General features: G+C 43.2%; 1 protein-coding gene across 1 annotated transcript; it reads right to left on the bottom strand.

Annotated features, from left to right (window-relative positions):
* Positions 1 to 32,458: 32,458 nt before the first annotated feature.
* On the bottom strand, positions 32,459 to 62,415 carry DCTD (dCMP deaminase). The gene is made up of 6 exons (XM_090036134.1): positions 62,211 to 62,415; positions 56,510 to 56,621; positions 55,299 to 55,434; positions 38,890 to 39,006; positions 36,707 to 36,803; positions 32,459 to 34,119 (listed from the first exon to the last, which is right to left on the bottom strand). Exons 1-6 carry the CDS (start codon positions 62,240 to 62,242, stop codon positions 34,041 to 34,043), a joined length of 573 nt encoding a protein of 190 aa, XP_089892260.1. The 5' UTR covers positions 62,243 to 62,415; the 3' UTR covers positions 32,459 to 34,040.
* Positions 62,416 to 62,991: the final 576 nt, after the last annotated feature.

Below are 62,991 nucleotides of genomic sequence, written 5' to 3'. Positions count from 1 at the left end.
TTGGTTGTTTGGTATTTTTAATTCGTGCTATTGAACACAGAGGGTCTATAAAACACAATGTAGTGACCTGTAGAGGGACATATGAGCTAGCTCGGGTACTAAGCAGTAGAGCTGTGGTGGCACATTGCTCCACCCCAGTTGATAAGCCTACAGCACTGTGCATCCTACTTGTGGTACAAGGGCAGGGGAGAAATAAGCAGTTTCTCTAGGAAGCCTGAGTGGAGACCCAGAAAGAAAATGGGAGATAGGGGGAAAAAATGAAGGAAGAGGGCTGAACATGTGTTCATTCATGTGTCTAAGTATCACTGGGGAGAAAACCCAGAAGACACAAAACAGAACTGTATGCTTTATTCCTACAAACAAGCAAGGGTGATTGGTAGATTTAAAAACCGTATCAAAATCCTGTTGATATTATGTACCCCCTTCCTCACCTTTTACCAGCAAACACCACATGTGAAACCCTGGACCCACAAAAGTCAGTGGGTGTTTTGCTGCTTCAGTGAAGCCAGGATTTCACTCACTGTTTTACTCTAAACACAGTCATACTGCTGCACGGTTGGCCGGAAAAACCCAAAAGAACATGCAGAAACCAATTCTCCATTCGCTGTAACCAAGGCATTCCAAGGAAAAAAAGGTAAGCAACCCAAGCACAACTTTCCAAAGGCTAAATGAAAGGAGGTTTTCTTTTCTGAGGACAGTGTACTTCCTTTTTCCAATCTCTAAGCACCTCCAGAACACAAATGCCTATTTCTGTATTCACACTTAAACCACTGGAAGGTTGGTCACTTGACTTAAATAGGGGCTGTAAATCCAAAGGACACTGTTTAATCTGCTAACCTACACAGTTAAGTGCCTTCCATGTTTTTATGTGCATGGCTTCTTACAAGCCTAGATAGGTAGATAAGATTAGGCAGGTATTACCAGAGGCAGAATTGCTATGCATCACTAGCAAATGAAAAGAAGTTAGATGTCTATTAAATTGCAACAGAATTACTAAATGGGAAATGGATGAATGACTGGAATAAATCAATGACTAGCAGGACTTTAAATCTATCTGTCTTTTATTTATGTCCCAAAATTGAATAAACTAATATTTCTCCTACTCATTTACTAGAATATGTTCCTTTCCTTGTGCACAGTTGCTCAAATCCAGGCCCCTAGGAGAACAAGGAACAATCCCATCAGCTTCAGTGAAGTCAAAACACTGGCGGTTGGGAGGAATCTTGCGTTCAAGACTGAAACAGCAGTCAAAAGGGTTCTCTGACAGGTAGGAAATTTGCATTTTCATTAGCAAGGTCTTTGTCAAATGAAATCCTTGAAGGCAAGAGAAGAATGGTGGTGTGGGGGGAGGAATTCATTGTATTAATAAAAGAGGGGATTTATTGTATACCTCAGTGAAATGTAAGAGTTGAGATAAATAAGGAAAGGAAAGACTTATACTCCAGAGAGCTCTACAATGAGGGGATGGTTATTTATGCAAGCTCTCACTGTAGCACAAAACAGAAACAAAGTGCTTTTTGCATAGTTCTGCTTGCTAGTAATTCATCAATGGCTCAATTCTGCTCCTCCAACCCCCCTTCCTCCTAGTGAGCTGCTGCACAGAAAGTCCCTTTGAGACCAACTGAGTAGGGACATCAGAATCAAACCGGGGGTTTAAGTTGGATCCGTCCCATTCATCTCAGAGTGCTTAACCATTCTGGAAGAAACAAATTCCAGCCCCCAATATAAAATACACTTTAAAAGCACCCACGTCTAGAGATTTCAGCCTAAGAGGTACTGAAAGAATCTGTACTAAGGTTCCCATTATTGTATAATCTGTCACCTCACAGTGACTCATATCTACACTAGTTCTGTGGGATTGTACAAAAAATAAACTGTGACCGAGCCCAAGAAAGAGCATGGCTCCAGACAAAGTCTGATCAGTCCTTAAAGGTTTTTCCACTATTTGTGACTAATCTTGTGGTTTTGGGGGTATATCTGGATCCTGTATTACTTTTCTAGTCGTAGTACCGGATTATTATTGCCAAGAATCAAATTCAATGACTTTCTTTAACTAATAAAAGCAACCACATACACATTCAGATGATACAACTGATAAGTGATAAATAAAAATTAGCATGTGACATGGAGCACATCTTAATATATTAAAAATATTCTTTGATTTTTATTTTTTCCAGCAGTAACTTCTCTGATTCAAGGGAATAAACATATGATCTTGCCTAGATGATGCATATGTTTATTGAATAGGTTTATTCAAGGCTTTCCAGCTGTTGGCCTTTTCTGTAACCTCTACCCACAGTATACAAGTACAAGGTGACTTCAGTAATATTATGTCTCCCTTCCACTTTCTTCCTTTCATTACTTGTAATTAATCCATGTTTTACTCTGGGCTAATGCACAATATTTTAGTTTATCTGCATCAGGTGTTTGTATAACACCAACAGTTGGCCGAGTGCTTTGTATTCAGGTATAGAAACAGTCCCAGCTACAAGGAGCTTACAGCCCAAATGTGCCATCTGCATTTATGCACTCATGTGTGCATTCTCACACAGTACAAAACAATTATAAGGACATTATAGATATACACAGCTCAGCAACCAAGCCAGTCAGCTAAGAAAAATAACTCCCAGCTGAAAAAGCTTACACCCAGCCAATTGCTGATAGAAGAGCCTGAGGGTCAAATTTTCAAGAGCACCTAAGGCCTCATCTGGACACACAGAGCTGCACTGTTATAATTACACTGGGGAGGTTGCCTCACTAGCATAAATACAGTTACACTAATATGTGTTCCTACCAATATAGTTTCTTCCTCTTCTTGTACAGGAATAAGCTACCCTAGAATAAGGTGTCATTATACCACTTTACTTACATATTCACTAGGAGTTATATTTGTAAAATATTTTGGTTAAAGAAAAAAAAGTCACACTCCTAATGGAAATAGTTATTCTGGTTCAGAAACTGGACCTAAACCAGGCCTTAAAGTTCAAGTCCCACTGGCACACTGATTTACAGTGGTATTTGTGCTCCTAAATCATTTACGTGCTTTAAAAAAATCCCTTCTTGAGGAAAGAAATAGGCTCTGCCGCACATCTGGAAGGTCAGAGCACTATGGCTCCCTCAGACAGAGAGGGAGAGGGAGATTGGTATTACTGAATGAAAGGTCCAAACTGTGAACAACCGGGTCCAGTCATGCAAATCCAAGGCCTGTCACCTCAAGTAGCAAAAAGGATTTTAGCAGATGGACTGAAGCCCAGTGTGCAGATATGCACACACTGTGTAGACTCTCATTTATTTATCTTTGCTTAAAAACACCATTAATTGTTTTCATTACACTCATATAAAACAGTAGAATTTCTTCAGCCTTTAGTAAGCATTTCCTTTCTAGGCCTGGTTTTTTGCTTCTTCTGTACTTACTTCTTCCTGCCTCACTAACTTTATGGCTGGTAAAGTTTTGCAGCATTTCCTCCCCCTCCCTCTTTCCCCCCAATTTTCACACAGCAATAACTATTATTCAATTCAACAAATGCATACAAATGGTTTCCATTAGAATTTTAATCTACTCTCAAAATGAAAGAAAAGCTTAATATAAATCTTTTTAAATTACCAGAACATAAATTCAGACAGGGACATCTCCACCTAGGCTGAGATGAGTTCACAGTCTGCTGTCCTCGTTCGTAAATTAATTGAGGTCTCTTGCTGCTGTAAATGAACAGTGCATCCTGGAAAAGATCATATCTGTCAAGATTGCAGATTGGTTTCTATCAGAGTTTGCAAAAGTCAGAGCTTACAATGCCTTCATTATGTCGACAAGTATGGCTTCCCAACTGGAAAGAAATGTATGTTTTGTTCTGTTGGGCCAAGATACACAGAAAGCAATTTTCCTCCACGCTCCAGCTATGACAAACCTACTGAAAAATGTCATTTCACAACTTCTTTCATGCAGTCACCTTTTTACTGACAAATATATTCTTTCGGCTCCATGTGTAAGCAGCAACTGTGACATTTAATGGCCAAGTAAGGTTAATCACAGGTGACTACATATCCCTTATGGATATTGTAAGCTATGCTGCATTCATTGCTACTGCTCCAATTTAAAGCAAGAGCAGTTTTGGGTGATCTGAGCTTGTGCCCAATACTCGTAATTTTAAACTTCCAGCTGCAGCTGGAGTATCCACAAGCTCCCCTCAAAAGTGTTAAGTTACATTAATTGTGACCCACATGGAAGAAACTTCAAGCTGTGGTCCCAAAATCATTTTGCTTCTGTCCCGCTCAGTGCGCTACATATGTATGAGAGGTCAAGTGAAGGACACAACAATCAGATTTAACTCATCAGAACTAACTATGGTAGCTTGGCTGAAGCACTAGACCAACGTGGCTCATCTGCTGCCGGTATCCTAGCTAACTCATTTGTTTCTGCAAATGAGAGTAAGAGAGAAAGAAAAGGTAGGGGAACTCTTCTTACATAGAAGGATGATATCATCGCTCCAGTGTCTGAACAAAGATGTTCACGCCTGACTTTTTTTAAGAAGACAGAAAGAGACCAGTGTCACTTGTACTGGTCCTTCGAACTTCAGTTGGGAGAGGGCTTTCAGAAGTGCCTTAAGAAGTTTTGACTTTCATTAGAAGTAAAGCACCAAACTCCTTCAGGCGCTGGGGAAAAAAGCCTGACCCTCTGGTTTGATTCTTCAAGTTTAACAAAAGGAGCCACTACTTTGGGTTTCAGGTTACCAGAACTGCCTGCCCCTAAGCAATACCAGCTCTCAGCTGAGTTTAAGCAACTCCAAAACTAATTTATGAGAGCAGAGTTTGTATTAGCCTAAGCTCCACTATAGAGTCATGGCGAGCCTTGCAGGGCACGGTCATGAGCACTAAGTCTAAATGCCTGGAAACACATGCAGAGATGTGTTCTAGGAGTAGGCCAAGATATTGTTGGCAAACTCTCTGCCTTGCAATGAGAGCTGTCTAGGCAAATTGGGTACCTCCAAAAACTGGGAGGGGCTAGACATACAGATTACAGAAGCAGTGCCCTGAAATAATTCCATATGTAAACATTCAGAACAGAGTTACAGATGCGGATTATTTACCCGTGAAACATTAATGAATCTGTTAATCCCCATTTAAGGTACTTGCCCTTAGCACAGCGGTACCAAACAGTTATGATCCTCCTGCAGTAAGTTTTTAAGCACAGCAGAATTTATAAATTTATAAAGAGGGGATTACAAATAGAAACACTGATAAATGTTATCTGTAATAGCAGTAAGGCATCCCGGCAAGAAACAAGATCCTTTTTATGCAAATACCTTTCTGAAGGTGAATGCATGAGGCTTGCCTATGCAGTAGAGTATACCACAGTTCTTCATTAGACAGAAACAGGAAATAACCCCTTAAGCTTGTATTTGTTTGGATCATACAAACTCTACAATGTTTGCTCATGTTGTTTGCTCTACAATGAATTAGACTTTAAGGATGATCGACCTGCATCAGGTTATTTCAGTGATTCTCAACCAGGGTGCCATAAGGCCCTTTCAAAGGTTCTGTGGGGTGCCATACAATATTACCACTACACATAATTCACAAGATAAACCCAGAGTTTTCAAATAGAAATCCATAGTATCAAAAGCATTTTGACCTGTTGTGGTCATCCTGAGTTCTTTGCAACAGAAGAATTTCTCTATTATTTTCTGTAGTTAAACAACAAGTGAAAGCTAACAACTGGCCAGTGTTTTGTGTCTCAAATTTGATCTATATTGTTTTATATAAAGTGGTGGGGTTTTCACTATAAACCTCATATTTTAACAGATCGCATTTTCAGGTGATTGCCCTCCCCGGTAATTTCATCCTAGTGCTTCTAATTACAAGGCAGCCTTTGAGGAAACAGTTCCTCGGCAGAGTTTGAAATACTTGTCAACAGCGACATGTTCCTCAGCCTTCATTTAGTAAACCTACACATCTTTAATTTCCCTCCTAAGATCTCCAGCTTCCTATTAATTTTTATACCTTTCTCTATACTGTCTAAAATGAACAGAATTGGACTCAACAGAATTAGAAATATAGGATACATCTACCCGAGATGTTTACTGGTGCTTCAGTGTGGGGGGTTGCCTCCCGCTAGCCCCATAGTGTGTGCCAAAGCTGTTATGACCCAGTTCAATGTGCTGCAGTCCTGGACACGTGTTCAAATGGCACATCCAGAGCAATAAGCTCTAGAGTTTATTGGTTCACATCGATTGCATGTGTAGATGTACCCATACGGAAGGAAAAAACTTTTCCTTTTTATCTGAATCTATATGGTGTCAGCCAAGGAGTCAGGCTTTTTAGCTGCTGCATCTCACTGCAAACCCACACTTGACTTGCTGTCCACTTGTTGTTCTACCTCTTATTGCTGCTTCCCAAAAAATTATCCTTCAAACTGAATCAGTGCTTCAGATTATTTTTCCACACATGGACGTGTCTGCTTCCCATATGCAAGCTGAATCATATTTTGCTATCTATAATGTTATCTCTAGGTCCCTTTCCAGTGGCCACAGCTCCTTCTAATTTAGTATCATCTGTGGATTTCGTTACCCTATTATTTACTCTCTCAGACACATAATTAACGAATATGATAACAAGACTCTACTCAACGTGATTCTGAGACACCCAACCATACTTTAGAACAAAGCCAATCACTGCCTCCCTGAGGGCAGGGAAACTGTTCATTGCATTATTGCCTCATTTTTAACATCTTTGCCTGCAGCATGTGTTTCTGGCCACTTTTGGAAATGGGATACTTGTCTGGGTGAGCCATCAGTGTACTTTGGAATTGTCTCACTGCCTAGTCAAGTATTTTATGTCGCAAACTAGTGGTACTCAAGGTTTTGCCTCCCTTTTCCTTGCTCCCGCCCCGATGAATGGTGCAGGACCAGTCCACAGGATGGACAGGAGCTCATGCCACCCCCGCCTGGTTGGGATCAGGTCCTGCACTGCCCTGTATGCTCAACCAGATCTGGCCCACAGGCTAGGGGATGAGCACTCTTGTCTCAGAGAACCGGTGTGTAAATTTAGTCTGTGTAATGGCTGAAAGTCCCATTAGCGCTAACACATATCCTTCAGCTTGCACTTCAGAGAGTGTCTATGTTTTTAAAGAAAGTCACAGATATTATTTTTTTGTATTGCCTGATGATGATGGTTGAACATCTACTGCTCATGTCATTGAAGTGTGTCTGCAACTTCAGATTCATTTAGATGGCAAGAGTTTTGCCCTGCTATCCATTATTTACTTTCCTATGTAGAGATTTTAGAAATACCACCTACCCATAAATATAGCACAGATTTCTTCATGCACATGCTGTTTGGAAAGACCAGAGCTGTGTCACAAGCATTTAACTAGGCATAGATAGAACCAATCAACTTGGCATGGATAGGCTTTGAAAGAACATGACAGTGAAGCCTACAGCTGATTGCCTCTGTCCAACTTTTAGCAAACACCTCATCCCTCTCGTCCAGCCTAGTAGTTAAATAAAGTGTGCTTGCTCATCCTGAAGTTCCCGAATTGCATTCTGAATACTAAAGTTAAATTACACGGAAAAGATCTTGAATATTTTATTGCAAAATCGGAATGCACTATTTTAAACTTAATTCTTTTCATCATAACTTCCTGAACTAAAATTTTTATAGCATTGCGTGCATGTGCAAGAGAGACTGTGAGCAAGCATGCACAAGCAGGATTTTAAAAAGCTACTGCTGCCTGAACAGAAGTCTGCTCTTAGCCAGAAATAGTTCTATTTATCAATAATACTTTTCTTTTCTCACCTCTTTATTATTTAAGATATTTGCATGAAAATGGGATGTTTATTTCCCAAGAGTTCTCAACTATTGCTGTGACATAATTTTCATGGATACCAGTTGTGTATGGTGTTACATACATTTGACTAATGGAGTGAGTGCTTGCTTCTTCAGTTGTGCTTGCAGGCAACTCTGTAAGCAAAACCTAAAGCCTTGTCCTGACAATTGACCAATCGCACAAATAAACAGTCTTGTGTTCCTTCCCTTTCGGCCACCTTGGTGCCCCTCACTCATATTAGCTGCATTACTCCTGCTGTCCAAGTGTCAGTCATGTCATCCACTCCTCAAGGAGAAAATAATGCAAGTCTTGAAGGGTGTTTTTAAACTTCCCCTTAAAACTTAAGATAGCATTTTTAATGATGGCTCTATTGATTTAAAAGATCATAGGCTCTGTTACCTGTCAGCTCCATGTTCTTGGGGGAACCCTGATGCAGGACACAGACTGTCTGACTCACAAAGACTCGCCCCCCGCAACCTAAACAGAAAACCTGAAGCAGAGACTGCAGTAAATTCTGGGATCAAAGAAGCAGGGGAGCACTGCATGATAGGGAAGCTGTGTTCCAAATACTAATCGACCCTTACACCCAGCTCAGCATTTATCAGACCAGTTCTAATCTGGATTTACAAAGGACTTCCTCCCTCCCCCACACACACACACACACGCAACTCTAAGCAAAAGTAAGTTTAACAGGCATCTCGGGCCGTACATTCCCCGGTCCTACTATGGGAGGCCTATTTAAACTTAATTGGCTAAAACTCGGTTGCCGGGTTAGGGAATGCTGAGGCAATAGACTGGGTCAGAGGGGGTATGGGCAACATTTGAACAATGGCACAGGGTTCATCACAATGTCCAGCCCGTTGGAGCCCTGACCACAAGTGTTGTCATACTTTTCCCGAGACGACTGGTGGAAGTCCTCTCCACAACAGGTTAGGAACACTCCAATAAGTGCCTTAAGTCTGTTAAAAGACTATAGTAAGATCTAAAAAGTCATGCTAAGCTAAGGCTTGTTCACAGCAAGCAAAAATACAAAAATCCCTTGTCAATTAAAAGGGTGTTTCTAAAAACGCCAAGAGAGATATCTGCTATCCATAAAAATGTCAAGCTGGCTCCAAGTAGGTGTTTTACTGAGTATCAATCAAGTTCCTGGGATGTTCCACTCAGATAACCCCTTGTCAATGGAGAGGTTGTTGCTGAAAACACCAAAAAAGATATCTGCTATCCATAAAAATGTCAAAACAATTTGATTTACAATATTGACAATGCTTGAAAGAAACTAAACTGAGGGTATAAAATCTGTAAAAAGAAGCAGCAGTGGGGTGTTGACACCACTCACTTTCTTCTGGAGAGGCTGCAGGAGGAACATCATCTCCCTTCAAAGCTCGTGCTGAAAACTTTAACCTGTCAACTTTACAACCCGAGTGCCTTGGACTGGTGAGATCCCAGCTCTCTCTCTCTCTTCTGTTCTCTCCCTCTAAGCATAGATTTCTGAACTTGAACTGAGTTTAAGCTTGAGCTAAGTTTCCCCAAATACTTAGTGAAACCAGGATATACTGTGACTGTTTGTGTTTGTTTTTCCTTTGCATGTATATCACTACTAGTGTCAATATATATATATTTCATCTACTTAGCAATAAATAACTTTTATAGTCAAACTGGTGGTAACTGGGTATATTTCACCTTCTTTACTTCTCTTTCCCCACTTGCTCTGTAGCAACACCCCTCTTACCTAAGCTAAAGATCCCTGTGAAGCCCAGAAATACTGTGGGGTCTGCTCATCAAAAAAACTAAAAGATTGGGACGTGCTGAGTTTGAAACGCATATGGGGATCAGCTTGTACAGGCTGATTGACCCAGTTTGGCTCAGACGTGCCCTAATGAACTGAATGCTGGCCCATGAGGGTGTCATCTGGACACCCGGCCGGATTCAGAGGTATTCTGTTTAACTGTGTGCTTGTGTCTGACTGTAGTTTATTGTTGCTCTGATGAACTGATTTTTGGCATATGAGGGTGTCAGCCTGTCCATGCTGATCAACCCGGCCAGGTCAGGCATGTCACGTTAATCTGTGTGTGTTTGTGTGTATGACTGATTTGGGGACTGGAGGAACCCAGCCCCACTGAACTGAGTCCTGCAAGATAGCTCCATTGGGGGTGAGGGCTTGCAGAAGGGAGAGATACAGCTCTGTATAGAAACACAAGTAACACAAGCAGCACACTGATAGAATTACCAAGACCCTAGCCCTAATAAATTAGCACACCCCAAAGTAGCGGGCAAATCTGGTAACAGCTCAGAGGAAACAGGATTATAGGAAAGTAGGGCTGGGAGGGACCTCAAAGTCATATACAGTATGGTCTAGGCAGGATCATCCCTGACTAAACCATCCCTGCCAAATGTCCATCTAACTGCTCTTGAGAACTTCCAAGGACGGAGAGTGCATAATTTCTCTAGGTAGCCTGTTCCAGTACTTGACCACCTCTTAGTCAGAAAGTTCTTGTTCATCTCCAACCTCAGTTTCCCCTGCTGAAGCTTGAGGTCATTACTCCTACTCCTGTTCCCGGTGGAATTTTCTTAATGGCCCTCTCCATACTCTCTGTACCTCCAGGTGTATGATGACTTATCAAATCCCTCCTCAGTTCTCTCTTCCCCAGAATAAATAACCCCAGATCGCTCAGCCTTTCCTCATTAAGTCTTGCTTTCCAGGCCCCTAATAATTTTTGTTGGTTTCTGCTAGACTCCTTGCAAGCTGTCCACAACCTTCTTGAAGTAGACCATTCAACTTTCTTGAAAACCTTTACCAAAGGCTTTGACAGGCTTCCCCTTCCACTTCCTACTGTACCCGAAACACATGTACATCACCTTCATATACGGAGCCTCTTTTTTTTCCCCCCATCCTTCCTGAACAGGCAGTCAGTCAGCATGTGCTTAATTGCTGAGCCATGAGATGGCATCCTCAGTGGCCGTGTGCAGTTCCTGTAGTCCACCACTGAACTTAGTCAGTGGGCAGTCATCAACCGTATGTGACATGGCGTGTGTTTTGCCACAGCTATAGTCTGGGTTGTCAAGAAAACCCCAATGGTGGAGGTTGGCTGTGCATAGACCTTGCCTTGTCCAGAACCTATTCAGCAAGGCCCACTGATGGCATGGGATCTTGAAGCCAGGTGGGAAGACTGTAGGATCAGCAATAAGGAACTTGTTTGGTGATGATGTCAACCGCCATTTCTCACACCAGGGGATCTTCACTGTGTGGTCCTAGCGTAGCAGTTTGGACCACAGTGGGTGTCATGATAATAAAAGGTGGATTTAAGAAATCATTTACAACGGCAGGCTTGGATTGGTGTAAATTATCTCCAATAGCTTGCTAGTTCCAACTTGCCATCAGATATTAGGGGAAACAATGTTGCTCAGGACTGGGAGACATGGTAGGGGGGAGTTCCCGAGATGATGCACATTATCAAATGTAGCTGCACATCAATGTTAGGGAAACGGGCCCCAAAGGTCACGGTGGGCTGGGCAGTTCGAGAACGAAACAGACAGGATTAGCGGCGAGGAGTTCTGAGTGGTACGCGGACTCGTGCGGTTTCAAAGTAGATTAGATTTATTGACTTATACTTTGGAGCGTAGGCAGAGACGCTTGCTTTGGTTACAGTTACAAAACAAACGAACAACGAAGGGGTCTGTTGGCCCACGGGGTTCCCGAGTGAGCCCTTGCTTTCTACCCCAAAGGATAGGTGCGGCTGCCCACTCGTTAGTCCCAGGGCTGGTCAACAGCTCATTAACGGGATATGAACAACAGAACTGTAACTCAATGAATGGTGGACGAAAATGGGTGGTCGATGGTATTGCCGATGCCGAGGTCGATGCCGGAGGATGTCATGATATCGTCGCCAAGGTAAGTCAGGTTGATCAAAATCGGAGTTGGTGCCAAAATCTGTCCAGTAGCCAAGAATCAATACACGAGAATCGATACGAGGTCGAAAACGAATCACAAAAGCCACACGGGAGGAGACCAATGGGCCGAGAAGCCCTGCTGAGGAGCAGTCCCTGTTAGAACAGCCTCTGCTCTCAGCTTCCGCTCTCTCCTAGCAAGACAGTCCCTGCCAAGGCAGCCTCTGTTCGCCAGTCAAGCGGGTCTCCCCCGTGAGGAGCAGTCCCTGCGATAGCAGCCGCTGCTCTCAGGACTGGGTCTCTCCCTGTGAGACAGTCTCTGCTAAGGCAGTATCTGTTCGCAGGTTGAGCGTGGTCTCCCTCCTGAGGAGCAGTCCCTGCAGCCGCAGCCTCTGCTCTCAGGATGAATCTTTTTCTGTCAGCCCTGCTGTCAGAACCCAAAACTCTCTCTCACTCTCTCTTTTGCTAAAAAAAACCCTTGGGAGGGGCCCCAAGTCTTTTATGACAACCGGGTAGCCAATCAGGTTGTCTTCTCTAAAGAAATTTCTAGTCTGATTACGTCATGCAGTCTGTAGACTGAGCATGCGTCTGGTCAGATTACTTTGTCTGCTGAGCAGAACTGAGCATGTGTGTTGTTACAACAGTAGGTCAGATGTGACTGACAAGCCCTGAGGTCACACCGGGGGGCACATGCTGGGCACGCTGTGGAATTTTCCATAGGCCTCGTCTGCTTGTCTGCGCATGATCAAACTTAACTCTTGTGTTACCAGCATACACTCAAAATTTGGTCCGGACAATCAACAAGTTTGGCATGTGATGACATTCCAGACTAGTGCATAGTACTCTGCCGCAGAGTACGAGATAGCAAGAGCTGACATCCTTAGGGCTGAGGCTCTTGCACCCCACAATGAGCCAGCCAGCTTGTTAAGGATGTTGTTGCATATCTTAACTTTCATTTCAGTGTCTGATCCAGCATCGCACTCAAGTGGATAGACATGAAAAAGCTGTACCCATTCATGACCATACTCCAATTATGTCAATTATCCCACCATGTAATTCCAATTACAGCAGAATTCTGTCCTTACATTAGGACCTCCAATTCTTCCTGTCTGTTCCCCATACTTCTTGCATTAGTATATAGATGTTGCACGTATTTGACTCCTGTGTTCTTTCCCTGAGAACACTGCTAAGACTTCTGGTATTGCTTACTAAGTTTTTATTCAAGCCCCCAGACTCTTTACTTGCTCTGGGCTTTTGTTTATATCTTTCAGAGAACATAGTTTAAAGCCTTCCTCACTAGCTTGACAAGCTTGTATGCAAAAATACTCTTTCCTTTCTTTGTCAGGTGGACCCCATCTCTTCCCAGCAGTCCATCTTCCTGGAACACTACCCAATGGTTAAAGAATCCAAAGCCCTGCCAGCAATACCATCTACTCAGCTATGTGCTAATCTCCAGGAAACTTCTGCTCCTAGTTGGACCTTTACCTTTGATTGGAAGCATTAATGAGAACACCATATGGATAAGCAGCATACAATAGTAGTTAGAGGACCAAAGGAGTCTCTGCAACCTGTGATTTCGGATGCAGGCTCCTAACTCAACAGCTTAGGCTGGCAGATGAATGCTTCCATGCCCTACAAGAGTTGCCAAATCACCTGGTGCTTCCTCTTGGCAGCAGAGGTCTTGATCCTTCCCCCTCTAGGACCTGGCCTCTCCTGCCACTGGATTGGACTCCTTCTCACCTTATTCAGGGCTTCGTATCTGCTCTCCAGCTGGACAGCTGCAGATGCATAAAGGGAATGTGATGTGCTGCAAGGTGACAAGCTGCCAGCTTCCACCTTTCAGAGTACTTGTGTCTTTTTGTGCCTTCCTATACCTTCTCTGGCTGTCCGTCTTCCATGATGCTGGAGATCTCTTTGTGCATCAGGATGAAGACTTCATGATCATGGATAGTTGTGAGCTTATGCACCTTCTCCAACAGCTCTCTTACCCGATTCCCAAAAGAATCCACCAGAAGGTACCTCTCATATTGCAAGCGCTCCCCCACATTTCTGTCACTGCCAGGGGGATGTAGGCTGCAGTTGGTTTAAAGCATAGCCAGAATGCAAATGGAAGCCTTACTGGTCAGCAGTCATCCCTGGACAGAGCCCACACAGGTACAAGCACAGGAAGAGCCATTAGTAGCAGGGGCTTTGGCATTGTGATGGTTTCCAGCTATCCTATTCATTTTCCCAGTTTGCTACTTCTTCCTCTTCTCCTGCTGCTTCCTGGAAAAAAATTCCCTTTTCCTCTTTCATTTGCTTCCACTCAGCCAATTTACAATAAAGGAAGGTTGAGAAAGACAGCATCTGGGCAAACTCTCTAGCCAATTTTCACTCAAACTAGCCTGTTTATTAGTCCTGGGCTGGTGTGTTCTGGCCTGCCTAGCCTTTCTTCTTAGGCAAGCCCCACCTCCTTGTTCACACTCCAGTCATCCACAATCAGTTCATAAATCAACTCACTTTCCGAAACTAAGGCTATACTACCAAGTCTGAACCAGGCAAGCCTTCCTATTCACCAGCACTCAAAAACCCTCTACCCAGGCAATCATATTTCCCTGCTCCTTTCCCAAGCAGGACTCCCACTCAAACTCTCATTTGCTGGTCTGTTTTCTGGTCCTGTGCTGCTGGCTCCCATACCCCCTTTCTCTTTAAGAATATCTCTTTAAGAAATATCTTTATGAAGATACTCCCCTTTCTCTGTAAGAAATTATTCTCTGATAAATAGCTTCATAGTGGACAAAAAGAATTAAATCTCTCCTGTAAGGGAGGGGAAATAATATAAATTTAACATCGTTCTACTTGGATTAAAGTTTATTTGACACATTAATGCCTCAGTGATTTATATAAGAGGAACATGTACTATATGAAAAAATGAGACATTTTCCTCTCTCATGAAATTCAGGTCAGTGCTAATGGTCCTTTCCAAAGAAAATACTTAGCCTAGGTTTGAAGTTTTCCAACAAGCAAAGGTTTTGGGGTTTGGGATGATAGCTCAATGTTTAGTTGGGAGGAGGTATGAATGGGGATTTCCAGAGGTCTGTCCTGTGTTCAGTATTGTTCAACTTCTTCATTAAGGATTTGGATGATGGGATTGAGTGAACACTTAGCAAATTTGCAGAGGATACTAAATTGGAGGGAACTGCAGACACTCTGGAGTTAAGGATAGGATCCTGAATGATGTGTATAAACTGGAGAAGTGGTCCACAATTAGATTAAATTCAACAAGAACAAGTTCCGCACTTAGAACATAGTAATTGCATGCACAAATACAGTCTGGGGAATGACTGGCTAGGCTGCAGAGACCTGGGGGGTAGGGTGGACCAAAAGTTGAATATAAACTAATAGTGTGCTCTTGTTGCAAAAGCAGCCTACAGCAGGCTAGGTTGCATTAAAAGGACTGTCTCTTGCAAATAAAGGGAAGTGAGTCTTCCACTATTCAGCATTGGTGAGGTTTCACTTGGAGTACGGTGTCCAGTTAATCAGGAATGATCTTGCCTTGAGCAAGGGGGCTGTACTATATGACCACATAAGATCCCTTCCAGCCTTACTTCCTATGATCATATCACCTAGTTCTCTCAGATCTCAGGTTTTTTCAAATACTTCCCAGACAACTTGTTTCACACCTTTAACTATGACCATATTCATGGGTGGATCTAGGGTTTTGTAAAGGGGGATGTGGAAGCTGCAACAGATGCTGCAGTGGTAGCTATATCTCTGCTCCCAGGACCCACCACACCTCCCCCTCTCCCCTCCTAATCAGCATCCCCTGCTTCCCCTCCATGTTCAGTGGCACACACCCTTTCCTGCCCACTACTGCTGCCCCAGGGGTGGTGGAAATGCCAGACCTTTTCCTGCTCTGCTCTAGATGGGCTGTAGAGGAAGCCCAACTCAGCTGGAGATGGTAGCAGTTGAGGTGGTGGCAGCAAGGAGGTTCCTCCACCCTGAGCCTCTTTCCAGGCTGGCAGGGAACATATGGGGAGAATTGGGAAGGGAGGGGAAACCCACCTGCTATTGCCCCCTTGGCTTAGCCTGTCTCCCCAGACAGCCCAGCTGCAGTGACATAGGAATGGCTCTGGATCTGTATCCAGGCCAGCCAGGGACAGTGGCAGCAGTGGGCCCAGGAAAAGACATGCCATGGAGCAGACACAAGTGTGGGGATTCTTGTCTGATTCAGGGAATTAAACAGTCTGTGTGATGGGAGCAGCAGCTGGAGTTTAAGCAGGGGCTTCTGCACCACTGTACCCCACTCTGGATCTGCCCATGACCAGTTTCCATTTGATAACTATTGTGTGCCTAAAAATATCTGCCTCTAACCTGGCTTCAGTACTACAATCTCAGAGCATGAGGAAACCCTGACATGAGAACTGTACCGACAAACTGGAAGCGTGCGTCCCCTACCATGGTTCAAGCTGTACAGTATCTTATAACTCTAAAATCTGTTCATTTTATATAACCCTTTTCATGAAACAAATCTCAAAAGCACACCCATGTTGTGCTACTGCCAGCATGCAGCCTTAAGCCCCAAAACAGCCTAAGAGTGTGGCTCAGTTCTGTAGTCTCCTCAAGATGAGCTACGTTCAGGTACTGTGTATGATTTTCAACAGCTTCTCTGCTTTTCTCTACTCCTCCATAGCCTTAGATTTACTTTTGGGATAGACAATGTTTATTCAGTGGTGTAACTAGGAGGACCCGATAGGGGCAACTGCTTTGGGCACTGACTTAGGAGGGAAAGGGGAAGCAAACATGGTTGCTGCTGCTGGCAGCCACACATTCACAATTGCAAATCAGAAGCTGCCACTTCCACTTTGCCCCAGGTCCCGGGCCATGTTCCTACATTGCTGATATTTTTTCAGAAAGGGAAAAAAAAAAAGCTTTGGCTGCCAGTCCACTCTCATTCCCAGGCATCAAGATCAATCTGCTTCCCTGAACACAGTTCCTGCCTCTTGGAGGTTTCCTTTTCAGATGCTGGGCTCCTGAGCTCCTCTCCACAGCCTGCCTCCCCTGCTGCAGCCTTCAACAGATCTTCTTCTAAATCAGAAGAGACACCCCGTAGAGGATGACATGCTTTTGCAATGGTTCCTGCTCACATCTGAGCAGCCAAACTGCCTGTATTCCTAGACAGTAGAGCCACAGATGACAAGGAAAAGAAATAAATAAGAGAAGTATCTGCGGTATACACATACAAGCATGCGTCACACGTAGAACTGTTTCTCTGGAGCCCGTAAAGACAACTGGGCTGGGGGAGGTGTGTTAACATTCCTGTCACCTATTTATAAGCTGAGGGACTGAAAGAAATAACCAAGGAAATAAATAGATTGTGAAAGTATTTGTAAAACAAGATGAATTAAAAAAGCAATGAATTCAAGTCCTGCATGACTGCCCCATTCTAACACCCATTCATGTGACTGATGGAATCCTGCTCATTTGGGATCCTGGTTTTCTGTTTAAAAATTGCGATTTTTATCAGAGTTTGCAGATTCTCCGATTGAAAACCCCTAAATCTGCTTTTGTCCGTGATTAAAATGAAACGCCACTATACATAGATATAGGTATCAGTTGAACACAATATTGTATTGATACATTTCAAATTGTAAAGCAATTTGGAAGCCTACCAGTGCCTCAATCACTATATTAAAATAAATTCTAAATATCTATAAATTTTGGTGTTTGACTGGGGGGGGGGGGGTTGTCATGGAAAAGTCAGAGCTCCTCCTGCCCCCTTCACTCACCAAGACATGGGTCCAGATCCCCCCCTCACATGACTGTGGCATTGAGCAGCCCTGTCCATGCCATTGCTCCTCATTTCTGACCCACAGCCCCCCGGCCCTGCTGCCACCCCTCACTCCCCAGCCACAGCCCCACCCCTCAAGCCCTGCCAGAGGGGACCCCAGCTGCCAGGGCTACAGGGCCAGATACCTGGGTCCACAGTCCCCCCCCCCCCCCCCCCCCCGCAGCAGTGCTCGAGCCCTGGCGGCCACCTGTGGGAGGTGGTGGCTGCTGTGGCAGAGTGGAGCATGGAGCCTGGCTCCCCTCTCCCTTGGGCAGCACAGCCCAAGCGGAGCCCATGGAGGGGAGGAAATGTGGGCTGGCTGCTGTGGCCTTGGACTTCCCACCCTGCTGCACTCCCCCTGGAGCCTGCATGGCTCAGTGGATTGGACCTGGCACAGCTGGGCAGCACAAAAGCCAGGTGGGGATGCTCATTGCCACTGTTGCAAGCCCTGCACCACCATGGTGAGGCACCCCTTGCCCACCTGGCAGCAGCAAGGGGCACAATTCTGTGCCACCACACCAGGCAAGCAGGGGGTGCCACACCATGGCAGTGCAGAGCTCCCAAGGGTGGCACTGAGCTTCCCTGTCCCACTCCATCCTGCTGTGCCAGGTCCCACCCGCTGGGCTGTGAAGGCCCTGGGGGAAAGGCAGAAGGGCAGGGAGCCTGAGCCCACAATGGGCATCCCACACTAGGCCCAGCCCCGCACACAAATCTGGGGGGCACATGCCCCCCATGCACCTCCAGGGTTGTGTGCAGCAAACAGCAGGGAGCCAGTCCTACCCCTACCTCTAGGATGAGCTGCCCGTGGCCCCATCCTACTCCCTGCCCAGGCCCTGCAGCCATATATTCCAGGCCTGGGCCCCAAGACCCATGCACTGCCCCAGTCCCAGTCCCAGCCTCAGCCCCAGCCCTGCTGAAGCCCCTCCCTCCCGATGGGGGCCTCTCCCTCCTCCCCCACACCTGAGGTACTTGCAGGAGATGCTCTCCAGGTTGCCTGTCGGACATGTGCATGTGTATGTGTGCACATGCGCATGGCACCCCATAATCGCCCTCCTCCTGCTCCCTCAGCCCCTTGCAGACTGGAACTCTGTCAGCCTGCAAGGGGAAACCCACTGTTTCCCAAGTTTTTCTCCTTGAAAGGGTTTTTTCTAGTCATCATGGGAAAATGTTGTAAACCTGGATCCCTACTCATCTGAATAGGCCTGTTTCTTCTACACTGAGGTAAATAATACTCAGTTTGCATCTCTCCAGCTATGCCATAGCTTTAAAAGAAGTTTAAAAAAGGAAAATAAAAGAGGAGAGGGAGAAACGAAGAGAGGGAGAGAGACTAACAGACTAAATAAGATGGTTGGGTTGCCTGCCCTTCCAACGAGTAAAAGGGGCAGGAGGGCCTTTAAGGGCAGCCTTTAAGGGCAGCAGGAAACTCCATGACTGGGCTGACAGCATAGGGGCCAGTGTTGGTGCTGATTGCTTGCAGGGGTGGGGTGGCCAGGAGATGCTGCCTGGGGGAACAGGGAGCGGGGCCATGGCCAGGCTGTTGGCATGGCATGGCAGCTCCATCCCAGGGCAGGTGCTGCCACAAACCTCCCCTCCTCTTCCATCCAGTCGACCCTGGGGCTGGACACACTCCATCACTGCCCACTTGGAGTCACTCCACTCCGGCCTGGTCAGGACAGAGACAGCTAGGGCCCCTCCAGCAGGGCTGGTGGGGCAGGTAACTGTGGGTTAGGAGTAAGGGGCAATGGCAGGCTGGGGAGTCTGTGGCTTGGGTTGAGTGCAGGTCACTGGTAGCGTCAGGGGGCTGTAGATTGGGAGTGAGGGGCACCATCATGACCCAGGAGGGCAATGTACTGCAGTTCTGGAGTAAGTGGCACTAGCAGGGCTGGGTTCAGTCAGTTGGGAGTGAGGGGCAGCAGCAGGGCTGGGGTGAGTGGCTTGGCAGTAAGGGGCAACAGAATGGGCAGGGGTAGGACACTGGTATAGCAAAACCCCCCGTTTTTCTTTTTTTTTAATTTTAAAATGCATTCCTTCCCCTTCCCCAACCGTTTGTGACCTTTTCTCTTCCTCTCTGCAAATAAGGGCCCTGCTATTTTTATACAGATATCCACTGTTTTAAAAGTGATAATTATTATGTTTGTATTGATTTTTTTTCACTGCTTTTGTGTAAGTTAGCATGTCAAGTTTCCATCTTGTAATCTTAAGACTCCATCTTATCCCCATGCCCAGTTGTGTAACCTATGACTTGTACTACCCCTCCTATGTTAACTTGGTTCCTGAATGAATGAGGATGAATGAGGGTGCTTGAGATACAATGGCAGCAGGTCTAAAAATAGCTCCCTCTGAATGACCAAACCATCAACACCAATACCTGGACCAATGACCCAGCCCTTGGAAGCACCCTCAGCATTCAAGAAACAAAAGATGAGGCAACTCACCATTGTGCCAGGCTGCAAATGCTCAGCAAGAACACCTGGAGCCCTCTGGAACAGGACTGACCTTGCCTGGACAGGCCCTCCCCATAGGAGACCAGAGGTAGTTTGCCCCATAAAAGGGGTAGTGAAGACTGACTCCTTGGGACGCCCTCTCCATCTGGACCAGCACTATGCCACACCACCTATCCACTCAGAGGCCCTGCCGGCAACCCCCCTCTGGACAACACCTAGTGGACAAAGACCCTTTTCCAGCCTGGATAGATAGCTATCACCCCCACCCCCCCTTCAACCACAGACTTGGACTCTGTTTCTCTCCCCTACCTGGACTTCAGCTCTTCCACTGAGTCTCTTTCTCCTGCTGCCATTGAGTGCATGTGCATGTGTACCAATAACTTCATGGGGCTGTGTAGCGTGTTATCTAATAAAACTGTTATTTGGCCCCCTGAGTTGGGTTTGCTTTACTGTGGTTTGGCCCTGCTCCAATCTCTGCTCTTTGCCCCTCTAACTTCTGTCTCATTTCTCCCTCTCCTGCTTCTGGCTCACCGCCACCTCCAACACCTGTCCTGAGCTCCTCTCTGCCTGCAAACCTCATTTCTTTGCCACTGTCTTATCCCCGCTGCCTTTCCCCCTGAGCTCCCAGGTTTTTGCCTCAGTTTCTTTCCTAGCTGTCTCCTCCTTGCCACCACTTATCTGTCCCCACCCCAATATCCCAGCTGTCTGCCTCAGTTTCCAGCCCCAAACTCCTAGGTTTCTGTCTCTCTCTCTTTCCTGGCTGTCTCCTCCTTGCAACCAGGTTTTTTCTTATTCTTCTTCCCCCTTGCAACAGTAACCTTGGGTAACCCTGGGGCCACTTGATCTTAAATAATCCCAAGCCTCAGTTCCTCAGTCAGCTTCTCTCTAGTCCACCGGTTCTAATCTCACTTCTGGCAACTTTCACTCCCTACACTAACTCTCTCACCTTAACCTTCCCCCCAAGTATCCCAGGTACCCCAAGCACACACATACATACTGTACCATCCAAGTTAGGAACTTACCTGTGTGTGTGTAGGTGGGTGTATGCGTGTGAACTGGTGAGTGTGTGCATATATATGTCATTGTGTGCATGATATACAAATTAGTGGTCTGTGTATGTGTACTGGGTGTGCAGGTATGGACAATTGATTTTTGTCTAACTTTTGGGGTGTATAGTATATGTGCTTGACTTGGTGATAGGTATACATGTGCCTAGGCTGCTTTGGATGTGTGTGTGTACCTAACTGTGTGTTTGTATACGTGCAAGTGTGTCGCACCCTCTTGTCTAACAGAGCAATATTGAGATCCTGAGAGTTAGCCTGGCCCCACAGGGCAACAGTGGCATGTCACTTCCCCTCACCCATATTCTCCCCTCCCTCATGTGACAGGTGTCCTCTTTTTTGGACTGGGAAATATGATAACCCTAATAGGAGTTACTATTATGTTTTTATAATCAAAACACAAAAGCACACATAGTAAGTTTTAGGAGTCAAGAGCAAACATATTCCAGTATCCCTTCTGTAAAATTAGAGAGCAAAATGAATGATACCAAGGTATCAGCTCAATGGTTATCAGTGATATCAAGGCATCAGCTCCTGAGCAGGGGCCTGGGCTGGGCTAGATGACCTCCTGAGGTCCCTTCCACCCCTACTTGTCTATGATTCTACAGAATACAAGTCCAGAAAGGACAAAGTCCTAATAAAGCTGCCCATTTGACACCAGTCAGGCTCCTATATTGGATGCAGCAACATATTGCAAACAAATTGGTCTAAGCTTCTCTGGGTCACTGGACTGCAACCACCATCTGAAGGCATACGTACTTCTGCAGTACTGTCTCTCTCTTCTCCCTTCACAGTAAGGCGTGGTGTCCCTGCTGCCTTAACAGCTCAGATTTCCCAATAATTTACGCCAAACCCTCTCTTGATCTTGCATTTGCGCTCACAGAGCTGCTCTGGATCTGTAGTTTAACCCTTTACGGATCTGGATAGGGACAATTGCATAGGCTTTGTAGGGTTTTTTAGACACAATTACACTTACTCAAAAAAATACAGATCTAGACAAAACAACAACTACCCCTCTGTATTTCAGAACAGAGGATTCCCCCATCCCAGCAGAGCTCTCTCTCTGGAGTCAGATGTCTTTGATTCTGGCTGGTCCTGCAATTAAGCAGAGCCCTCCTGTTTATTAAATACAGCCCCCTCTCTTCTGCCCAAGACTTGTTATTGTGCTTTGTAAGTGTATGGATAAAAACAGATACTGCATTTGAGTTGGTTCTTACACATACAGCTTGAATGACAATTAACTTGAATTAGCTCTGACTGTCCCAGGAAAAAGAATCCTGGATATTTCACAGGTACTTGAAGCTGGAAAATGTGCCTGTAGGTCACAAGGATCTTAGAATAAAAGGCCTTGTCCTGGTAGAATTCCACATGTCTTTACCCTGCATGTCCAACTACCACAGCTGACTCTCCTCTGCTTCTGGGAATTTCCTATTCTTCACTCTCAGCCTTCCCTCCTCCTTCTCTGCAGCTAGTTTTAGCATCAGCCAATCCATAACTTCAAGGTATTTCCACCTGAATAGGTAACCATAAAGTTTTAATGATCAATCATTTTCTGTGGCCTGGCAGATGCACAAGGCAATGCTGATAACAAATGGATTCCACATATACTGGGAATATTCATAATACAGGATTTTCATAAACTGTACAGAGATAGATTTCCCAAATCATAATGCAAGGTATTATATTATTTAAAGCCACAAGGTGCAAAGCTGTAAATCCAAATTTTCAGGATAGTAGAAACATTTCTTCTTTTTCATATTGTCATTCAGATTATTGGCAAAGAGCTGATTGTGTAGAATAAATATATTCTGATATATCCAAACATAACAGTTCATAAGGTCACTTTTTTTTTCTAAAGGAGACTAACCCTGAATTCTGGTTATGAAATTTCTTAGTGACATTTTATAACATTTCCAGGAAAGAAATATGAAAGCTGTTCCATATAACACCATACAAAGGGTTTCATTATTAGTTTATGTAATGTTATGCTGTTATTAAATGTTTTATTACTTATAATGCAAAATTATTATTGTCATTTTCTTCAGTAGTTTACCCAACAATATTCCTATTAAAAGTGACAGCTGATTAAAAAGTAAAGGGGGAAACAAAAAACAGCCAAACAAGCTACACGTACATAAAAACCTATGACATAAAGAGCCTTTCATACAAGCTGACAGCAGAGCTACCTGAGTTATATGAACAGCTAAATTGTGTGTCCAAGTCTTCTTTTGTGAAATAAATTGCAGTATGTCATTGAAGTGGTGGACTGGAAGTATTCTATTTAATTTCCCTTCATGTGTAGAGACCTTTTGAACCCTTGCACAAAAGGGATAGAATACACATTAGCTTAATACAACAAGGGAAAAGTTGAAAACATTGTGTAAGAAATCCCAGGACAGAATATTCAGGGACTTCACTTTTTTGTTGCACATATTCTGCTGCTGAGGCACATCATTTGTTCTGTTTACCACTGTTTGCTCCAAACAAGCTTAAGAATATCAGAATGGAGTAAAATACACTAATAACTAACTAGAAAGGAGCATATAGCTTATGTCCTAGCACATGGCTTGTACTGGTTTCCCTCAAAGCCAGCTGGGGAAAACTGGGGTGAGCATTTTATGCAAGAAAGAGGGCTTCCCTCAGATTGAGGGGGGCAAGTGGTGGTAGCATGAGCTGCTGTAGCTCTAGGAGCCACAGCAATTAACACTGCCTCCACTCCCTGCCAACCAAATTTCCATAGGACGCCTCCTTCCCCAACTGTACCCTAGATCAGGATGGCACATGGGGTTGGCCCACAGCCATGGTCCTGGTCCTGGTACAAGACTCCAGAGCTAGTGTGCAGGGCCAGATCTGGTACATGGCTCCAGCAAAGCCAGCATGCTGGAATAGGCCCTGCCAGACAGCCCCAGCGCAGATTCAGACTTGGCATATGGCTCCAGGCCTGATGGGCCAGGTTGACCTACAGGCCCCATCCAACACATGGGGCTGGCAGCAGTTTTGGGAGCAGGTCTCAGCTCTCTAGTTACTGCTACTCAGTTACCAGAAAATACCTTTTTTTCCCCTTCAGGCTGCTCTTTCTAAGTAAGGTGCATAGTATATGTGGGGGCATGCTGTACACAACAAGTACATGGTAGGGAGCTTACCTTATCATTTTAGTGTCACGGGGGTAGGGTTGCTGATAACAAGAACACACTGACTGAACTAATGGTAACATTTCTACTTAAAACCTTATATGACTAAGAAATCCTTAGTGGCTCCCTCGCTCAACCTCTGTTCTTCGCTTCTTAAAGATAAATAAATAAATCAAGCAGATGCCCAAACAAGTTAGTTCAATTCAATTACTCTGATATTTTCCTTCTTAGTGCTACCCTTCTGCTGAACAGTTCACAGAAAGATGGTGCCCTCATTGTTACTTATTAGTAATGACAGGCAGCAACACTCCTCTCAGATACAGTCCCATTATGCCACAATTATCTACTAATGCCTTAGAGGCACAAAACTACTCAAGACTTCTTCCTTCTGGTATATGTCCTCTAAAGGCAACCAGTTCGTAATACAGCCCTATTAACTGGAACAGTGACATCTTCTAAACATTTCTGGACAGCATAATTCCCTGCAGATGAGTAACATTAGGAACCAAACTAGTATGATTAAGCTCCTACCACAGAAAAAAAAATTCAAACATTGCATCATTACATATTGAGATTAACCACATGCTTCATTAAAGCCTTCACCACAATTTATCAACATAACTGCAAATGCCAAGAGGATGTTGTTTCTCTGAATAAAATGGCACTGAAGAGACAATTTACTTCCCCTCTTCTCCGTTTCCTCAAAGCTTGGGGTAGAAGTAAATTGGTCAGCTTTCAAAAAAACGGAAAACTTAAAAATTAAGCCACATGTAAGATAAATATGACCACGAGAGCTTCTCATGCTTTTCTGAAACTCACTTTTCAGGAGCTCAGAGTGTAGGATCTTGAAAAAGACTTAAAATGCAAGATACAGAGAAGAAGCCCTGTTTTCATTCTCAGCTTGCAGATAGCCTTTGTTAATGTAAAGCAATCATTACACCTGGCTTTTCAAGAGACAGAAGACCTAAAAACACACCAAAGTAGGTCTGTAAAATAAAATGTTTAGGCCATCACCACTGCAAATGTATTCTGCTCAAACATTAATTTTATAGAATCTTGTTTCTTTCCATCAACTCACATAGGAACATCAGCATAGAAAAAAGAACTCACCAGCTGTGATTTTCACCCACATTTCATTCTCAAGCCTTACACCAATTATGCATCATATCAGAAAAGGAGAAAGGAACCCTCCCCATTTTCTAGGTATAACATTGTACAATTTCAGAGCCTCTAGTTGCTTGCTTCACTGTTTTATCCAGGTTTTCTGTATTCCTTCTGTTTGCTTTGAGTTTTCACTACACAGCCTTGCCTCATAAACCTGCCCTGTGTACACCTGTGACAGATTAAGTAGAGACTTAATTTGCTGTTTACCAGTGATCAGGTGGGGGCTCTGCACCTTGTTTAATTTCCTTTAAGACACCACCTCAACCTGCTTTAAAGGGAAGAGTCTAAAACTTATAGTGCAATTTTTTGACCATTCCTTCTCACCCAAGAACCTCTGCAAGATTCATTTCAGGAGCTGCTTTCTCTGTTTTCCTGTTAAAGGATGAGAGCTTGAGCACTTTATTAGAGAAGCTTCTATACTAGGATTTTTTGCCCTCTCTCTGTAGTGGCAACGCTTAAGTGGCTATTTTGTTGACAAAAGTAATCTTATGTGGCCACAGCATTTCTTGAATTATGAGGTACATCTTGTATACTAGTCAAATTTTAATAAATAAACAATAAGTTAACATTATTGCTCAACCAGTTATCAAAGCTATTTGTATAAAGATTTTGGTACTGTAAAACCAAACATTATAAAAACCCTCTTCCCTTTTCTAAAGACTTTGAAAATGAGGTACTGCAGGTTTCTCTGGTTTTTGTGTCACAGTGCGTTCCAGGACAGGACCTTGGAATAAAAAAAAGTAAATGAGAACAGGATTTAGTGAAGATTAAATGCCCAAAATGGGTTTGTATCATTTACCTGAATATCCCTCTCTCTCCAGCCAACATTGCTTAAGTTCCTATCATAAAACATTTGATACATGCGACAAATTGGCCTTATACGACACAATTAGTTAGTCAGGAGGTATTAGCAGAGGAGTTTTTTGCCCTAGAACCCATTTTCCATCTCTCCTCCCCAGAGCCTCCACTTGGTCACCTTCAGCACACACTACAGGGCTCACTTGTTCAACAATATTTTCAGGGTTACTAGGGAGTTAGAATAGGCAGGTTATTAGGCAGTCAGGCTGGTTGGCAGGAAGGTTTCTATGAAGTCATATGTTAGTGAAATGTTTGGTTTTTGCATTGAAAGTTTGAAATGGGTGCAAATGGAGAAAGCCTAAAAGGGGTTGAAATGCAGAGTTAAACATGAAGAACTAAATAAAGCCATTGCTTGGTGGGGGTAGGGAAATAATGGGATTGGAAAATGAAAAACATGCCCCAAAAGGTTTTGAAAGACACAAGCACAAGACTTCTCAGTTAAAATATATGATCCCTATTACGATAAATAGCCACGCTAAATTTAACATTTATTTAGATTTTATGTAACAGCATCCCAATTTGACAGATGTTTAGACAAGTCACTTTGAGCCCATATCTTCTAATGACATATTCTCTGGGTTTATTTAGACCATGTTTTATAACTGTGCGAAGCTTTGGTCCCCAATTCGATTTGGCAGAGATTCAGCCCGACTTGGTGGTCGAATCTCTGAATCCGAATCAAATCAGGAGACCCTTTAATCTCTCCGAATTGAATTGGAAAGATTCTGCGATTTGGACATAGACACAGCTTTAAATGTTTTTTCTACATACCTTAATGTACCAGGCGGCTTGTGAATGCTGTGAAGCTGGGGCGGATGGAGCATCCCACATGAGAGCAGGGGGCTTCAGGTTCACTTCTGGGTCCTCCAGGGAGCATGCAGGGGGCCCCCTGCAACTCCCCCCAGCTCAGCAACTGGTGCCTCTTGGGTCTGGGGGGACACTTGAGATCCCCCCACAACCAATCACCAAGGGGGGGGGCGGGGAAGAGGGCCTGCACGCTCCCCACTGGACCCGGAAGTGGGCTAGAAGTACTTCCGGTCCACTTCCAGGTTTGCCGCCGAGCACATGGGGGGCACCCCCGCACTTTTATGGGACACTCCATCCACCCCAGCATTGCAGCATTCACAAGCTGTACCTGGTACCTTGAGGTATGTAGAAAAAACATTTAAAGCTGTGTCTATAGCCGAATCTGATTCTCTGAAACAGCATTGAATATTCAAATTTGGATTCGGCCGAATCGAATCCGGGACAGTGATCTGAATCAATGAATCAAAACACTGTCCCTGATTTGGGCCGAATCTGAATCCGAATCAAATACGGCCCATTTTGCAATCCACTACCAATTTCCTTAGTTGTAAAGGAACTCCCCTATTCGGGTGCTTATACATGCCATGGGGGTTTAATTCAGTTCAGTTCTCCCTAAATTGAAATGGTGGGTTTTTAAAAACCCACCATTTCCACCACTCCAATTTAGGGAGTATTAAACTGAACTAAACCCCATGGTGTGTAAACAAGGGTGGGGGCCCGACCCTTACCTGCCTCTCCGGTGGTGGAGGAGGGTGGGGGAAGAGGGGACAAGCTGCCAGTGGGTCAAGCAGTCCCTGAGCTGTGCAGGGCCTGGTGGTTCCCTCTGCCGCTGCAGCACCCCTCAGGTGTTCCCAGGGAGTGCTGCAGCTACAGGGGAAAGCACCGCCCCCTCCTCCCCCCAGCCAGGAAGGGAAGCACTAGGCCCCCACACAGCTTAGGTTAGCAGGCAGGGTCCAAGGAGGGGAAAAAAAAAAAGATCAGGCTCCTCACCGCTTTTTTTCCCTCCGTGGAGCCTGCCTGCATGGGCTGCAGCCCAAGCTGTGCGTGGCCCAGTACTTCCCTCGACCGCGGTGGCGGCCCCTGGGCTGGGTGCCAGCAGGCAGGTGTCACCTGGGGGGCTCCCACTGCTGCGAAGGAAAGCACTGCGGTCCCCCACAGATCAGGGAGGCATGCAACCTGGCAGCAGCTCCCCCACCACCACCGGAGAGGCAGGTAAGCTCCAGAATCCCTGCACTGTCCCTGCCGCCTGGGACTGTCCAGAAACGGCTGGTTTGCCCCGGGGCAGAGAGACGAGGTGGCAGGAAGTTAGTTGGCTGGGTGTGTTGGTGGTGGGAGAAGGCAGTAAGGATGGTGCACAGGGTGCTGGAAGCCCATCAAGTCCCAAGCACATCAGCTTCCAGCGCCCTGTGCACTGTTGCACTTTGTTAGGTAGCAAACTAAAACACCTCAGAGGTATTTTATCTTGCTACATAACATCATTTAAAGTGCAATACGCCACTGAGTGTGCAATCAGCAAAGCCATTAAAAGCGCAATACGCTGCCCAGCGTGCAATCAGCAACATCATTAAAATGGTACAAAAGGGCATTAGAGCCGTTTTAAAGGCCAATTTGTCGCATGTACAAACGCCCCTACTTTACAACCTTATTTTTAGAATCAACTCCCTTAGCTTTTACAAAATGCTTTTCCTGTGTACCTTGAATATTCCAGCTAATGCACTATACATACAATGAACAGCACCAAGTCAAATACAATGTTTTGGCGTTTGTCCTCCAAGCCTCTCATGGGACTAATACATAAGAAGTGCCATGCTGGGTTAGACCAATGGTCCATTTGCCTAGTATCCTGTCTCTGATAGTGGACTAGTAGATGCTTTAGAGGGAGAGAATATGAACAGGGTATATCTACTGTGGTTTATCCTATCATATCCACCCTGGCATCCACCATTATTGGTTTACAGATGCAAGAGGATAAACCCCTGACTAGCTTAGGGGCACCTATACACGTGATTAATTCAGTCTGCTATGAGTCTGCTGGAGGGTGCCAATTTGTGCGCTCTAGGAGCCTCTGTGTCACGTCTATTCAGTGTCCCCATGTTTCAAAATGGCAGCGGGGGCGCTTTAACTAAAGCTTGTCGAACAAACTTCAGTTAAGCATCCCTGCCACCAGTTTGAAGCACGGGATGCTGAATACACGTGATGTTGCAGGCGCTTTAATTAGCGGCTCTCAGAGGTGCTCTAATTAAAGCACTCCCCACTCTACCCTAGAGCACATGTATAGACGCCTTAGGTTTCTAAAAGAACCACTTTCATTCTATGGCATTAAGACCTTTCACAATAGCCAAATTCTCTTTGAATAATGGAGCTGTCAAAAAAGCAAAACTTATATGTACAGAAAACACATTAGCTGCAGGCAAATTAATTGCTGCTAGACTCTGCTACCCCACTCCCACACTAGCTGCACCATCTATTGGTGGTGCTCTCGCAGCACAGGTGGCAGCAGAAGCAGCAGCAGCTCTTCATGCTTCAGCCAACACCACATGGCTGTTTTCTGCTGCAGCCAAAGCTGGTGCTCCTGCAGCACTTGTGGTGGCAGCAATTGTTCCTGCTGGTGCTCCTAGAGCCCACACTGAAAGATGTTCAAGAGAAATGTCATTCTCCAGGCCATACACTTACACACTCTAATAAAGATCATAAAAATGTATGAGTGGACAGGACCTCTATAGTCTACAGTCCATACCTCTGTGTTGAGACAAGCTGATGTTTGTTTAACCATTCTTAAAAAATTCTGAAGATTCCAAAACAGAGCTGCTCTTACAGGCAAAAACCTTTTCCCCTCAATATCTACATCTCCCTCAATGCAAATTAAGTTCACTATAATTCGATACAGACCTGTGTCAACATGAACAATAGTTTGCCACCCTCTTACATAGTAGAAATATCATGTCTTCTCAACCTCTCCCAGTCTTCTTTTCTTGAGTCGGATCATAATTCTTGCTATACTCTCCTCTGTTCATCTACTTCCTTTCTTAAAGGATAGAGGTAAATCTGAAAACAGTACACAAGGTCATGCCTCACCAGTGCCAAGTAGTGCAGAATTTCCTTCCATGTTGTATAAGGCATCCCTGTTGATACATCCTAGAATCTTAGATTTTTTTTTCAAACTGCAGCATTGTTGACTCATTCAGTGTGCTGTCCACTATAATTATACCCAAACAAACCTCTACCCCTTGCCATACTACTACCTATGCAATTATTTCTCCCTTTTTTAATGCCTTCTCCTAACCCCAGCCCTTTGCACTTATCTATCTTGAACTTTACCTTGATTCCGGACTGTATCTCCAGTTGATCGAGATAATTTTGAATTCTAACCTTATCTTTTGAAGCTAGGCTTGGCAGGATTTGATTTTTATCAGTAAATATCAATAAAAATTGATTTCACCTCACACTTACAGACACTGAAAAAAATATTTCCATTTTTAATAATCAAAAAGAGAAGGGAAGAACAGGAGGGAGTGGCAGGCTGGAGTACAGAGAGCCAGTCTCTTTAAAGAGGAAAGCAGCAGGCAGCCTAATGACTTGTCAATTAAGCAACTAGCTGCTTGTTCACAGGTGCCAGGAGGCATACTGGAGGGAGATAACAGGCTACTTAAACTCCTACCCAAAGACCAGAGGGCAAGGAAGAATATCTGAGCTGGATGGGAAGCAGTGGCCCTGGAGAAAGGTACGCAAAGCGGCAGTGAGGAGTTCCTGACATCTGAGTGGGACAACTCAGCTGCAGAGAACTCAGGAAGAGACTGTAAAAAGAAGCAAAGTAACCTTTTGGTGAGACTGGTACGTGGAAATAAAGACCCAATTAGCAAGGATACACGTTTTGTGCTTTCCCTTTATTAAAGAGGCCATCCTTAATGGACTGGCAGACACCAACATCCTGAGGGATAGCCAGCACGGTTTGTTGCGGGTAGGTTTTGCTTGACCAATCTCATTTCCTTTCACGACCAAGTGACCTATCACCTGGACAAGGGAGAAGAGATTGATGTCATATATCTTGACTTCAAAAAAGCCTTTGATTTGGTATCCCATGATCAACTCTTGGCAAAACTGTTCACCAGAGTGCCCCCAGGAATGACGAGGTCAAACGGTTGTAAACTACTGCAAGACCATTTCAGGCTAGACATAAGGAAGAATTTCTTTACTGTCTGAGCCCCCAAGGTCTGGAATAGCCTGCCATCAGAGGTGCTTCAAGCACCTACACTGAACGCCTTCAAGAGAAAATTGGATGCTTATCTCGCTGGGATCCTATGACCCCAGCTGAGTTCCTGCCCTTTGGGCGGGGGGCTGGGGTGATGATCTTCCGAGGTCCCTTCCAGCCCTAATGTCTATGAAATCTATTCTTGGTCTTTTCATTGGGTTTTTCTGCCATCCCACGGCAGAAGATCTTTATGTTAGTTTAATTCAAATCAATACAAATAAAAAATAGATGCTTAAAACAAACAAGTATCAATATTATCCATCAAAATTTTAATTCTACCATGTGCAGTGCTTGCAACCCCTAACCTGGTGCCATCTGCAAATTTTAAATGCCGTCCATTCCAGCAGTACATATATAAAACAGCATAGATGTGTGAAACAGGCCATATTCTATTTGAATTCAGCCCAAATTGGGGGCCAGAAATTCAATTGGTTGATTTGGATCACTTTCGCAATTTGATTCGGCTGAATCTGAACCTGAAGATTCAATGCTGATTCAGAGAATCAGGGATTTGGCCATAGACACAGCTTTAAATGTTTTTTCTACATACCTCGATGTATCCCCCGGCCGCATGCTTGGCGGTGTATCCAGAAGTGGAATGGAAGTACTTCTGGTCCACTACCAAGTGCGCTAGGGACCCCACGCCCCCACCCATGCTCACAAGGGATGCTCCATTCGCATCACTATCTCAGCGTTCACAAACCACCTGGTACCTTGAAGTATATATATATAAAAAAAAAAAACCCCAGTTAAAGCTGTGTCTATGGCCAAATCATCAAATCTCTCCTAATCGATTCAGAGGGTTCCAATTTGATTCGGGGAGACTAAAGGGTCTTCCGATTCAATTCGGATTCAGAGATTCGGCTGCCAAATCAGGCTGAATCGAATCAGGGACTGAAGCTTCGCACAGCCCTAATAAACAGGACCCACAACAGGAGAAATGTTATTTGAATAGTCTTCTCAGTTTGAGAACCACTGATCTCTATTAAATTATATCTTTTTAACCATTAGTGCTCCCAGCCTTATAGTAATTTCCATTTCCACTTTGATTTATCTAATTTGCTTATGAGATTGTGTCAAGAGCCCAACTAAAAAGTAGTTGCTTCTATTTCAGACAAAGAAAAAAAATTCACAGCAGTAACAAGTGATTCTTCTCTCTATTATTAATTCAGTGCAGTTCAGCGCATTTTCATGCATTAGGTCACACAGCAGTGGACTGAAATAAGGAGTCCTAGTACAAGCTATTTTAGTGAACAGCGTAAGTTGTTTTATTAAAGTAATTTTTTAGGTTCTCTCTCTCTCAATCAGTCCAATACACCTGAAAAATCTGCACATAAGGTATTTCTAGCAGACAATATTTCAAGGTAGAAAACAATTATGGAAGATGGAATGTTATAAAAGCCTTTATAAACCAACCATCTGAGCACTACATCACGACGTCCTTGTTAGAAACCTAGGGGGTTCATGAACGTTACACTTTATATAACGATATAACAAATGTATAAAATATGCTTTGCATATGACTGTAAAAACAGCAGCACTCTGGAGCCAAGCACATGGTGTAATATTTTCATAATGAGCCTACTTCAGCATAGTAGATTTTAATAAGATTTTAATAATACTGGTAGGAAGCCAAATTACATAATGTCCCAAAATATGAAACCAAAAGCCTTTACAGGAAAAATAAAAGCTCACTGAAGCATAACTATATTTTTTTTTAAATGTGAGATTAAAAAATAAATATATAGAAGTATTTCCTAAACAAAATCATTATGCTTATTTAATTTAGAAAAAGCAAATGAAAGAAAAGGCATTCAAATTTATTCCCAAACCTCAAAATAAAATTAAAAAGGATATTATTTTAAGCAACTTTTATGAAAATGAAGGCTTTGTGCCAGCATTGGGAAACTAACTGAAAACGCAATTACTAGTTTTGGCACAGCCCTCAAGGTTCATTGAATATCTTTTCTATGACTCTCTGTGGACAAGTGATTCAGTTACCTTATAGGTTAGTTTTGGGACTTCACCGTGTTGTATATTCTAGTACAGACTTGGCCCAATAAACTAATTTCCTTTTAGACATGAAAATTAACTCCAAATAGAGTCCCATAGCTAAAAATCCAATGATTTATTCACTTAGTCTTCATTAAGTTCAAGATGTCTTGGGGAAAAGGGTTTAAAGCCCTTTGAAAACTAGCTCCAACAGAGAATATTCTCAGAACATAACATACACACACACACCACATATTAAAAGAAAGTTGCTACTACATTTAGTAAATAACCCCAAGTACAACAGTACAGTTTCATACAACCCAGTAATACTTCTAACCCTTTAAAAGTATTTTAGTGTTATTGTGGTTTGAATTTGTATGGGCAATACCTTCATGTGGATCTGTTATTTAGATCCCATGTTCAATCAACACATCAACATATATTAGTAAGGTTTTCCAGGATGCTACTAGCTACAGTAAATTCTGATGTTATCGTCAGCAATGATCCTGACCCCAATTAGATTGGGAGATGGCAATGAACATTGGAAGAATCAAAAGTTTTCTGATAAACACAGGTTGAACGGTGTCTCTTTGTTACAGCAGATTTTTAAGGAGGTGTGAAAAATGCAGCAGCCAAATGTTTAAATAGATTTAGTTCTATACGGTAACACCAAAAAAATTTCCGGCCTTACATTCTTTAGATGTCTACTTTAGCTGTAGCAGCCATTAAAAAGTTATGTGTAACTTCAAGATGAAAGGCATTAGCAGCTTCTCAGAAAAGGATAATCACAATCTTCTAGAGATTTAATGAGACGTAATTCACAGAGGCTTTTGACTCGGTCTGGTATTAATTGAATCGAAGTCAATTATGATCTTGTTGTACTTTGGTTTGAATTCCCTAAAAATAAAGAAAAAATATAGATAGATATTAGCTAGTGAGTAGTTAAACATTTTGTTTGCTTTGGCTCTAACTAAATTTTTTGAAGGAAAAAAAATTTTCTTAGATTCATTCAGTGTTTTATCTCTACAGGAGCCAATTATAGTGCACCATACTGAGAGAAACCCGGACAAGAAAGACTAAGACAAAAAGACACATGGGGTTGCTTAGTCTGTATGTTCTTCAGCTATTGGAGTTCATAAATTACCCGGGAGTCAAAGGATTTCTAACAACTTAGCTGCAGGAGGCAGCATCATATTATCAGTTTTTCCTACAAAATTTGATCTCTCTTTTTTTTCCCCTTTGCCAAGTTTTCACAAACTTCCAAAGTTTTCTTCAATAGTTCTGTTTTTTTTTTAGCAAAGGGAATATACTGCATTAAGCATCATGAAGGGGAAAAAATTAGTTAAGAGGGAACTATTTAAAAATTATAATTTTGGTATTGTAAAATTAAAATTAATACAGCCACAAAATGCATCCTTTCACATCATTAGAGCATCTGCTACGGCAATTAGCAAGGAAGGTATTTGGGGACTGAGTATATATTTTACAATCTACCAGTAAACAAAGGATTATGCAAATAGTGTGGATTTAGTGTCTCATTAAGCCCTGCAATTCAGTTCAAGAGATTCATTAAGTACAGCCTCTATCCTTAATAATCAATACAAGAAACAAACAGTCAACACACTGAAGAACATACCACTGACCATGGAAATGGTGAAGGATTCTGCTGTTCATTTTGTCCAGTTTAGTAATTTGAAATGCCAGAAACAGTTCTCAGCATGGAGAAAGTGTAGCAAAATTCCACTTGCATCAGAATGATTTATACATCACTTAGTGAAGTAGTCTTAATAGGCAGGAAATACACCAAATGACTTTAAACTGAATTTCAAGTACTGCTTTACTGGTTCATGGATGTTTCTTAGCCCAGTAGGTAGCTTTCATCCTAAATTTTATCTGTCAGAATTGTTAGATTTGCAAATTTTTAGAAGGTTCCATATTAATATTGTAAAACTTCGTAGAATTGTGAAATCTCTCCAGCTGTGTAATTATCCTCACCCATAGCATGTTATTGGTTATCAAATTATATGTAAAACAGATTGTCTTCAGATATCTGTCACTCTCTTTAAAAATCTACGCTTAAAATATCATTCAGATCTCAATACCTCAGGATATATATGCCAAGTCTCCTTCTTTTCCTTAAGAAAGCTAACTACAGAATACTGGGTAGTCATAGGCATTAATACTGTAATAGGTGGTTAATGTGAATCCATCCAGTCCAAACTGGCTGCAGCACAAGTTTGCTTTGCTTCCAATGAGGGCCCAGGGATCCACAAAGTAAAATTTCAGTTCAGTTACAGAAAGTACCTCCTCTTCCCTCCCCTCCCCCACATTTAATGTTTTTAAATTTATATAAAACAGAATTTGCCACAGTAAAAGCTATATTGTTCAAGGAGAAAAGCTTTTGCCTAAAACGGGTCTTCCCTACAGACCAATTTCTTCCTTTGTAATTTTTTTGACTACCGTATTTACTTGCATATAAGACAGGGTGCTTCCACCCCCGCCATCAGCATAGAGAAAAAAGGCTCCTTATCTTATGTTTGCATACAAGGAAGCCTCATTAGATACACTGTCTATCATTAAACTGCTGCCAAAAGCAGCATGTGCTCAGTAACAAACTAGCTACAGAGTTGATTAAATACAGCCAACACTGAGCATGACTATAAAACACATAGCCCATATGGGCAAGCATAGTGATGGAACTACCACAAGGATAGGTTAGGCTACTACATGTAATACATTTCAAATTCCTCGATACTCCCACTGCTGATCTGTGCCTCTTTCCCATTTCCAATCATTCCTGTTTCTTCAACTTAAATGTCTGCTAAACATCACCAAATGAGGCCCCAAAACAGTTCACCCAGAATCCCTCTATTGTCCCTTCTCTCAGCCTGGTGCATATTAGTGTGCCCTCACACTCCGTGAGGTGGAGCCAAACCAGGCCCTATGCCACATCTGCATATAATTTTTTAGTGGACCCCAGGACTCATGACAAAAACACCTGGTTTCAGTCACAAGTGGGGGGCTAAATAGCACATGCATCCTTTGTTGGGGTAGGAGGTAAGGAGGGAGAATCTGGAGTACACACATATATACTGAACAGTGTTGAGCTCTGGGGTCACCATGACTTAAAACACTATTAACCCTGCTAGGGCCCAGGCCAATGAACTATATGGCAAGTTATGGTACTTGTGGTCTTGGACTATATCACACATAGTTTGTACTATATATAAGTAGGCGCCAAAGTGCTGCTCAAATGTGTACTTATGGAGTGCTTATGCTAAAACTTGCAGCAGTGGGAGGGGAACAAATTCAAGGCAAACCTCCAATAATTAGATTTGAAACCTGGAAAAGTAACAAATCTATAAAATTTTCCATGTATAGAATCTAACAATTGAGTGGGGGGGTCATCTTATATTAAGGGTCACCTTATATTTGAGTAAATATGGTAATAGCCACCAGTGGTAATAGCCACTCTTTGTTTTACCTGTATATAATTCCAGCCAAATCGAACATGCGCCGGGCAGCCATCATTTCAGGGAAATCATGGTACTTGTCAGACATGAAAATAACTTCTTTTATGCCTGAAAAGATATTATGGAAATTACTTGATAGAATTCCTTTAATATGAGAGGTTTTAAAGTTGATACAAAGGCTAAAGAGAACGCTTATCGGTACACTCTAGATGGACCTGGCAATCATATTTAAAAAAAAAACACCCCAAAAACCTAAAACACAAGCTGTATTTTTAAGAGTGAAATGGTACAAAACAGAACTCCCAGCTTGTGGGCCAGATCAGGCCACTGGGCTCCCCAAGGGTTTGGAAGTTGGCAGCAGGGGAGAGTTAGCAACTAATGTTGCCACCACTCTCCCACTGCTCAATTACCAAGCCAGGCAGGCCCACATGCAGGATCCAGCAGGTATGCACAGGGCCAGGACTAGAGCAATGGGCCTGATTGGGCATGAGCAGGAGGGTGGGCCCAATCCAGCGCACACGGGGCCAGGCAACAGGTCTGATACATGTGGGGTTATGGCCAGAGCCAGGGTGGGGTGGTAGGCCTAAACGAGTCCCACATATGGGGCCGGGCTGGAACAGCAGAGCCAGGATGGTGCACACAGGGTTTGGGCAAGGGCAGCAGGCCCAATCTGTGTGCATGGAGCTAGGGCCGTGGATGTGGATTTGATGCACATGACTGGGCCCCGATCTGGCATTCTCTGTATTGGGCCAGGACCAACATTTGCCAGGTCACGGCCACAGACTGACACCACACCATTCATCCAGCCTGCAAAGCCAAAAGGTTGGGCACCATTTCTCTAGAACAGTTTTGAAAGTGTGCCTGTGTGTGCATGCACGTGCTGGGGCAAGGGTAGTTTTTTGGGTTTTTTAAATATTTTCCACAGAAAATTGGAAAACAAATACTTTTAACCCTAAAAGTTTGTGTACGCTGTTCTGCACAAAAAGGCAGTGTTCCCCACAGAAAGCATATGCTTATTGAATAATAATAAACCCTTTTAATTCAAGTGAAAACCTAGTTTCCAACAGTCCTAGTACAATCTGTAGCAGCTCTCCCATTAAACTCAGCAACTTAAAGCCCTAATTTCCACCAGACCCTTTGTTAAATATATATCTTGGGAAAACTGCTTTCCCCAATTGCTTTCAACTTTTCCAGACTGTTAAATGCCTATGCCCATTCAAATCCACATAAAACACTGTCAGAAAAGATAATCTGTCTTAATTAACAAATTCCCCTCCAACCTAAATGTGTAGGAAAATGGTAAAGGCCGGAATAGGAGCCTAACTGGAATTGCTATCACATTTGCTTTGCTAAGAGTCCTTTCTAAATTGTATGTAAACATCAGCATTTAACTATTTCATTACTCACCTGGGCATACGAGAAAGAAAAGAAAATTTAGCAGCATAGTAGCAGTGGCAACATTAATTGCCACTCCCCTGCTGCCAAGTTTCCAGACCTGTACGGAACCACATGAGCTGGATAATGTAGCTCTGCATGCTAGATTACCAGTTTGCAGTATGGCTGGTGCGTGAGGTCACTTTACAGCCAAATCCTCTACATAGGGCTGGGCCAGCACACAGTTGGATCTGGCATGCAGGACTAGGCCAATGTGCAGGATCACAATTGCATGCCAGCCCAACACCACTTATCTGGCCTGCAGGGCCACAAAGTTGAACACTGCTGCTCAACGTGTTAAGTTTGGGATAGATTAATCATGGGCATCTTATTCTATGAGAGACATTATTAAAGCTGGATCACAGAACTCTGATATGTATGAGAAAATCTATTTTTAAGATTTTAAAATTATCTACCATGCATCACATTCAAATTGAAATTTCACATATAGGCTCCCAGTAGACCTTGTGTCATGCAGAAGTTCATTCAGTTTTGTAATGCCCATGTTGCTTTTTGGCAGCTCCTAGTCTAAGTTACAAACCTAAATTAGAATCATGCTAAGAATCACAGAGGGCGCAATTAGCACTGGAAAAATTTGGCACCATTCAACTATAAAAACACAAGGAGTATCTTATGAAGTTGGCAGTGCAATTAATTCAGATTTATACAACAGCAATTTAAAGTCAAATACATCTGTGATAAGGTATAGATGAAAAGGCAGAACTGTAACATGACAAATCAATCTGACACCATTCCTTACCTGCCTGGATGATCAGTTTTGCACATTCATTACATGGAAACAAGGCAACATACATGCTACAGCCTTTTACATCCGCTGAGTTTTTGTTCATGATGGCATTCAGTTCAGCATGGCACACTGATTAAAAAAGAGAGAGAGAATGGGACAAATATTCCTAACACTGTTCATTAAAATGAGTCTAAAATTTAAAAAAAGTGTTAAGACAATTGGCTACATCCTTTCAAAGGTAAATAGCTGGCATGGTTTGTCAGAGAGGTCAAAGAACGAAAGAACCAAAAATTTCCAGATCAATGAAAGTCAATTGCTCTGACCAGGCTGCCGATTAGTAATAATATCATTAAGCGCATTAGCATTGCCATTTGCCAACACCTTTAGCAGACAACAAAGCCCTAGGCTGTGGGCCAAGTCATTTCAACCACACTAAATGCAGTAATATCTCAAGACTTCACAACTCTCTGGAGTATCTAATTGCCAATATAAAACAGCTCATTTATGTGTTTACATGCATAGACAGGAACATTCTCAGGATTATAAGACTGCATGGTGTGCTCTTAAAAAGCAGGAGAATCATGAAGTAGAAATGAACAGTTCTATCCTCAGGGTCTCAGAACTGCTCAGTTTTGCTGCAGAACTCTTTCACCTTGAGGATACACAATACACTTTCCTTTCCTTTTTTGTGTCCTTATGACAAGGTATTTAACAGAATTCACAGATTCGTTAGAATCAACATGAACACTTCTGCTATGGCCTTAAACGTGTGACCTCTGAGCTGTGAACCACATGCCTCAGCACCTATGCCACCCCACAAGACATAATCAGAACCATAAAAGCATCCTATCTTTAATATTAACAGAGGTTTCTGGCTCATTTAAAAAAAAAAAATGCTGTCAGGTTTCCTGAACAGAAAACGAACATCCGTCATTTCTCAAAGAACAGTGCTATACTACTTGACTCCAGTGTGTCTCAGCTGCTATGGACAGATTGCATGTTTGTAATGTCTTACGAAGTGGGACAAGAAAAGTTCAGTCTCCCTTGCCATTCCACTGCTACAGCATAAATATCTAGACATGCAAACAAGATGGAGAATATACCTCACATTGTTGAACTGCCAGCTAACATTGAGAATGACGATGGGTTGTGATATTTGGAAGCTTTCTACCAGGAGTGGGAAAAATGGACAGACTGCTACCTTATTTCACATAAAAACCCACTGGTTATTAGGGCTGTGCGAAACAGCACTGTTCTGCTTCAACTTCTGTTTCAATGTTTTGATGTAACAGTGTTTCATTTAGTTTTGAAAGCACTGTTCCATTTTGTTTCATCAAAATTGTTTCACTGTTTCAATGTTTCGCTCATAGGCTATAATGGGGAAGCACGAAACTACCTATCTGCCTATAACTTTGTCATTTCTTGCCTGATTTGGATGAAATTTGCAGGGATGGTAGCCCCTTCAGAGGGCATGAATCCTGCCAAGTTTCAAAGAGATAGATGCAGGGATTTCTGGGAAACTGCACCTCGAGTCACTTGCAAGCAGCAGCAGCCTCCTGTGATCCGGCAGGCAGATCAGGGGCCTGCATCCCTGTGAGTACAGGAGAGCTCCTGCAGCCCTCCCAGGAGCGCAGGCAGGCCCCTGATTTGCCTGCTGGATCACATGAGGTTGCTGCTGCTGGCTGGGGCCAGTAGCAGCACCAATCTTCCCGGCACTAGGTGCGGGCTGTGCACAGCACTGGCAGGCAGATCAGGGGCCCACACACCCAGGTGTGCTGCAGGCCCCTTATCTGCCACCTGGATCACAGGAGGCTGCTCCTGCCACCTGGGACCAGCACTGGGCGTAGCCTGCACCCAGCACCGGGAACATCGGTGCTGCTGCTGGCCCCAGGAGCAGCCTCCTGTGATCTGGCAGGCAGATCAGGGGCCTGTACCCCCAGGAGGGCTGCGGGGGCTCTGCTGGACTCCTCCTGGGGGTGCGGGCCCCCAATCTGCCTGCTGGATCACAGGAGACTGCTAATACTGGCTGGGACCAGTGCTGGGTACAGCCCGAACCCAGCACCGGGAAGACTGGTGCTGCTGCTGGCCACAACTGGCAGCAACAGCATGCTGTCATCTGGCATGCAGATCCAGGGGCCCACACTCCTGGGAGGGTTGGAGGCTGTACCAGAATCCTCCCAGGGGACACGGTCCTCAGATCTGCACCAGATGACAGGAAGCTGGTGCTGCTGGCTGGGACTGGCACTGAAGCCAATTAAGCCTAGCTTCGAAACTTGAAACACTTCAAAATGTTTTGAGTACCCTTGTTTTGTTTCAAAGGCTTTTGTTTTGTTTCAATTTCACTGTTTTGAGCTCAAAATGCATCAAAACAGCTTTGACCCCAGTATTCTTTCCTGCCATGGCAGGGGGTCGGACTAGATGATCTGCTCAGGTCCCTGCCAACCCTACAAACTATGAAACTATGAAACGAAACACCTGGTGAAATTTTACACAGCCCTACTGGTTTTACAATATTAAAGTATTATACGTATCAATTTGGGCTGAATTTGAATGGCTGACCTGAGTATAAAAGACAGATTGTAGTCAAAAGCCCTCACTGCTTACTTCAAGAAATAGAAGCAGAAACTCATCTGATTTGGATCTTGCCCACATAGTAATTTTCCAGTGTGAGGATGTGCATTTAGAGTGTCCTGGCTTTTGAGTACTTACTTCCTTTTTGGATATTTTAAAATATACTGCATTAGATAGAACTGTTCTTAATGTATACTAAGAGTGTTCACATGGGATGTTAGTACTCAATAGCCTGTGTTTTAGACAAACCCTGAAGGACCAATTACTTCAACTGCTGTATAAATATCTATGACCTCTGGTGTCAGTGTGACCATGTTATCCACCTATTTACTTTCTTACAAAGCCACATATTGTATAATGTTAAAGACACCCGAAATTTATCATGTAAAAAAAAAATAAAAATAAAAAATCGTGGTTTCTACTGCAACTGTAACTGCATATCCTGTATACTTTATACCAGAGGTCCAACAGACAGGCCATGGACCATATCTAGCCTGTGGGCTCAGCCATATGATCTGCCCCAGGAGTCGCTGGACTGTCCCCATGTTCTAGCCTCAACCATGCCTGCTGCATACAACATGTGGGCTAGACCCAGTGCTGCATGCTCTGTACACAGCACAGGAGGATGGTCCAGGGGCCAGTCCAGATCAAGCCATGCCAGAACCAGCACAAAGGACAAGTCCTGCAGGACAAGTCCATATGCCTTGTGCTGGGCATGCAGTGTGCACTCCTGGTCCAGCCCCACATGCTGCATGCAGCACATGGGCCAGACCTGGCACTGTATATGGCACAAGGGGTCTAGGGCATGTGCTGCATGCAACACCCTTGACTGACCTTCTACCTGCACCACAATGTGTCCAGCCTGTGCACTGTGGGCAGCACGTGCCCCGTGGTGGCCCCATGTGCCATGGACCCAGCACCACCGGAACTGTGGGGCCAGATGAGTTTGATACCCCTGATTTATACTTATAGCTTACATGCAAATATATGAAGATGTACATTAAAAGACAGAATCAGGAATAAACTTCAAATATGCAACATAGCTAAGTTAATGCTATGTAATATATTTCTTATAATTTTAGTGCTCAATTTCTTTCATTATTTGTATTGCAGTAGGACCTACAGTCTTCAACTAACTTTAAAAGGTTCCCGCTGTTCTAAGCAGTATACAAATCAAAGTAAGCCTACCCTTTTGGTAGGCATGCCACAGATCAAGCACCAGACCCTCCCCAAGTGCCACTCTGATCCTTTCTACTGCCAAATCTGTTATGCTTTTCTCTCCTCTCCGCCCAATCTGCTGCTATGCTTTCTGCTCCCTGTCCTATCTGTGCTGGCTGCTCCCTCTGATCCACTACCTGACACATATAGAGGCTGTCTGTGCCATCTGTGGCACGTGTGCCACAGGTTGGCCACCTCCAGAGTAAGGTATACCAACAGCCTCAAAGAACTTACTTTCTACACTGGCTAGACAGAAAGAGCGTAGAAGATATGGATGACATAAAAGCCAACGGAGGCAGAAAACAATCAAATGATGTTTAGGTGCTGAGCAACTCGCTCCAAATCAGTTACCACTCGAGCATCCAGGTCTGGGACAGACATTACATAAACAGGTTTGAGCCAAATCAGTTAAGTCTGATACTGCATTCAACCGGGTTTATCTCAAACCAGTTTCAGCCATTTTCAAACTGGTTTATGTGCACTGAAAGTCTGTTCTGTTACAAGTTTAAACCCGTTTCTGATCACTTAAACCAGTTTACATGTAACGTCTGTCCCTAGCCCCATAGACTATACACACAAGTTTTCAGTGGTGCTTAAAAGTCTGCTTTGGGCATACTCATGACTGCCTGTCCTGACAGGGTTGAACAGCAAAGCAGGTACCTCACACCTGAACCCTGTTAAGAGCCACAATTTTGGCATTCCTCTACCCATCTCACCTGGAGGGCCCAACTCCATTAAGTGTTTTCATTTCCCACATAACATACAGATAGAATAGTGATGTCCTTTTTCATCAGTTACAACATTCACTCATGAAGTGGAAGTCCTAAGTGTAGTTCCCTCTCCTGCCTGACATTATCTTAACCTGCATACCCCAAATGAATGCTCTGACCACCAACATAATAAGTGCTCATGCAATCTCCCCCACTGAAATTATTCTGCTGTGCTAACAAAAAAAAGTCAAGATTAATCTGACCATGAGTAAGCAGAAGTATCCATGACTCTACAGCTTTACAGTCGTAGCACTGAGAGCAAAGGGGAGATCTAGCTTATATTGTCTGTTGAAATAAATACTTAAAATAAACATTCTCAGAGCAGAAGCCCTATGGTTCCCATTTCCCTTAACTCCCAAGCTGTAGAGTCATCCTCCCTTCTCTTTGGCCCAATGAATATTTCAGCATTCCTTGCAAAGGACAGCTTCACAACAAAGGAAAATTGTAAGCAGTTTCATCCTGGACCAGCCTCTAGTCTGGTGGCTAGGGCAGTCTCTTAGAAAGTGGGAGAGATTAGGTTTGAATACCCACAAGCTGAGGAAGATATAGGTACCTCTCACCTTTAAAGAGAAGATTCTGGGCTGTGAGTTTTCTAAAGAGGAAGGCACCCACTAGTACTGAGTCCCTAAATTACTATCCCTTTCCACAAAGTATGCTGCCTTTTTGTAGATTCCATTATGAGGCTCCTACATACATACCTCAGGGATGCTTATTCAGTTAGATGAGCCAGTCACTTCCATACAACACATTATGGTGCAAGGCAATGCCAGGCAAAGGGAACTCTATATAGACTAGCTGCAAAACCAGTCAGTATATCTGCATTAGTGTTCAATATCAGACTGTATCAGGCTGTGCACTGACACACCAGCTCAACTGCATACAATTATGGAGCTAACATATGCAGAGCTAGTATGCATTAACTTAGCATGGTACTGCATTGTCCTGACGCTGATCCCCATCCTCATGCTAATACTGACAACCAGCTTGTTGTCAGCACTAGCAGATAGGTGACGCAAGGAAGGGAGCAATGCACCTTGGGGTGTCAGAGGATCCACCTAGGATCCATCTTTTGGTGTGTGATAGGCTCATGTTCAAATTTAAGCTCAACAGAAACCAGGGGGGTGAGGGACAGAGAGGAGAGCGAATTCTACATTTTTTGGGCAACACCTTTGTGGCTGGTTGGCTACTTTTTGGCAGGTAGGCCATTTTATCATGCATAATAAATGTAATTTGTGTGAGTGCCCTAAGGTAGTTTTTTGGGCTACTCTATGAATGGCTTTGTAATGACAGGGGTTGTGGGGTAGGGGAAAGAGGGGAAGAGAAAAAGCCACCTCATCTCTGACTGGATACATGAACAGAATAGTTGGAAGTTATTGCAGAAAACTAAACTATACTGAAATGGAGCCAACCTGGCCATACTGCAGAATAATGCTGGTACAACTCAGCAGCTACCACCTCCCATTTTAACTCATAGCTTCTCAGATCAGCAGCATATAGATTCACAGATTGTTAGGGGCTGGAAGGGATCTTGTAGATCATTGGGTCCAGTCCCCCTGCACTAGGCAGGAAAAGATAACTGGTGTCAAGTGACCCCAGCGAGGTGATTGTCCAGTCTCCTTTTGAAGATTTCAAAGGAGGTGACTGCACCACCACCGCAGGGAGTTTATTCCACAGACTGGACACCTGAGTGTGAAGGAGTTTTTCCTGGAATTGAGCCTGAAGCGGCCTTCCAGGAGTTTGTATCTATTGCTCCTGGTCTTCCCCTGGCGAACAGCTCTTCCCCGAGCTCTTGATGTACTCCCCTGATGTAGCGATAAGCTGCTACCAAGTCCCCTCTCAGCTTTCTCTTCTGTAGGCTGAAAAGGCCCAAGTCCCTCAGCCACTCCTTGTATGGCTTGTCTTGCAAGCCCCTGATCACATGGGTGGCTCTTCTTTGCACGTCCTTGTTGAAGTGCAGCGCCCAGAACTGGACACAGTACTTCAGCTGCAGTCTCACCAGTGTGGACTACAGTGAGAGTATCACTTCCTTAGTTCTGCATGACATGCAATGGTTAATGCATGCCAGCATGTTGTTTGCCCTGCTGGGCACAGCCAGCTCATGTTCATGCGATGATAAGTGCATGTGCATACATTCTAGAGAGAGAAAGACAGATAATGGGAACTGAGTTACAACACTTACTATATCCTGAATTAGTGTTCAGGTTCACTACAAAGTTAAGTCCCTTTAAGCAATACATCTTTAATACAGACAGCAACCTAAAATATTTATGGGATCTGCAAAGATAAAACTAGGAGTATGAATCCAACTTCTTTAGTGTACCATAAAAAGCAGACAGACCAGTTTTAAGAGGTCACAAAACTCAAAAATAATTAAAACTGATTTATTTAAAATATATTTTTTTGCTTCTTAGGTGAGAATTATATGACAAGTTAAATTTGTGATGTCTACCTTCAGCCATAAAGAGAAAATTACAGAAGCTGAAAATTTCCACTAGAAGTTAGGAGGAAAGGTTCCTTCATGTCTAAGAGACTCTAAGGACTACATTTTTCATGCATTTAAAAAAAATGAATTTAAAAAAGTAAATAAAATGAAGAGATTGCAGATAAGAAATTCAAGAAAGAACATTTTCAATCCAAAGGCAATGCTTCAGAAGGCTACCAGCATCTCAAAAGGGAGAAAAGTAGAAAAATATTTTGTATTTCTTAAACAATGCCATTCGTAATCATAAGAAAAGAACCTTGGCAGGCTGCTAGTTTACAGACATACTGACTGCCTATTTGTGCATTAAGTTTACCAGTGCAATTTGCCCAATATCATGGAGCACATTAGTTAAATAGCTGGAAATTGAGCCCTGGAGCCCAGACGTAAATCTAAAAACACTTCTCATCTGGGGTTATGGAATTTTGTAACCTCTTGGTATCAACAGGTTGGGAACTCCCCCAATTATCAGCAATGCACACTGCATTCAGGCAATAATGCAATAATTAACTTCCCAATTCATTTAAATTCTGCACAGGAATATAATAACTCTTTAAGTTTTCCAAAGAAACTAATAAAACTAACATTCTTACAAAATCCTCTGGGTAAGGTGTCCCTCTCCACATTAAAATATTCAGAGAGCCAGCAGTAATAAGGTTGCAATGCCCGTTTCCATTCTGGAAGTGACTTGGAAAAGCATTCTCTAAAGACTTAATTAGCAATAGAAATAACCTTGCAACAAGAAGTTTGCCTATGTCCTTGATACTCCCATCATTTGTTAATTTGTACAAGTGGGAAAAAAGGAGGCAGAGGGGCTAACTTAGCTACTTATATCATTTCTATTTCTTTTGCCAATGCATAATATTGTCTCGTGCTACATTTATGAATTTGTATTTAATACCTCACCTACAATGTTACCCAATGAGAAGCCCTAGCTTATGCTATTACTATTACTTTCTGAATGCTGTAAATCCTGCCATAAAGAAGTGGGTTACAATTGTAAAATTAAATCTTCCCACCTACCATAATAAAACGTGCTGGACAAAACAGTAGTTACTATAAGAACCATATGACCATCCAAAGTATGTATTAACATTGTGTTTACTTGACCAAGCTGTGACAAAGAATCACCATATTTCATCAGGCAAGTAGCAATTACTCAGTGCAAAATTTAACATTTTTTAATATTACTATACACAACAAGTACTATATGAAAGCCTATACAAAGTTTGCAATATTGTATAAGCAGTATATACATATAAAATGCACTTAGGACAACATTTTCATTGTTATAAAACAAAAGAGCAGGCTTTATGAACAAGGTTACTTTGGCAGTAGGAGTTCACAAATTGCACAAGTGATGAGTTCCCAATGCAGTAATTTTTTTCTAAAATGTTTTTCGCTATGTGAGAACAAAAAAACCCCACCCAATTGACTCCCATCTGGTTAGTGAAATGAGACAGAGCTCTGGTACTTTGAAAATAACTATTCCAGTGGGTGATTCCCTCCCAAACCCTTTAAGGAAATGGATCTTTGGTGGAAAAATGTTTCTTAAGAACCTTAGGAGGGGAGCAGGATACTCCTCTGACTTGGATGAAATAAAAGTTTTGCTGAGTGTGTGAAGGGGGCTAGAGAAGGAAGGAGGGTTCACTAACAGGAACATGGACTTTGTTTACTTATTCAAGAAGCCCATCCCTGGTGCAGGGTAAAATGAGAGTAGGCCAGCATTGTGATTTTCAATCAATCACAGCTCCAGTCCTGTGCTTGGCTTTAGTTTCTTGGGTTTCCAAGTTAATGGACATCTGGGTGAGAAGCCTCAGTCCTGTTAGGACTCTTTCACACTTGTTTTTTACCACTTCCCTCCACACTCCTTCAGGCATTCTGCTGCCATTGTTACTTGCCCCATTTCCTATTACAGCAGTAAAGAAACTAGTGCTGTTTCTATTTCATTCATGACTAATAGAATATATACTTGGGACAGTGTAATAAAGAACTACTGGTCCTCATTTCACAGGACTATTAGCTCCATCAAATACACTGAAACCTCCTCACTAAATACTAACAGAAGTTTCTCTGGAGTTTGCTGGGGCTACCATACTAAGGGACACTGGCTCCCTCTAAATAAGAATTCTCTTGGTCTCAGTCCCGCAAGGTGGTATAGCCCTCAAGAAATGGCAGCACTGCCAACCACTACAATCTTACTAAAGTTCTGTGACATATGGTATGTTTCTTGAAGCTCTCGTGGCTCTGAAAAGCTTGACCACTTACATTAAGTGCACCAAAAGGTTCTTTAAAAACAAAACAAAAGCATTTTTTAAATCTCACAGTTTTGCAAGAATGACACTAATTTCTAAATGTTTGAGTTAGTAATGCTGCAATTTAATTATAACCTCCCATCAGTTTTTACGTGGTCAAAATGATCCTATATATTCACGTAAGTAACCTGTAATCCTCATCACTGAAGAAAATGACTAAGTAGCATATCCTAGCACAATTGTTAATATTTAGAACAAAAAGCCAATTTGTTTCATTTTATACAGCATGTACAGTGCATTGTTTTTAAATGTGCATATATACTTTATTAAAATTTGAACAAGTCCACAATATTTGGGAAAGGGTTCTGCTCAATTTATTCTTTGTATAAAGCCTCAAAGTGATCTACATTTGCCAGCCTTCTTGTGCAAAATCTCCAATTAGACTGTTTGTCAAAAATATTCTTAGATTAGTGTAGAAACAGAGGGACATCAAGTGAATGAAGCAACAAACATTAGTATAAAGACTTATGTTGATAAAAGCAAAAAAAAAAGAGCACTTTAAGTGTGCTGGAAGCAAACAGTAAATCATCAAAACCGTGGATTTATCTAACAAAACCAGAGGGCATTCAGCTTGAGCTGTGCCTGAAAGCAAAAAATGTGATCTTATTGCCAAGAAGCTTCTGCCTGTTCTACTTTAGGTTCATACACCTTTAGGTTCAGCTTTCAGTAGTGTCGTAATAAGTTGGTGTTCGAGACTTAACCTCCCCAAAATTAAACAGACACACAGAACTTCCATTGACTGGTAGCCTGGAAAAAGCCAATCCAGGCAGGAGATAAAGAGGCCTGAAACTATAAAATATAAATCTCCCCCTGCAGGATGCTGAGTCCCTGTCATCAGCTTGCATGCCTAGGCCCAGGCCAGTACAATTTCTGAACATACTATCTGCTGGTTTAAAAATATACTAAAACTAAAGAACAGTTTTATCCAATTATCACCTGAGCAACTTATCATTGTCCAATGTCTGTCTGCCAACATTAGTTTTTATCCTCACACCAACCCTTTGCTATGAAGAACATACTAATCATAGCCCAATCTGAAAATAGGAAATTGAGACAGACTATAATCCTGACTCTATTCATGTCATTTAAGATTTCAGGACTTCATTGAGAGAACAGAAAAAGAAAAGAAAAAACTTGCCTGCAGTAGCACAATCATGTGGGATTATCTGGGTTGTTCCTAATTCTGAAAGTCCTAATGCAGGTTCTCAGTCACAAACCCACCCTTTCTAATGACATACATTTTCTGTAATACCTTCCTGCCTTATATTCTTAGAGAGAGAAATACTACTTGTAATTGTTCCACTGTCAAAGTGAACTTCCAAATACAAACTAGAGAACAAATACTAATAACTAGAGGGCACGGTTATTTCTAAATGTCAGAGCCACTAGACTACTGCAGATAATAGTCACAGAAAACACAGGTGATGTTATTTTAGACATTTTTGTAAGTTACAGGACCAGGCAGGAGAGAGAACTGGCAGTAGAAAATAGGGTTTGGCTCAAGTCATCCTAAGTTTATTCTTCCATTTAAATTAAAATGGAATCAACAAGAGTAGTTGTAACTAATGTTTTTAACTTCAAAAGAGCTATTTCGAAAGAGCAAGGACCTAGTTCAGGAAGTCAAATTAGAGAGCTCAGTTACATGAATACGGAGAAATTCCTTAATCCCAAAGTGCAAAAGCTATTCAAAAACCAGTATTCCATGCAAAGCAGTGGGATAGAGCAATCACACACTTGCAAAGAAAAGATTCAGACCAAACTGGACACCACGCAAAGGGTATTAAGAATAAGCAAAAAGCCTTCAAGGGATGGAAAAAGGATTGATCTACATTACTTTGCTTGTCTTAGAGATAAAAACAAGAACTGAAAAAAGTTAAACCAAGTTAGACTTTGCAAAGGATATCTGAACAAGCAGTTTAAAAGGTTCCTCGGCCATAAAAAAAACCCGTTAATTTGTTTTATATATAACACATATAAATCCACACACACACACAAATACATATTGTAAATATAAGAACTAGGGCCACAAAGCACCAAGATTAAAGACATTGATGGCATAAGAGGAAAAACATTCGCCGAAGTTTTCAAGAAGGATGGCGAACAAGCATGAAAGTATGGAATTATAATATCTGGAAGAGAAACAAAACTTCAAGGAAAAAATTGATTGGTTATTTCCATCACAGAATTAAGAAGGAACTAATGCACACACAGAGAAAAATCACAAATCCAGCAAGGATTTTTTAAATAAAACCTATTAAGTTGAGAATAATACTGTGCAAATATTAAATATTAAAAAAAAAACTCACCTAAAAAAAATGAAGTATTCTAAGAACCTGCAGGTCTGTCCAACCTCAACAGTATCCAAGGCATTACAATTACCAAACATAAAAGAAAATGGATTAAAATGCAACATGAGTTTCCCAAAAAGTAGATTTTACCAGATTACCTTTCCTACCTCTTTCCCACCACAAGACAATTGATTTTATAGACAAAGGAAATAGAATGGGACTTCTGTGCAGCATTTCAGATACTGCCACGTGGAAAATTAGTTAAAATTGAGAAGACGGGGAATTAATACAAAAACCATAAGGTAAGAAAAATGCCAAAAAAAGTGATGCTTTCTTATTTAATATTTTAATTAACAACATATGCACAAAAGCTAGGAGTATGCTTATAAAATCTGCTGATGACATCAAACATGGAGGCCTAGATGATATAGAGAAGGATGAGAATATCCAGCAAAAAGAACTAGATTTCATTGAGGAATGAAGTTACATCAATGAAGTGACAATTAATACCATTTTCTCCTATAAAATGGTAAGCCAATCGGAAACAGAGTGGGGCTACCAGAATTCAAAAGGCAAAGAAGCATATGACAAGGTATTTCCTGTACAATGGTAATAATCCTGCCATTTTGTGCATTTATATTGTACAAGGAACTCATAAAACCTCATCTAGGGCACTGAATATAAAATTCCAATCATCCATGTGCAAGGAAATCTAATTCAATCTGTAACAGGTGCAGAAAAAGGGCTACTCAAAGGCTCATGGACCACTGTACAAAAGAAGACTAAAAGAGGTTGTCTTATATTTTCTTTCACTATCTTAAGGTAGATAATTGTTCTCTATTAAGTCCATTACAGTGTAAACAGCAGGGAGCTAAGGGAAAATACTGGCATAAAAACAAACATATCAACAACTGGCTGTGAGCAAGTGTAGGATGGAAATTACAAGGGTCAGTTTTGGAAAAGCCTTCATGTATTATGGCGGAATTAATATATATAACCAGTTTTAAGATGGGTATTTATAAGAGAACTAGAGACTAGTCTTCCTATCCTCCATCTTCTAGCTCTACATACAGAAGGTACAATCACACAACTATATTCATTTAGCAATGGTATGGTACAGTTTTAGTGACGGAACGAATTTTTTCAATGCTTAATTGTAATGGAAGAGGAGATGGGGCTGTAGCCTTTCTGAACAAGTCAGGCAGAAGAAGCAGGCAAGGATGAAAGGAGAAAGTTTCAATCTGCACACAAGCACAGTGGCAATTAGCAAAAACAGGGATGATGCAAAATCAAACAGTTTATTACAGGTCTTTTAAATCAGCAGGATGTTTTTAAAACACAAACTACTTGCCTGGCCTCTCAGGCACATGTGTATGCATGATATTTTTTTTCCTGGAAATCTGACCATCCTTTCTAGGCTGTTCATTTAACCAGACTAGCTGCAAAAATGACAACATCTTGTATTACTGGTTTTTGGAACAAATTTTATGGAAAACTTGGGGTCAGGATGAAGTCATCATCAGGGCATCCAGTTATCCTAAATCAGAGATGGCCAACCTGCACCATGAGTGCCACAAGTTGCATGGCCAGCCTCTATGTGGCACACACAAGATTAGGGAGAAGGCAAGGAGCACAGTGGCAGATGAGGCACAAAAACACAAAACAACAAATCAGGCAGGAAACACATGCAAGGAAGCAGAAAGCCGAGCAGCAGAGCAGGCAAAAAGCACAGGGCTGGAAGAAGAAAGCAGAGCAGCAGAATGGGATCAGACTGGCACTTAGGGCAGGTGCAGGGCTAATTTGTGCCTCACCTGCCAAAAAGGTTGATCCTCCCCACACTGTCCTAAACGATCTTATGAAAAAAAATTGTAATTCCACCCCACCACACCCATTTTTTAAATTTATCAGCTTGGATTAACAGTTTTATTTCAGAATCTATCTTGATCTGGCCTATACTAAATCTATCTATACTGATACAGGGGTCCAGCCTTAATGAACTCATTTGTGGGACTGAGATTTTATTGAAAAGGATAACAGTCCTCACATAAAATGCTGAGTACTGGAAGAAGCTTGATTAGAAATAGTATTCTGTTTTTATCAGCGCAGTATATCCAGGATGAATTTTCCATACTTATCCAGGAGGGTAAAAAAAAGCAGCCACTTCTTAAACCCAGGGATAAAAAGTACTCAAATCTTAGTTTTACTGCTGTACTGCTTTAATTATAGGACACCCTGGTAGCAAGATTGAAATAGGAAACTCTGGTCAATATCAAGTAACCTAACTCTGTCAAACTTCAACTGTTCAGGCTAAGATTTTTTTCCAAGCCAGCTTTGCCTCAGGTTGAATTCCCCCCTCTCTTCCCCCTTCTTCAACTGTGTGGAAAATTTCAACCATAATTCATCTATTTCACAGAAGCAGGTTGGGAGGAGCTGGAGGGGGGGGCAGGTGCTGATCTGCCCATCTTAAAAAGTTCTGCTGATTTTTTTTTTTTTTTTTTTAAACTTTGAAGAGTAACCTAAAGTCTAGCAGAGAGGTGGGCATGGGCAAGATCCGGCCATGGAGGGGCTTTATCCAGCCTTTGGTGGGTCACTAGGTCCCGCCTGGCCGAGGCGTCACCCAGCCATGACACATCCTGCCATGCCCTGGGGGCACCAGGTGGCTGGGGTGGCTCCATGGAGGGACTGCCTTTCTAGGCAGCTCAGGCAGCAGCCGCTTCTTTAGTGCTCCTGCTGCTGACCCTGGCCCCACAGTACAGGTGGGGACCAGCATAAACAGCCCCGACCCCAAGCACCCTGGGCCAGCTCCAGGCTCATCCAACTAGGTTGAGCAGCAGCAGTGCAGAGGGAAAAGCAGCAGCAGCAGCGCAGAGGGAAAAGCAGCCCATCCCCCTTGATTCCTGGTGCAGCTGCGCGGGGCTGACCTGCATCTCCGCTGCATCACTGCCACCTCTGGGCTGCCCCATGAGGCAGCAGTGGCAACACAGGGCAAACGCAGGGCAGCCCAGCATGGGCTCTGGGCAGCTACACCAGAAAGCACCGGCAGCTGAAGGGGCCACTTTTGCCCCGCGCTGAGCAGCAGTTGCTAACCCACATCGCCCTGCTGAGCCTGGGTCCCAGCACTGGTTCCAGGCTTGCTCATCCAGGCTGAGCAGCAGCAGCCACAGTAGCAACAGTTGGGCAGAAAGTGTTGCTTGGCACAGGGGAAGTGGCCTCTCCCCCTTACCACCGCTGGGCAGTTTCTGGTATTGCTGCATGGAGCCTGTACCACGCCAGGTCACTGCCTCTGGGCTGCCTCAGTGCAGCACAGCCACAAAGCATCCCAGAGGCAGCGGTGATGGAACCGCAGGGCAGCCTGGCGTGGTGGAGGCTTTGGGCAGCCGCACCAAAACCTGCCCGGTGGTGGCGAGAAAAGGAAGCCACTTTCCCTCTGCCAATCAATACTTTCTGTCTGGCGCTTCCACCCCTCAGCCTAGACAGGCAAGCCTGAAGTCAGCATGGGGTTGTGACTGTGCATGCTGGTCCCTGCTGTTACTGTGGGGCTGGGGCCAGCAACGACAGCCGGAAGGAGCCACCCCATCCCTGCTGCATGCCCAGGGGTGGCAGGATGTGCCACAGTTGGACAGTGTGGAGCAGGCATGGGGCACCCTGGGGCTGTGCACTGTTGGCAGTGGCAGGGAGATGCCTTAGGCACACGAGCTCTGGGCTGTGGCAGAGCGGGTGCTGCTCAGAGGGGTGCACACAGGGGGGCTCCCATGCATACCCCATGTACTCTCAAGCCCTCCTCCTGTAAACCTCACATCCACACCCTTCCCATACACAATCACACACCCCACAAATACTGTACCCACACATATACCCACAGGCCTCTGGAGGAAGCCCCACTCATTGCTACACACTCACACCCCACCACACATGCACCCACACACATACCCCCCAGCCACCCTCTCCCTCCACATACCCCACAGCCCCCACAAACCCCGTACACATCCACACGTCCCAACAAACTCCCTGTACCCACCCACATCTCCCCACAAACCCCATACTTACTTACTCATACCCCCCCCACACAATATAGAAGAGTAAGACTTCATTTTGAGCTATTATGCAATCACTTCTATATATACAGCACAAACACACAAATTAAGACAACAATTTTTTTTTTAATTAAATTAAAATATATTATTATGGATGTTTGATTTTTAGTATACAATTCAGGGCTTTTTTCTGGTTATAAGATGGGAAACCCTGTTCCCAGAAGGAGTACTTCCAGGGACAAGGGGAGGGACTTCTGGTGGCAAAGGTCAGAGGTTAGGGGTGGGACTTCCTGTCCCAAGATGGCAACTAAGAGAGGGAAGAAGGGAACAGGGCACTTGTTAATGGGCGGAGCTACCCTTGCAGCCTTTGACAGCTCACCAAAACTCGTTAAAGCGGCCCTCCAGCTGAAATAATTGCCCACCCCGGGTCTAGCAAGAGATGCTATTTTTACCATGGACATGCCTTTTGCTGTCCCTGTGAAAAAAAACACACTAAAAATTATTTAATTTAAAGCCTTACAGAAAATAGAAGTCCCAATTCATGTGCACTCTATAAAGACTTGCTAGAACTGGGGTGCACCTCTCTCACAGTGAGGTCCCCTTGCAATATGGACTGTCCACTGGAGAGCTGCCAGTAGAGGGATCTATTTTGATCAGATGGAAAACCTCAGCAAGTTTGCACACAGTAAACTGGGCTATACATGCAGGGATTAATGTCAGAAAGTGGCCTAGAAAGTATTCCTTACCATAAGGATATTTTGTATCTAGCCTGTTCTGTGCTGTTCTTGTCCAGGGTAGCACGTCATCACTGCAACCATTAGGCATCCCATTGTATCCAATCCCAACAATCTTGTTCTCGGAATTCACAATACAAGCACCAACCTGAATAGAAAGAAACTTTATTTACTAGTAAGGCACAAGGAGCATGCAAGGTGGTTTATAGAACTGCACAAAGATTCAAGCTAATGTGCTTTAATCATATAAGAGCTGTAAGCCCAGAGTCTGAACCAGGCCTCATATCTGGCATAAAATCAGCATAGTTGTAGTGACATAAAACTGGTCTATGCCAGCTTGTACCACAATATTTGATCATTTAAGACTCCCATCATCTGTTATTTTCATCCACGTGTGTGTGGAGACATTTATTTTTTAATAAGAATGTCCTATTTTAATACAGCTCAAGTCACAAATGCAAAAATTAAAAACAAGCTAGTTATTCTGATGATTAGTTAATATATAGACCAGCCAAGCTAAAGATCTGATCCTGACTGACTGATATGTAGGTAAACTAAGAGGCATGCAATAAAAACAGCAAAGGAGAGTAAAAAAAGTCTAGCATGTACCTTCTTACTGTCATAATTTTACTAGGATTTTACTCCCCTGTTTTCTTACTTATTTTGTTCACAACAGGTTAAAGGGAGGATAGGGCCAACAGGCCTTTTGAAAGTGTATTACAGGAGGAAGATGGAGATCAGAAGGTAATATGTAAATATAGCAAAGGATGCATGGAAGAAGACAGTGGAAAAGAACATCTGAAAGGGAAGGAAGTCAAATGACAAGCAAGAAAAATGTAACCCAGTATAAGATGGGAAACAAATTGCACAGTGCCTTTAAAGTAAGGAGAAATAAACTCCAGCTGGTATGTTGGTTTAAGATTTCATATAAAAACCCAATAATATGATAAGAAAAAAACTCATCATCTCCAAACTTACTTGTATTATTTACATCAATAGCTACATTTACTAGGAGAAAACAGAAATGCATACATTTTCATTCTATTAGAATTATTTTCTAAATGTTAATAACTTTTGATACCTAAGCACTTTACTTAGTAACACCCACAAAACAAAATGCCTGTAGCAAACTTATCTACATCCGGCAAATACCGAAATGCTTTCCAATAATGATCTGCTATTATATGCTATATATGTACTATACCTGCATACTGCATTCTTACCTGAGAATTTGGATCCTTGCTTCTTTGTGCTGACAAAAAAGCTACTGCCATAAAATATTCAGGCCATTCCAAATAATCCTCCCGTTTCTTATGGAATATTTCACGGTCATACCTATAATATGCAAGATTTTTAAACAACAACAACAACGAGTGTGAAAGAGGGCCAAAGAAAATACTTCTACTTCTTGCCTTGGAAAGAATTCCCCAACAGACCACATGTTGTTGCCCACTCTGCTCTTGACAACCACATGACAATCTCTAAGGTCAACAGAAATCAACATCAATGAGACAAGTCCGCTTGGTGAAAAAGCATGAAAGACTGTTCTCAGCAGTTGCTCCTAAGCACTAACTTCCTCCTTCTTGAGACCCGCCAGAGCCTGAAAACTTGGGGGTGGTATCTGTTTTATGTTGATATTCTAGTTGCCTTTGAAGTTGTTTTATAAAACAGGAAAAATGAACAAGAGAATAAGTTACTTCTGTTCTCTTGTTGCAAGATGCCATGAGCCTTTGTTGGGAGGTAGCATGTAAATCTGACAAATATAAAAAAAACTCAAAAGATTTACACCAGCACTGCCAAAAGCAGAATCTGACCAGATTATGGACTCATGCCAAGAGTTTGATGATAAAGCATATCATTACTTGCTTGCCTATAAGCCACATATCCTTTCAAAATGACACCAATATGAGATTGCACACTGCAGCTCTGGGATGAGATAACAACCTGACTTTTGTATGCATGCAGCTTTCAAGAAAGCCTCTCATCCTGTCCCTGAACAAGGGCTTCATCCATCAAAGTTAACCAAACAACAAAGTGGGAGAGAAGGAGGGAGAATCAGCCTGCCTTCACACATATGCTTTGAGGAAAAAATATCTGGAGATCTGCAGTCTTCAGAGTAATGATAGCCAAGCACCTAAACAGAAATCACAGGCATAAGATTTACCATCCATCTCAAGAAGGTATTTCTCCATCCTTAGAACGATATTTCCCATATTTATTTATCGATATTATTTGGTGTGTGGTGATTTTTAAAAGAACAAAAGAGTCTTCGTCAGGAGTATGCTTTTTAAAAGCAACTTTAAAAAAAGGATATCGAAATGGGTTTCTTCCTCTCCTTCTAGATGTAAAATGTCAGTCTGAAAGGTTACTTTGAACTGCTTGCCTTTAACTTTCTAGGCAGAACTGTACTGGGAAGGAAGTTTTCATACCCCATGATGAAAAGGGGGGTTGCGGGGACCACCAAAAATTGTTGCATAAAGACAAAGAAGTTACAGTTATAAAATTTCTCTCTCAAGTAAACCTCAGGCAGAAGACAAAAGAAGAGTCCCTTCCTCGTCATAATTCCATCAATTCTCCAGTATGCCAGAGGGTTCGAGATAAAACAGCAGACAAGCTGTTAACTCACAGAGAAAAAGTTCTCTTTCTGAATGCCAAGTTAACAGTTAGAAAAGACAAATTTGAGACTAAAAAAAGTGCAAGGTAGTATCAATTATAGCAAAGAACATCAAGAAAATGGAAAAAGCCCTCCAAAAATGGGTTTAAGAGTCTATTTCCCCACAGAGATGGCCACTCAAAATGACAGCCAAGCAGCTAATCCCCAATAGCAACACAAGGGACAGGTGCACTCAGCAGACCCAGACCCAACAAATGATTTGGGGCAAGTGTTTTTGTTCCGTTAATTCATTTTTTAAGTTAGCTGTGGTAGCAAGGCCGAAGGCTACTAGTTGCATTATCTACTACAATGCAAGCTGTAAATATAGGAATTTTGGCTCGCTCCAGGTAGGGGTTGAGAGAACCACCTTTGTGATTCTTCCTACTACTGGGTCAAAAATGCAGGGGATAATGCCAGGCACGCAGAACATAACAGTCATCCCTATATCCTGAACACACAAAACAAATAAAAGAATTTGCTGAGGTCAGGGCTGGCCTGAGGACATTCCTAATTGAGTGCTGGAACAAGACAGGACTAGGCAGAAACAAATTTTCTGAGAAGGAAGGAGTGAGACAAAGAGAAGAGAAACTGGAAATCTGTCACAAAGATTCACCCTGAATCCACACACAATTACAGCTTCAGGGCAGTCAAGCACTGAGCAATCTGAATTAATGAATATCAGCAGATTTGAGAGAGAGATTTTAAATGTTTCATTGGAACATACAACAACAAAAATATAAGAAGGAAGAGACTCTTCAAATGATATCTTAACAGGAATTAAAACAGAAGACTCACAATAAAATGTCAGAGGTACATGACTGGAGAGACATATTACAGATGCTGTGGAATTATGCCACATAAAATTTAAAAAAAAAAAAAACGCTCTCAAAACAGCTAATGTTAATGTTAATTTGAACAAAGGAGATCACCATTTTTCCAGAGAAAAATTCTAAACTACTCCATGGAAACCCCATTTGTATAAAACAAAGAATTTAGATGTTATATTTATTATTCCTGTATGCCAACTCTACATAACATGCCACTGCACATTTCTCAAAGTACCAGCTTCCCAGAAAGTGACATATTTGCAAGATGAATTCAAGGCTTGTGCGGAATAGTAGAAGCAAAAAGCTCTGTTATTATTTTGGAAATAATTTGATTTTAGTCAAGACCTATTGACATCTACCCAGAGATGCTTTTAGCCAGGTTCTTCAATTTTATGTATTTTGCTGACAGGTGTGAGTGAGAGCAAAGTAGGTGTAAAATACTATAATTCTTACTTAGCATTAACCAAGAAGCCTGGTCTTCAGGCTGCAAAGAACATTTTAAGAGATTAGGGACTCAGCATAAAACTCAAAACTGATCAGAACCTACTTCAGATGATTTTACAAGGTGCTATAACATTTTAATAAGTCTTAACCATTTTAATACTTTCCAAGAATTAGTACATTTACCTAATAAAAATGGGAGGGTAATTTCCTAAAGTGAAAGAAGTTGAGAGCAGATAGATAGCAGGCTTTTAACTGTAATGTTGAACTCTGCTAAAAAAGATGACCAATTTTAAATAAATAGACAAACAAACAAAAAGATGTCCTTTCCTCAGATTCTAACCCAGAGGTTCTCTACCTTTTTAGACTTGAGGCATCTCTCAGACAATGTCAGCTCTATTTTCACTCATTTTTGACCACACAAAAATAATACAGCAATTCGTTTATTGTAAAGACCACAAGTCAGAATGTTTTGGACGCTATGGATTCCTATTTGAAATCTCTGGGTTTATCTTGTTTTACCCCTAATAATGCCAACATTGTGCTGCACCCCATGGCACCCTTGAAAGGATCTCAAGGCACCCTAGAGGCCCATGGCACCCTGGTTGAGAATTATTGTTCTAGATCTATCCGTGATATGTACAAGTATCTGTCCAAAATGGTACAATGAAATCAGAAAAGAAAGAAAAACTGGAATTAATATGACAATCTACTTTTTTTCAAATTACACCTCTACCCTGGCTAAGAACAACAACAACAAAAATCCTCCAGTAAAAGAGCTACTTCATTAATCAGCTGTTTTCATCCAGGTAGGTTTTATCATCATGTATACAGTTCTAGAACACCTGAAAACACAATACGTCATTTAGCAAACAGAAGAGTGCACTAGTGAAAGATTTGGTTGGAAAACATGAGAGACTGAGTCTAAACCCCACCGCAAACCAGCACAGGCAGTCTTCAACAGAACTCCACAGCTGTAAAGTACAATCGGAAAAGAAAATCATGTCTTGGACCCCAGACCTTGGAAATGCTTAATTTTTGTAGCCTTTCTGCCTTCACTATCTGATCTTGTATCTCACAGTCATACTTATTTTGATCTTTGATCTATACCATAAAGCATGTTACTGAAGATAGATACCTAGGGTTGGACTAGATGACCTAATGAGGTCTCTTCCATCCCTATTTTCCACCCACCAACATTTTGTTGTTCATAGATTTCAGACATTAGGGCTGGAATGAACCTCGTGAGATCCAGCCCCCTGCCCAAAGGTCAGGGGGTCAGATGACCCCAGCAAGATAAGCATCCAGGCATTTCTTGAAGGTGTCCAAAGTAAGTGCTTGCACCACTTCTGGGTGGGGCGCCTATTCCAGACTCTTGTTGTTAAGCCCTAGGGCAGCAATTCTCAGCCAGGATGCCAGGGCAGGAGGAGAGAAGCAGATAATCCCCCTGGCAATCCCTCTGGCCCAGCCCCTGTGTAAGAAGGTATGCAATTTGGTCAAATTGAAAAAGATTTGAGAACCATTGGGCTAAAGATTAAGCGTGTGCTTGCCTTTACTCAAAGACTCAGATCTTCCATGATGTTTCACTTTGCAAGAGAGACAGACATGACCTCACAAGCACGAAAGTGCCATGCTGCATCAAGCCAATGATTCCTCTAGCTCCGTATCCTCATTATAGACCTGTTGCTTCAGCAGGCCCCATGGAGCTCCCTGCCCCACCATCTCAGCAGGCTAGAGGATACCAAACTGGTCTGCCTCCAAACAGCCCACTGCTGCCGGGTCTACATGCTTGTGATCCACATACTCCATCCCATCCCACACAGATACCAAGTGGCAGGACACCCTGCTGCAAGGATGGGAGTGAGGGTTCCCAGGAGACAAATCTGTACTGAGTGACCAGGGACTTAACTACTGGCTTCTGTACGAAGCCACTGCTATGGGCACGCATCTGGTGCACTTTGACGGATGCCCACAATACCTGCCCCTTCTGCCAAGAGGGAAACCCTGGCGCATACCCACCTTGAGTGTGCCAGGTTGCAGTCCCTCTTCCATCTGCTGAGGTTCTGCCTCCACCTCTCCTTGCCCCTTTTTTGATTGCACACTCCCCATTTGTGGTCCCACCAAGTCCCAGGACCTCCCACTCAATATCCTCCTGGCTCTGGATGTATCTAACCACACCAAGGATGCTCTAACCAGAAGAAACTCGGGTGAGCATGGGGCCATCTTCCCCACTCCCAGGCTCAGAGTTTCACCGGTCAGCATCCACCCACTTGGGACAACAAATGCAATGCCGCAAGCCAACTCTGTGTCGTACAATTTAAAGTAAAGGGGACTTTCTCTTGGTAGTGTTAACCTGTCACCTACTCATTGCAGCAGGGCACCCTCCTCCTGCTCTGGGGGAGCCTTGGTTTCCAGTTGGACTAAGGCACGTCAACAGGCACGGTGCCTCGCCAATGTCACCAGGTCTTCAATCTGAAATGATCGTACTGGACGCTCAAAATTCTCATATTGACTGAAAACCTATCGCACGCTGAAAAATTATGCAAATGCCCATGCAAAGTTTTAATTACTTTACATGGCTCACTACAAGTCATCAGTGAGCGAGAACTGGGTCAAAGCTGAAGCACTGCTTTATTCAGAGGCCAGCAGTCATTAAAAAAATGCCCATGGTTCAGCCCAGCTTTGGATATGCTGCCTCAATGAGCTGCCTGAAAAAATGTGGTACATTTTGACCACGTTTACTGTTATTGATAGTGCATCATACGAAGGCTGAAGTTATGATACAAATACGATAATAACCCCACACGTGGCCGCAACACCGAGCCTCACAGTGCCAGGCACCACCCCTCCCCCATCGAGGTCGTTATATAGAGCGGGCCAGACCACCCCGCACAGCGGCGGGGACATTTACTGTGCCCGACCCAGGTGGTTGGCAGCAGCCACCAGTCACGTGCCCGGCCCCCGCGGCTGCCTCTGGGGGAGCAGGCCCCCCCCGGGCCCTACCCGTTGATTGCCGGCTGCTTCTCCCCGCTCATCCTGCTTCGGCTCCAGCCACGCTCCGCGCTTTGGCGCCAAAACGATGACTGAGAAGGAGGGGGCGGAGCCGCACGGCAAAAGGACTAGCCTGCACACCGAGCGGCTGACGGGGCCGGCTGGCCGCGCGTGGCCCTTTAAGAGCGGGGGCGGGCGCCCGGGGAAGAGAGTTTCCCGCGCAGCCATCCCTCGCTGCGGACTTCACCTCCCAGAATGCCGTGCGCCAACTGGGCCTGCGCGGTCCTGGAGCCTGGCGGCAAGGCGTGCTGGGAGCTCTAGTTCCCATCGGCTGAGGTCACTGCGAGCTGAGTGACTCTTGTTGATGTGGGTGCAGTTGCCCATTAGGTGCAGTAGGAGCTGTGCCTCCTCTGTCGGGAAGAAGCTGCCTCTTGGCCTAAGCCCTGAGCACAGGTGTCAAGCCAAGGGCCAGGTCCTATGCAGGCAGGAAATGCGGGGGGCATGGGCAAAACAGCTGCCTGTTGGACAAAGGGATACCTCTGACCCCACAAGTTTGATTACCAAGTGATTAAAACACTTTCAGAGACAAATTCTGATCTCTAGTGCACGCAAGTAGCAATAGAGTGGAGAGTGCAGATGTGAGGGCAGGATTTGGATAATCATTCATGATTTCAGGGGTGGGACTGAGTACATGTTTAACAAATGTTCAGATGACACCAATTGGGTGGAGTTGTGTCCATCTCAGAGGATAGGATTAGGGTTCAAAATAACCTTGACAAACTGGAAAATTGGT

This window comes from Crocodylus siamensis, chromosome 2 (genome assembly GCF_052110815.1).
Source record: "Crocodylus siamensis isolate JL-2025a chromosome 2, ASM5211081v1, whole genome shotgun sequence".
NCBI lineage: Eukaryota > Metazoa > Chordata > Crocodylia > Crocodylidae > Crocodylus > Crocodylus siamensis.
Note: the sequence above shows the minus strand (reverse complement) of the source record. Positions and strands in the feature narration are given on the sequence as shown.

Coding starts and splice junctions, on each gene's coding strand:
- DCTD (XM_090036134.1), bottom strand. CDS start 62,242: ATGAGCGGGGAGAAGCAGCCGGCAATCAACGG. Junction 56,622..62,210: donor AAGCAGCCGGCAATCAACGG/GTAGGGCCCGGG, acceptor TGCATATTATAG/GTATGACCGTGAAATATTCC. Junction 34,120..36,706: donor TTGGCTGGAATTATATACAG/GTAAAACAAAGA, acceptor CTTTATTTTTAG/GGAATTCAAACCAAAGTACA.